At 37.1% G+C, this 72,089-nt stretch overlaps 1 protein-coding gene across 1 annotated transcript; it reads right to left on the bottom strand.

Moving 5' to 3' along the window:
• Positions 1 to 6,222: 6,222 nt before the first annotated feature.
• On the bottom strand, positions 6,223 to 41,360 carry LOC116993638 (apolipoprotein B-100-like). The gene is given in 31 exon segments (XM_033054470.1): positions 6,223 to 6,444; positions 6,446 to 8,056; positions 9,058 to 9,241; positions 10,070 to 10,184; positions 10,632 to 18,203; positions 19,081 to 19,457; positions 21,086 to 21,231; positions 21,562 to 21,749; positions 21,879 to 22,054; positions 23,305 to 23,515; positions 24,083 to 24,204; positions 24,422 to 24,604; positions 25,127 to 25,338; positions 26,522 to 26,689; positions 27,429 to 27,620; positions 27,911 to 28,087; positions 28,629 to 28,658; positions 28,661 to 28,868; positions 29,206 to 29,417; positions 30,771 to 30,917; positions 31,074 to 31,191; positions 31,362 to 31,589; positions 32,275 to 32,494; positions 33,227 to 33,312; positions 33,509 to 33,633; positions 34,619 to 34,774; positions 34,960 to 35,113; positions 36,128 to 36,273; positions 37,130 to 37,245; positions 39,873 to 39,911; positions 41,271 to 41,360. Coding segments are annotated over 31 exon segments (13,899 nt in total). The 5' UTR covers positions 41,329 to 41,360.
• Positions 41,361 to 72,089: the final 30,729 nt, after the last annotated feature.

Here is a 72,089-nt window from a genome sequence, read left to right on the forward strand (position 1 = left end):
GAAGGACCACAAAACTCTAACTTTCTGATTCTGTGTTTAAACAAAAATTGAAGTTTTGGAAGATGAACCTGGTGGAACACCAGTGGTGAAACTGCTGAATTAATGGGTCCAGAGTGGGAAGAGTTACATCAGCTCACTGCTGACAGGCATGTTGGGAAGGCTTGGCTGGCTTGATGTGCTGAAATGAAGGGGATGACCTAGGGATTAAGGACTAACTTTAGGCTTTTAACTTGACAGTAATGTACATAGTACGTGTGCATGTGTTTGCATGGACGTTTGCACATATAGACAGATGTGTCTGAGAGAGAGACATTGTGGGGTTTGTACTGCTGGAATATGGGCTATGTGTGAGATGTGTGTTCCTTCAGATTTGGCTGGCTTTCTGTTCTTCAGCTTTAAAATGAAATGCTTTTGCATAACTGTCCATATTGTTTGTAAGTAGTTATAAGCCAGTCATTTCCACAGAGAAAAACAAAGGCTTACTAAATAAACAAATATAGTAACAACAGAGAAATAGCATTATGGAGAGACAAACAGCCTGCTAAGAATGGGAAATGTCTGTGCAAAGTGTCATGCAACATCGAGGTAGTAGGTGTTGCTGAGAGCTTTTTTTAAAATCCAGGTTCTCTTTGAGAACATTCAAAGGTAGTAACCTTGAAAAAAATTAAATTAACACCTGTGCTGTACTTTGGAGATAGTAATGCCACCTTTCAAATTTTCTTTCTTTTTAACAGCATAATATGATGCAGTCTTAATGGGATTGTGAAGTGTAAAGGAATGAGCACATGCCTGGGAAATGGGTAGTTTCTGGCTAAATGCAGAAGTTTGATCTGGTGGCCTTAGTTTAGGGGCCTAATAGCATTTTGTAACTGGCTTTGGATCTTTGCTTCCAGCCAGGAGATGCACTGATTTAAAACTTAAGAATATTGCAGATATTAGAAGGAAAGAAACAAATGACCTTTCAGAGTGCCTGGTTGGCACTGTGTGGGGCTGTTTATGAGGCTAGTGACAAAACAACATGTCAGCAGATGAAGAGATTTCTGAGGGTTCCACTGCAAAAACCTTCCGCAGATGAAACCTACCAAGAGAACTACAATTACCACTGCTTTTGGAGCAGTGGTAGAGCTGAACACAAAGACATCCATAAAACACTTCCTACAGAAATCAGTTCTGAATAAAAGCACTATCAAGTTTTTTAGAAATAAAGTCCTGTAGTCTTTGCAAATACCAGAAAATACACTACAGCAAAATAACAAGTTAACAAGTATGCTAACTTTTTTTCCTCTACTTGGCAACAACAGCAGAATACATCTTAGCTGTGGCAGAGGTAGTGACAGCAGGGAAAAAGTGGGGAAAGAAAAGTATGGTATGGAGGCTAAGTGTTTCCTTTCCATCCTTGATCAAAGCTGCAGAGAAACCAGAGCATTATCCCTGTAAGGGCAACCCAGGAGTCACCAGGCTCTTCCAGTAGCATAATAGAAGTGGCAGGCAACATTTAAAAAGTTGTAGGTCTGATACTTTTCCCCATGCGTGGCCTTAATTAAGACCATCTTTACTCACCCCTGTAGCCTCCTCCAAGTATCTAGCCATGCCATTTGTCTGGTAGATGCAGTGAATATTTTCGTTCTTCATGCTCTCTCTGTTGTGCATTTGGTTCACTCCTTGCTTCAGACCAAGTCTCAGGTCCCCCAGACACCTATGCTGCATATGGCTTTTGGCTCACTCTTAGAGGAAACTTGGACACTTGAACAGAGAGCTGTTCCAAGTCCTATTTCCTATATGCTATATAATGTTTGAGCTAGTTCGTATCACTTGTTCAGAGACCAGAACTTGCTCCTTGAGTCCCAAAGGCAGTGTAGATTAATAGATTTATCCATAAATTCAAGATTGTTTTTAGCATGTCCTCTTGAATTCATTTGCTGGGAAATCAATATGAGGTTATAACTTGTGGTGGGTCTCTGCTTACAGTGAATACCTGGCAAATTATTCACAACAGATGCATGGTGTGGGCATTTTGCATGATCTCTATTACTTCCCCAAGTTTGTGGTGGATCTGCTGCTTATGTACTTGATCTTCTCACTTTGACAATGCCCAGCCTAGCAGAGGACCCTTCTCCAGCCACTCTGAGAAGATGTGCATCTTGTTCTTCTAGCAGCTACCACAAGCACGCTGTCAGAATATGAATGGCAATAATCATAACATCAGTTCCTGCATGTTGGGAAACTGTCTTCGGTAGTCACATGAAAAGCATAGAAGAGGAAAGATGCAGAACCAATGGAGAAGGCTTCAACTGCTGGAGTGCTTCAGGGATTTTTAGGATACCTCATGGTTGCAATCAGAATGAGGATGTGTTTAAATGCAGAGATGCTATAAAACTTTTCTGTCTGTGTATAATGATATATTACAATAATGATGCAGCCAATTGCTCATAGACCATTTACCAAAGGGTAGGTACAGTGTTAGAGATGGCAATCTAAAACCTTATCAATTTAGTCACAGGAGAATCACAAAGTAACTCAAGTTGTAGAGGACCTTGGGAGGTCTCTAGCACACCCTACTTCTCTAAACAGGGGCAAGTTTAACTCAGATTATGTTGCTCAAGTGTTTGGTCATTTGGGTCTTACAAGCATCCAACACAGGTTTTTGTTCTGTAAGGTCCCAGTTTCCCTTAACGCCTTGAATGCATAATGAAATGAGGGAAAGGTGATGAGATGTATGTGCATATTTCCATGTCTAAGGCCTGGGACCAGAACCTAAGATTCTTGGCCCTGGCAGACTTTCTCTGTGGTACTAAGTAATACTGGATAAAAAACTATAAAGAAGCTCTGGTTAATGTCGTACCAGCAAGCTTCACTCTGATCTGTCTCAAATTTTTTCAGTGATTAATTTTCTTGTCTGCATGTTTTTTCAATGATATTTTTTGTGTAGATTTTTATAGATAATAATATAGCTTTGTCCTACAGGATCCCAGAGTGCTTCTCAAGTTATACACCTAACTGGCCAAAGCCTGCTCCTGCTGAGGCCAATAGACATTTTGCTATCGATTTCATTTGGGCCAGGATTTGGCTGTGTAGGAATGGAATACAAGCAGTTCTGTATGTCCGCATGGCCTTCCATAAATTCTGGTTTCCCACCTGGGCAATAAATCTGCCAGCAGAAGAGTAGTACAGATTTTGGTGTCACTTACTGAACAACTAAATATTTTAATATAAATTTTGAAAGGTATCAGTAGGCCATAATGGCAGTTGCTCTAAAAGTATCAATAGCACAATTTAGAGCCAGAGGTGGATGATGGTGTGTGTGGATGTGGATAAGTGTGTAGAATCTCTGCATTCACAGCAAACTATGCATGGACTTTTAAATCACTTAATAAAAGATCAGCTCTAGATGGTTGCATAATCTAAAATTCTGGAACATTTTTGCTGTCCTACGTCTGCAAAAGTTTTTCATTTAGGAACACACACGTTTCTTGTCAATGTTATTTCTACAATCACTTAGTTAGAGCAGGGCATATTGTTCTCTCAATTTCTTGTTAAAATGTTTCATGTAATTAAACTTTTACAACCAGTTCTGCTCTACGTCTGATACCTGCTGTAAATTATAAAGAAAAGCCCCTCTGGCATTTATGAGAGTTCACATGATGAAGACTATAGAGAAAAAGAAAAGAAAAGAAGCAGTGTCACTGAGCCCCAGATAGCTGCTGATTCCTTGTTATCTCAATTTGATTGAATGAAATAGAATATTTCCTATTATATTAGCTAGACTGAAAAGAAACTAAAATCAAACTAATAATATTACAAATTAGTATACTGCAGACATTTCATAAGTTGCAACATAATTAGAATAATTGTGGTTTTGTCTATATTCCTATAACTTACTGCATGGGAAATAAGGCTAAAATTTGCCTGATCCTGAAAGAAAACAGCAACATCAACCAAACAACAGGAAAAGAAATGGAAATTTAAAATGACCCCTGGTTGTATATGCTTGTGAGATGCACACACACAAACATAAACAACTTCTTCCTGTGTCAAAATATTGCCCGACTTTCAAAGGGGTGCTTGAGATAACCTCTCTGGTGTGGGGATTTACACAACAGAAAAGTTCCAGTAAGATCAATTTTGAGAGCAATGTTCTGCTTCCAGGCCCTCCCCAGACCAACTGTGGGATGAGTGCAACATGGCACATCCATTACAGGATGGAGAGCTTTAATCCACTTGGAGGCAATGCTGCTATGAGACTTGGAAATCTCCTCTAACCTCTAACCACAGTTTAGTGTGCAAACTATTGTGTTTGCTCTTGGGAAGCTTCACTCTTGCCAATAAGAGCTAGTATTTATGCTATTTGGCATATTTATTATTCAGTTAACCCATTCCTTACAAGTAAATCCTTTTTTAGCATTTATAATCCTTCCAAGAACGATGGATGATGGACAGAAATAAATAGACATGAGGGGGAAAACAAAAGAAAACAAAACTTTAAATCTCTCTTCTCCCGTAACTATTATAATTTATTCTATTTTCCTTTGTTTCACAGGGCTGTTTGTCATGATGAAGGGAAGTGTCTGAGAAATCTGGTTGTGCTTAAACATTTGTGAAATTCAGGGAAATGAGTTGTGCAATCTGACATCCAATAAAGATCAGATAGGCTTCAGTTTCCCTGTGAATGAAGGTGAAAGGGCTCTGCAGCCAACATCTTTTTTTACTGGGATGCTCAGTAGAACATATAAACAGGGATTTTTATACCTGTGATTTTTATACCTTTTAGACCTATGTCTGCATATGGGTGACATATGCAGATTAGCTCTATTCAGGATCTAAACTTATTTTATAGTTCACAGGGGACTATTCTGAGAATTTTTGCTGTAGTTGTAATGACTGAAAGCTCTGAGGAGAAAATGGATTTACTTTCTGAGAGATACGCACTTGCTGACAGCTAGATAGGTGTGTGTATAATACCATGCTTGTGAGAGTCTGATTTCAGGGTTGAAGTAGCTTATCTGATAAGACTCATTACTGGCAAAGTTACTCAGGTAATAATATTATCTATCAATAGGCACATCAAACTCTTGGTGCTCCATTCATGTATGTACTCCATCACACCATGGAATGAAACAGATTCTCTGTTTTCCCATTAACGAACAAGCAACAAACATATTACAGAGTGAACTGATTGTATCAAAACAGACATGCACAAGCTTTCTAGTGTTTGTCAAAAAGTTTATTCTCAAAGACACAACATTTTTTCAGCCTGAGCATGCATTTCTCTGGGACTGTCTATTTAGTACACCACTGCAGGTCAACATATTTTCCACTTAAAAATATTCTTATTTTGTGAGGAACTTTTTCAACATGCTTTAAATTAATCTTTAAACTGGGAATTCTTTTAAATGGTCTAGGCTTCAGCCTAGGAGGGAAAAACTTTTTGACTCCCATCATACACAGTGATGTCTGTGAAACTGTGACAATTGACTAAACTCATAATAAGTAAAATAAAGACAATTTAAAGTGAAAACAGAAATATCATGGGGAAACAGGTGAGAAAACCCTGTATTTCTGAAATATAAATTAGCCAGTAGAAAGAAAACTCATATAAAATTGTTTATATTGTTGTCCGAAAACTGACATGGGCATAAATGAATTTTTATTAAAAAAACCTTTGTATTATTATCTGCAATATTCCAGGAGTCAGATTTCTACATATGTTCATACTTCTATGTTAATTTTCAATTTTTTAATGCCATTTTCAGAATTCATATATTTTTTAATTCATGTTTTTATACATGCTCTTTTCCTCACTTATCGATGAAGGTATTTCTACACTGGGAATTAAATGTGCTTCCAAGTCTTCCTTCAACTGGCTTATGAGTGTGACCTTTTTCTTAAAACCTGTTTATTCTATGTATTACATAACTTTTGTGACTATTTACAATATGCATTGCACATTATTAACTTGATCCAACATACTGTGAAATCAAAAAGACTTCCCATTGACCTTGAAAATTGTTGGATTAAGTGAAGTAAAAGTAGTTGTAATGAATGACACAAAAATGTAATAAAGAACTCATTTATTGGCTTATTAAGCTCATTAAAATAACCTAGTGTAGATTATTAAGTTTTCATTTACAAATTCAGATTCAAACATATCTACCTGAAGCTCCAGTATACTGATTGCTGTTATATTTAAATACATTTTGGTAGAAACTTGTTACTTCTTCTCTTCTACATGCCCATACAGGTGTTCATGTGCTGCTGAATATTTTCCATAATGTCCTGAGGACTCACTTGCTCAGTGTCACGTTGCTCATCCGTGAAGTGTTGCATTTCTTTCCATTTCCTGGAGCCTTTCTTGATGCCCTGCTGAATCAGTATGTGTGTCATTTCCACTTTATTCCTGAGTGCCTGTCTGCTTTTTTGGGGCGTTTGGTGAATGGCCTGCCAGTCACATGGGCACCTGTATTCTCAGCTCTCCTTGATGAACAGCTACATACGGCTTTATGCTCTCAGCTGTTATTTGTTCAAGCCAGCGAAGAAGCTCTGAGATGTATTGCAGGAAAGCAGAGTAATTTTCTATAGTTAGATCAATTAACCTTTTGGCTTCAGTGATTAGTTTTTCCTGGGACTGACTGAGCTGCGCATAGATCTCCCGGAGTTTTTCTCTGAGTTGCTTGCTATGTTCATCGATTTTCCTCTTGGCAGCTGCAGACCAATATCGGATCTTTTCCTGAGCAGCAGATGAGAGTTCCATGATCTTCTGTTTTCCTTTTCCTTCAACATCAGTTATGAGGTCATAATATTCCTGACTGTAGATTTCCACCAACTCTCTTACTTGGTCTGTCAGGCGTGTAACAATGCCAGCAAGATCTTCAACATACTGGTTGTGCCAATCCACGAGAAGATTTATGATATTCTTCAGCCATCCCAGTACCTTGTCTTCCACCTCATAGTATTTCACTGACAATCCAAGTGCAGTTGGATCAAAATATTCCTCCCGCAATGACTTTACATAGAGGAGCAGCTGGTGCAGCTTTTCTGAAAGGTCCTGGAATGTCTTCTGGCTAAAGTCTTTGAACTGAGAAATGTATTTTTTAACATCTTTTGTCAAGGATCTCAGCTTCTGGGCGAAGTCTGAAGCCATTGCATCTTTGTACAGCTTTTGTGTTTCGACTTTGATGTCTTCAAAAGTTTTGGACTGCAAGCTTCTAACCATTTCTTCTACCTTCTGAAAAACTTGCTGCACTGTTTGTTTCAGTTGCTTCAGCCTTCCTGCAAAGTCAGCTTTCTGAAGAGTAGCAAATGTCTGCCTGATTTTGTCCTGCAAATCTTTCAGCATTTGTTTAATTTGATCAAGTACATTACGGCCCCTAACAATTGTTTCAGAAGCAGGAATTCTTACTTCCAGCTCATTGATAGCTGCAATCAGGGCATCAAAGTACTCCTGAAGTTTTGAAAGGCATACATCAGCAGTTTTTGCCACCTTCTCTGTAGTCATGAGGTATATTTCTGCACCACTGTACTTTTCAGACAGCCCAGGGACTTGAAATTTTGTGGTTTTTAGGAATTCAGTGGCCGAGTCAATTACGTGTTTTATTTTCTGGTGGTACTCTTCTATAATGTCAATTAAAACATCCAAAAGTTTAGCTTTTACTCTTTGATAGTCAAAGTGTTCAGCCTGATCTGCTGCTCTTCGATAAAGTCGCTTAGCTTTGAACTTCAGCTCCTGATATTTGTCAGAGGCTTCGTTGGCAGCTGTGCGGAGCTGAGCATCGATTTCATCTATTTGATTCGCAGCAAAAGCGTATGCTTTCTCAGCATTATCCTGCATTATACTCTTCATCTTTAGGGTGGCAGCACCAATTTCCAGTCCCATGTGCTCCTTATGGTACCGATTTACGTATCTATAGACTGCATTTGTCATTTTAGGCACTCTTTCTTTCAGACCCAACAGCAAGTCTTTGGCAGCATCCTCGTTCCAGTTGAACTTCATTTGAATCTGGTCAGGTTCCTTGAGGGATATCTCACCTTTTAGTATGTCAATGTCCTGCTGGGGAGCAGACTGAAAATACAAAACAGGGTCAGAAAACTCCAATATTATTCATGAACCCATTTCAACATCCTCATTGTTGCTTCTTTAATTTTTTTATTTATTAAGACAAGCACTCTCCAATTTTTTGTCCACTGTCTGTTTGGTGTCTGTTTGCTCTCATCTTGAAAGGTTATTTTGGAAAAAATTATCTTATACCGAGCCACTTTGAGCTTCTTCAAAGAGCAAGACTAGACCATAACTTAGTCTGGTCTTTAATATTTGACTGCAAATAAGATTTTTCCTTCCTTTGTATTAAATGCCTATCATGTCTCATAAGGCAGGTGAATTACTCAGGAAAATGAGCCTTCTACTTATTCCTGAAATCAATAAAAGTGAATTCAAAAAGCATCTTTTTCATATGAAAATATTAGAGGATTTAATTTTGTAATCATTTAAATAAATGAGACCACTTAGACAGTTACTCAGAGTAGTTAATAAATCTTCAAATGAGAATATAATAAATAATGAATTATGAGTTGCTTGTGATCCCTAAATTAGTATATAATTTTGGAAGGTAAGGTTTTAATTCTGAAAATTAATGTAGTATGCCAATAATAAGAGCATGTATTGTAACATATTAATGGATTGAAAAAGACAATTCACAGATGGTCTGACCTCCTCTATTTGCTCTATTCCTATAATGGTCACTTATGTAGTCATTCAAAGTAGCCTGATGGCTATCTATTAAACCTGACATAAAGCTTATCTAAAACTGATTTTGTCCGTTCTTCACCTTTAGTGGGTGTGCCTTCTTGAGCATAGGAGATGGGAAAAATAACTGTATGAAGGAGCTGAAAACATCTCTTCACACAGATATTATTTTTAGTACTGGAAAAGCCACTTTAGGAAATATAACCTTTTATTACTGATAATACAGTTTTTACTTGGTGGTTAATTTGTATCTCAACATAAACACACACGAAATCTAAAAGGGAACTTTTTTTGCTTTTTATTGCTCATATCAAGCTTACCTGAGTTTGGTAGTAAACTCTGGCTAGGAAAATTTCATCATCTGCTTCCATGACATAAGCAAGGGTCCCGGCTGAGGGTGAGGATATTGAGCCGTATGATTTCCTTTCATTCTCTTGGTAACGCACATGAACATCTGTGAAAGTTGGGCTGATGATGTCTAGTGATAAAGTGTCCTCCAGGGCTCTGCAACCACAGTAAATACACAGCTAAGAAGCAATGCAGAAAGCAGAAACCCAGTGCTGTATGTCTGAACATAGTACCACCTATAATTTCATACTTATATATATGTAAGTAAACAATGCCTTTATGAAGAAAAGAAAGTGTAGGGTTTACTATCCACATTTCTTAGGATTTAGCCTGACACATTCAGAACTTCATGTTGCTCCAATTTTCCTGTTTTAGATAAAACTATACTGAGCTCTGTTGTGAATTTTCATTAAATTAAGGCAGCAAAACAAAACCAGTAGCTGTACTGTTGTCAGCTTTCTACAGATTTCTACAAACTGATGGCAATTTCCCCACCAACACAAGTACAGGCACCACTGTTTAACTGCATTTGTACTTACCTTCACTGATTCTGTCCCTTGGATGTATCAACACAACACTTGCAGATCAAAACAGTCAGTAAGAGAGCCAAGTCTAATCCCTGCGGTGGGGACTTGTGAATAAAAATTATTCTGTAGTGGCTTGTGGTGACAGAGGGATCCACTGGGAAGAAACCCAACTATGTTGATGGTTAGATCTAGAACTGCTCTGATTATAAAATACTGTGTTTATGTCTCAGTCGTTTTCTGACATGGGGCTGGTGAGAAAAGCTGTTCTAGAAACCCTGAGAGGGAACAGCTTTCAAGTTACCCTGAGGGGGAAAAGGACACAGTCAACAATGCCAGGATAGATATACAGGTTCTCATTAATTACTGCAAAGCAGCCTGGGGCATTAGAGATCAAAACAACACCACATAATTTGCAATTATGTCTATTATAAATTATGTTATTAGAGCAAATCTTTACCCAAATCCAGAAATAGTCAGATTTTCATTGTAGTTTGCACTCAGGTCACGATGTGAAAAGCTGCCAGTTGTCTTCAGAACAAGCACACCTTCTTTATATTCGTAGTTTGAAACAACTGTGAAAAAGATTTCAAATGTCTGTATTACCAACAAAAAATACAGAAGACATACCCAGTTATATGTTAGATGGTCAGTTGTGGGCCATCATTCACTGATATGTCAAATTATGCTCCAAGAAACTGAATGCCCATAATGTCCCAAATAAAAAGACATGGAAACATTTGTTTGACTGGAGCATTTTAAAATTCACATTGTATCTCAACATGGATATGACATTTACACATACATATATAGTCATTAGCCTTCAGGGTGACTGACTGAGACTCTGATAGTAATTTATGAAAAAATGCCACCACTGGTAAAAGAAGAGCAGTCTAATGTCAATGCTAAGTAGACAGAAACACTTCATATGCAAAGACCTGGGGGAAAAAAAATCTGAAAAAGCCTCGTCTAAAATAATTTTTTCTCCCAAATTCATGGCATATAGAATTTTAATGTCTTACCATTCAGGTCATATTCCAGGAATTGCAATGTTGAGCTGCAGGTAGAGTCAATGGAATGTTCAAAAGAGTCCTTCTTGTTTGTCAAGTCTGTTCTCCAGGTGACATTGTACAAAGGAGAAACAACTTTGAAAGATCCAGTCAAGGCACCAAATGATGGGATGTAAATTCCAGCAGGCAAGGATATTTTCAGAGGGGGGACCTCAATTTTCTGTTCAGGAATGGTAATTGTAGGCATTTCAAAATCTGCAATTTTATTAGCTACTTCATCTAGATCTACAGAGAAACTGCCAAATGAAACACTCTTTGGTAAAGTGAACTGAGACATGGTTATTTGGTATTCTGGTATTGTGACCTCAAAAAATGGCATTTTATATTCTTCTAATGTAATATAATTTGCTCCTACATCCACTTTGGGGAATCTCAACTTTGGCAGTGTGGGTAAATGCACATCAAATGGCATTGTGCTTAGTGTCTGTGGAATTTTTATGTTGCGCAAGTCAACGGTGTATGCTGGGACCTGGAGAGTGGTGAAAGGAAGCTTGAACTCTGGAGTGCTGAGTACAGGGCTTGGAGCCTTTAGGTGGAAGCCAGGAATAGTGACAGTGAAGCCGTCGGTCAGCTTATCCACAGGTATGGGGAAAAAGTAACCGTCCTTGCTCTTTGTGTACACGAGGGATGCTGAGCCATTCAAATACTGTTTCCTGTCATCACTGGTAGTGACATCCAGCTTCATAATATCCCATAAGTTCTTCTCAGAAATGGGACACTTGATGGCTTTGAGGAAGTCCATGTATCCTTCCAAAGATCCAGAAATAACAAATTCTGCCTTTGATTTTTCATTTGATAACTGCATATCATGACTAAGAGATAGTGAGTGAATTTGGCCGTCACCCTTCCAGCTAGCTTTCTGGTTTGCAGGACTGATCTTCACTACAACAACCTCATTCACTGATGTCATGCCCAGGTAGGGATTTGGCTGAATGGCCTGAATTTGAAGATCTGCTGACACATCCCAAGGAGCCAGCTCTAAGGTTGCTTTGCATCTCTGAGTCCCCGTTGTTGTATATTGTGCATAGTTCTTCCCATTGTGCTCCCAGACTGCATAAATACGATGGGTAGATGCTTCAACTGCAAGTAATTCTTTGATTTCAATGATCCAGAGTCCATCTGCTTTAGAGAGGGCCTCAAACTTGAGGGATGATCGAGCTCCGTTAGCATTCAAATAGGCATTTGCCTCATGGTCTAACCTTCCAGAAAATGCATTTCCAGTGTAAAATACTCCTTCAATATCCCCAGTTGTAGAAGATTCTACTGATATGTAATATGTAAGGGTCTCTAAAGCAAATTTGTGAGCAATTTCTCCTGTAGCACTGGTACCATATTTGGGAGTATTAAAATCATATGTTAATTTTAGACCTGAGGATAGAGTGGGTTTAGATTTTGTATTTCCAGAAAGTTCTTGGCTGAAATTAATTTTTAAAACTGGTGTGTCAATTTCTATATTTGTTGCCACAGAAGCTTCCATGATCCTCTTAAAGAGAGTGATAGTGCTATCATGGTTTCCTCCCAGATATTTGTTATTACTCAGGGACAATGCTGTGGCCAGCTTCAACCCCCTTTTTCTTGTCAAACTTGATGAACCATCTAGCTTAAATTGCAGAGCCTCAATGACAGAAGAGGATGAGACACTGAGATGTCCAACAATATCTGACTGATTGAGCAGCCCAGCATTTGCAGTAAAAGTGATTACACTGGATTTAAATGAGAAGTCATAAGTAATGTTACCCATGGCAGGAACTAAGATGCTGTTTGCTGAGCTGCTGATTCTGAGTCTAGGAAGCTTTAGAGTGCGTAGATCCTGGGGGATATGAAGGACTGGAAGCTCAAAAGAAGGTACGACTAGTGTGTAAGATGGAACTGAAAATCCAATTATTGGGACTGTGAATCCTCTTGTGCTTATTTCTTTTGGAAGTGTGAAACCAAAGGCTGGCATCTCAGCAGTGAAAGGAGAAACTTCAATATTCACAATTGGAATGGTGTATCCTGGAATCTTGAGGGTCCGTGGTATTTTGTTCAGTGATGTTTGAATGTTGTACTTGTCCAGTTTTGTTTTGGCTTCATTATACGACTTTGTGAGAAAATCTAAAGCTGCATTTCTTCCTTTTTCAAAATGCTTGTTGAATAAAATGATGTTTTTATTAAGTACTTCATGTACTTTTGCTAAAGGAAGTGGGATTGCATGCATGTCTTTGTTTTTCTCATACTGAGCTTTCAAATTCAAATCAAAGGATTGTCTTGTTGTCTTCAATAGTTCCTTCAGGCCTGCCTGTTCCCACAATGAATAATCTTTCAGTTGAGGAGTTTTGATTCCAGTGTAGGGAATCTGAATCTGAGGAATGCTTAGAGGAATGTTAAGGAAGTCCAGGTTGGCATCTCCATTCATTTCAATATGGGCTTCAATTCTGTCATCATTGCTGCCAGCAGACATATTATGGAAATACCTGTACTGATTGAATCTACCAGTAGCTTGCCAGTTGACCTGCTGAACAGAAGAACTGAGGGCAAAGCCATAGTTATTCAGGAAGTCAATTTTGCCAGTCAGTTTCATTGGGAAGCTGATTTTCACATTTCCATCATTGTTTGTCGAAAGACGAATTTCAGAAGGGTGTGCCAAGAGGGAAAGCTCATTATTTACAGTTCCAGTAATGCGTCCATGGAGCCGAGCATTGTGAGAGCCTGTTAAATCTACTTTCATTCCTAGAAGCTCTCCTGTGCCTCTCACATTCAAAATGCTACGTCCTACACGCTGTGACTCAATTTCAGACTGAATCTGAAATGTTGCAAACGTTAAGTGATGACATCCGCATCTTATAGCTTGGTTGACTTTCAGGTACTTATCATTTATTCTGTTGTTGGCAGAAAATGTTATAGCGGGGCCCTCAATCTTGAAAGTGGCGTCTGAATCATGAGAGCCTTCATCGGAGAAATTAGGTGAAGCCCATTTCCAGTTTCCTTTACCAGCAGAGGTAAATGATATGTATCCTGCTTCTACCTCTGTTGTCATGTTATTGACCAGATCAGCCTGGCTGGAGAAATCAGCTTGTGGAATGTTCAGTCTGTGAGAATACGCCATTCCACTCTGGATCCAAATTTTTCTTTGCAGCTTGACCATTAAATTATTCTGTAGTTCTACTGAATTTTTCTTTGTATGTAAGTTTGCTCTAGTTTCAGCTTCACCTTCTACTGAGGTCCCTAAAAATACCACTTCATTGGTGTGATCAACTTTAAGGTACCTATGGTTGACTCTCATGGCATTTTTAAGGTTTAGCTGCTTCATGTCAGGGGCCAGGAGACGTGAATCTGCAATAACACTAAAAACTAGGAAGTCAAATTTGGATGTTGTTTGAGCTGAAATGGAGGTAACAAATTCTGGACTGTTTGCAGATGTTGTGGTATTACGAAGCTCAGCTTGTGTAGACAGTGTGAAGAATGGAGAGGTAACTCTGAAAGCACCAGACAATTTGCCAAATGTAGGGACAGTCACATTATGTGGGATACTTGGGAGCTCGAACTCTGGTATATTCATGTTAGGAATCTGGAGCTCATTTAGATTTAGCTTTGGAATCAATAATTCTGGTATTTGAAACTGAGGCATTTGTATTTCTGGGAAAGAAATGTCAGAAAAAGGCATATCTCTCATCTTCAGATCTTTCAAATAGACATCGATAGATGGTAATTGAAATTCTGCAGACATGAATTTGTCTATTGTTCTCACAATCAGAAGCTTAACTTCAATCAAGTCAATTTTGAAGGAAGGAATTTGAAAGGTATTTAGAATTTTAAATTCTGGGGTAGTAAATTTCATTGGGATTTTCATGTCCTTTAGTCTCTTGATATTGAACTCATAGGAGGGGATATGGAGATCAGTCAGTGGGACAATGAATTCTGGTGTTCGGAACGTTGCTTCCCGAAGACTTCGGAGACTAACCTCAAAGGCAGGTATAGTGACTACAAATGTCCTGATTTCAGGGACTTTAAAGCCAGTTTCAACAAACTGCTTTAAATTTTCAGCCCAATTTTTTAGATCATACTCTTCAGCCAATGCAGTGATTTTTTTGGAAGCTATGTTCCATTGGTCAGAAATGTATATGACAACAGAATTGTAGAATTGACTTATCTTCTGAAGACACCGCTGAAATTCCTGGGAAATATCCATTTCAGAAATCCTCTCTCGCAGATCTTCCAGGTGTTCATTTACCTTGGCTTTGAGATCAGCAAATGTTGTTGAGTCTATGAGCTCCCTCAGCCAGTTAATTATCGCAGCAAGCTTCGTGTCCTTTAGTTCTTCCATGTATTTTGAAATCACAGATCTAAAATCTCTTATATACTGTTTCAGTGCTTCTGCTTTCTGTGGAAGTTCTAGATTTCTGAGTTCTTCATTTATTTTCTGGGTTACTTCTCGAATTTTGTTATTTGTGTCATCTATGAATTGGTCATAGTCAAAAGCCTTGAGCTTTTTAATAACCATGTCAAGGAACTTGTTGACTTGCTTTATCATCTTTTCATAATAAAAGTTGTCCACTTTCTTGACAGCATCATCAACAAAAGCAACAACTTTATCAAAGCACGACTTCACATCAGTATTTTGCAGGTAGATGGTCAGTTTCTGGACAGTTTCTTTTATTCTGTACGTTTTAAGCAGTTCTATCATTCTGTCAATCAAAAAATATATCTGCTTATCAATTTCATATTTTACAATCAATTTGTGCATATGGCCACGGAAAGCACTGATCTTCTCAGAAAATTCATATTCCTCTATCCAATTTAGAATAAAGTCTTTGATTTGTTCAAGAATTTCATTGATTTTTTCGATTGGCAAAGATTGCTTAATTTTTTCTAAACATAGTTTAGCATCAAATGATTTAATCTGTCTTTTCAAATTTTCTGTAATGCTTCTGACATCGATTTTCTGAATCTGAATCTTGAGTAGTTCTAGGTTTTCATGTATTTTAGCTGTGATCTTGTATTCATCATCAACATTTTTAATCCAAGCCAAAGCGCTGCTTCCGATTTTGTTAAGATTATATTGTTGGAATAAAACCCGTAATTTTTCAATGATGTTGATTACAGTTGTTCTTACCTGATATTTGTTATCTAGAGCTGTCATTGTTTCAACTATTTTATCAAGAAGTTGTGCAATAAGTGCTTTAATGTTGTATTGTTCACAGAAATCTTTGATGTGTTGCTCAACTTCGATCAGATAGATCTGCAGCTGAGACAGTATTTCTTGAAGACTGTCCATGGCTTTTTCCAGCATAATTTGGAGATCATCCGATGTTATTCTGTAGTCCTTTGTGAAAGCTACAAAATTATTTTTCATGTTGCTAACTTTGCCTTTGATATCTATTGTGTCCATGTAATCGTTAACGTCCTGTGAGAGTTTGTCCAAATTTGCCTTGTATTTTTTCATGTGTTGTTCCATGTCTATGCTCTTCAGCAACCCTTGTAGGTCCTGCAGTCTGGATAGAATGGCAATTCTGAGTCTTTCAAAGTAAAATTTTTGATAATCTTCCAAGGCGGGTAGGCTAATAAAATGCATATCTTTATTTTTGTCATACTTCACAAAGCCAGAGATGCTGAATTCTTGAGGCTCTGATACACTGTCCCTGAGACCTAACACATCAATTAAATTAACTTCTTCAGATGTTAATGGTAGCATGACTGATGTGTCCATTACAGAGAGATCTGCTAAAGCTTTTCCATTAAGTTCCACACCGATCTTATCTGCATTATTGTAAGCACTGAATTCTTGTGAATAGACATTATTGTTTAGCTGACTTTTCAATTTCCAGGCACTTGACTGCTCTGATGGGGTAAAAAGCACATGAACTTTGTTGTCAAGCAGCGTAGTGTGCTTTCCTCTAGACTTCAAGCTATGGCTGGTAGAGCCTCTGTAATCATGGGAGAAAGTGAAAGCAAGAGGCTCTGCTTTGAACAGGAATTTGCTGTACAAGTCTCCCGTGTGCTCACCCACAGCAACCAGCTTGCCATTGGCATTGGTGTGTACATCAGCGGTGATGACAAATGGGGCCATAGTGGAACGCACAGCATTGCTGAAGCGGAGAGGCTTGGAATCACAGTTTGTGTTCATGGTAACTGAGGAAGAAAGTCCTGCCACATCCAGATGGAACCTGTGACTCACTGCTGCACCTTGAACATTTGCCACGGTGTCTGTTTTCCAGTCTGCAGTTAGACCAGCACATGTGAGGGTGTAGGTGTGCCTTATTTCATCTGCTCCATGGGCTCCTCTGACATTGCCACCCAAGTTCATACTCAGAGGCTTGAGAAGGAGTTCTGCTTTGTTGGAAACTTCTGTTTTAGTGTATTTAAGATTATTGTTCAGTTTAGCTGTTAGTGAGGTAGGCTCCAGTTGAAGGTCAAAAACATGTTTGTGAAACTTGTCAAAGCTGAAGCTGTTGTCTAATTTTGAAACAAACGTTAAGGATAAGCCTGGAATATTCAAATCATTTGTGTACTCCAACTTAATATCTTTGAATGATCCCTGCAAATTATTTGAAAACTTGAGTCCTTCTGTATTAACTCTGAAGTTTAAAACATGTTTGTTGTCCATACCCAGAACTGTACTCTGATATTCACTTCCCAGTGTTATTTCTGTTAAGCTCACTCTTCCACCTACATTGAATTTTGCATTGTTTTTCCCATAGCGCCCGGAAGAGGACAGTGACAGGGAGCCTCCAGCAGTGTCCAGCTTGGCATTCAGTTCACTCTGCACTGCCAAGGGACTAAACTGCACGTTGGTGGTTGCACTGCTGGCTAGACCATACCGATTTACATTGAGTGATGACTTATGTGCAGCTCGATTCTTCTGATCAGTCAGGGAGATATCAGTGTTGAAAACAAGATCCTGGGAAGTGAGAGAACCGGCAAACAAGGCAAAATACTGGATTTGCTTGTAAGTGGCTTGGTATTCAGATCGAAGTGCTGCCATCTTCTTTGACAAAATTATTTCAAGCTTGCTGGTGCCTGTAGTGTGTTGATACTTCCCATTGGTTTCAGATGACATTTTCAGCTGGCTGTTTTCATACTTCAGTGAAGCTGTGTTCTTTAATAGCCCATTTTGTACATCAGAAACTGAAGTAATGGAAAACAAACCATCACTGTATCTGCCAGACATCTGATTGGTAGCCTGAAGGTAAGAAGAATCCAACTTCAGATTTGACTTTCCTTCTAAAACCCGTCTCTTTTCATTGTATGTGCTAGACAGGGTGTAAGTGCTTCTTGCAAACACCGAAGCCACTTCCAGCTGCCCCTCCATTTTGACATTATTGGTATTTATGTTATTTATCTTTTCAGAAAAAATATCACTGGAAAATGAAAGCTGAGGGCCCAGAGTACTTGATGCTGTAAGTGATAAGGTGTAGTTTGAAACTGGAATAGGTTCATAACTCTTTCTGCCGGACAGCTTAAAAACTGATGTTAAGAGACTGTGCTGCAGGTGATTTTCATATGCACAGGTGAATCCATTTCTGTTATATGATGCTTCTCCTGAACCTGAAATAGGAAAAAAGAGACAAAAGGTAAGTGTGTCTATACTTTTTCATCTTTGAGAACCTCTCTGATGCCACTGAACCTCTATGTATGATACTGCTTGAATTGCAGTTACTGTTATACCATTTTGTTTTAAAGGCCCAAGTGCTTTGGTAAATACTGAGTATTTCTGTAAAAATGGCTACTATTTTGATATTTGAAGCTAAAGTTTTGAACCACAAATAAATTAAGTTTCTACACTACTCTACTAAATATATTAATGTGAAATGATGTAAAATTATGTCATTATTTAAACTTGAATTAAGAAGATGGACTCAAGAGTAGCCCATAACTAACATTCCTAGATTTTAGTGTTTTCTTTATCATGGTTCAGTCATGGTGAAGAGTTTAGAAGAAAATGAAGTCAGGCTATCCTTTCGCAGTTTGAGAACCCAAACTGCAATTTTAGGAGAACTAACTTAAAAATACAGTATTATATGGACATAAAAAGGAATATTAAATTTTTTTTTATATATATATACACATATTAATAGACTGAGAAATAAATTGTGGGCATATCTACACATCCACTTGCACACCTGATTTTGAAAACAGTTCACTTATCAGCTGCACAAGTGTTAGTAGAATCATGCCTTCAGTTTTGAAGGACATTTTCTTCAGTAAGGAACACCCAGGAATATATGGACTCTGAAAGTCTGTACTGAATGAAACTCACTTCACCTTCAGCGCCTGAATAAACACACATAATATCTATAAAATCAAAGGGAAAGTTATTCGAGATCATGCAACACCTGTCTTTAAGTAAGTGCAGGCAAACAAACGTACTGTACCTGATATAAGAGATGTAAAATAATTAAAGTAGGTTTGCAAACATTCCTACCTTTCACACTGTAGGCAAGCAGCTCAAAATCGGAATCAGCGCTTGTGTCATAGGTCGCTTTCACGCTGGTCGCTCTCTCTGTGGTGCTGTTAGTCACGGTGTACGCGCCTGTCCAGTTGTAAAAGTTGCTGTACACACCGGCAGAGACCTCTAACTTGCCCAGCAAAGGCACACGGAAAGGATAGGATTTGGGCACGGTAAATGTTGGGATTCTGTATTCCTGAGATGGCACGCTTATTCCCATGGACTCCACTACCAGGGGAGGTGTTCTAACAGTCTTCGGCACCCATATCTCATCAGATGATCTTCCCGCAAATGGCAGAGGAATATCAATTACAAAACTGTTTTTGTTGAAGTTGTATCTGACCCGGCCTTCACTGGAAAATAAAGATAACTGTTAGAAACTAAGCTCATAAAACAGGAGTGTTCATTATTTCCTCCTCTGTCCATGATACTGAGCTTACTTACATGCTTATATCAATGTCCTGACTTTAGTTTTAGAGAGAAATGTAATGATCAAACATTAATATCAACATTTTCAAGCACTCATTCATTTTATTGGAAGTACTTTTGATATCAGGGAATTGTTTCAATGTTTTTTCCTCTCATTTCAGAAACAAAGGGACTTGTAGGCAAAGTTAAAAAACATCCCCCAAAATCACTGGCACACTTGTGGGATGCTGAGTACCAGAAAAAGGCAATTATGTTTTTTTAAAAAGTGATGTATTCTCATAGAAATGCATGAAATCATATTAGCACTAGACATGGTAAGAATATAAAATTAAGAATTTATCTTTCTCTTTGTAAGAATTTCAAAAGTTTCATCTAAATATTCAGCATTTTTTTATTCTGAATAAAAGAAAATAAAAATCTAAGCATGTGACCAGGAACTACAACTGGAAAATGGATCATTAGCCAGAAAAGAGTAATTAGGAAAAGGCAAAACAGAAGGAAACTTGGCCTTAATTTCTGAATGAACAATAAGCTGGCAAAGATACTTTTCTTGTTTCCCCAACTGGTCTTTCATATTGCAAAATCTTGCATTTTTATACTTAGAGCTACACCCTAACATGAAAATTAAGCAAACACTTCTGAAATTTGTTCCTTTATATCAAAAGATTTTTAAAGCTACATAAAAGAGCAGTAAAAAACCCTATTATTATTATGAGCACAGTTGATAACAACCTAGGAGTAAAAAACCAAGGAGTTTCTTCCTTGCTTATACTTAGCTCAGGAGCAGCAGTATGGCAGTGATGGAGATGTGTGCCACTAACACACAATATCATATTAGCACAATGAAAGATAATACATGGAAAAACAGATCTGAGAGATACAAAATTCAAGACTCTTCTCCATTTGTTTTTTGAAATCCAATCTTAAACTAGCCTCTGTCCTTTACATTCATTTCAGCATTTCATTTCTATGAAATTTGACAGAAGTCAAACGACATTAATACAAGTCCTGTGAAACTCTACTGGGTAGAAGAGATGGGACCAAACTAGTGCAAGCATCCAGTACACAAGTGTACAGCTTCTCTCTGAGCACATCAGGCATGGGAGGAGGTCAGGTGCTCTACTGATGGAGGTTAACCAGTGTATGTAGGGGAATAGGAAGAACAGGAATGCACAGGAAAATGTAGAGCTATGAGGGTGATGGCCAAAGTGTCTGCAGGATACAAATCTATGAGAAACATGGCTTCAGTAGTTCTGTGGCTTAAAGATTGTTGAATGCTGGTTTTTTATTCAGTATGCCTTATAATATAATACAATACTTTGGGATCTATTCACATACTACATGAAGTCAAATCTGTATTAAACAACTGCATCAATTCCTTTATATAATATAATTTCTCTTACCTTAAAGTTCTTTGTTATTATTCAAATTTTATGCTAATTTTTACAGCAATTCCATGCTGTTTTATAAAACCAAAGTAAAACAAAGTAAAATGTGAACAAACATCTATTTTCAGTTTCCTGTTTCACTGTATCCCAATTTCACTCCCTACCTTTTCAGGAAAAGTTCTTCAGGAATGGTGATAACAGGCAGGTTAAGTTTCTGAATGTTCAATTCCTGCAGTGCACTTAGTTTGTCTTGCAGAGCTTGGGAATAAGGGACATCTTTTGATGACTTTTGCAGCCAGGTGTTGGTTGCCTGCAATGAGGAGAAAAGTTTTCCAAAGTAAATAAAAAGTTTTAAGACTTCTCAGTGAAGCTATCTGAAATAACTTTTATCTAGTTAGTACTACTACTACTACTACTACTACTAACTTTTAGCTATTATCTAGTTATTTGAGCTACCCAAATACCGGGGTCTAGGTATCTGCTAAAGTGACTTATTCTACCAAAGCTGGAAATACACAGCTAATTCAACCTGATGAGTGATTTTACAAGTAGTTCTTATTTTGGCTTCCATGGGTGAGGCAAGCACTCCTCAGGGCTATGTACTGGAGCTGTAATATCTACTGCAGGTTGAAAACCATACCACGATGAATTGTGACGCGATGTGTCGCAGGGTCATATCTGTATGAGCCACTTTCCGATCCAGAAGGTCATTTGCATGCTTCTCTAGGGTTTTTGGGTAGTCTGAAAAGTCAACTGGGAAGGCAGAAGACAGTTTTCTCACAGCAGCACTGACACTTGAATTCCACTCTAGTTCAATTTTCTCAGCATCTAAAAATCATTAATTTAAAAGAAAAGTGTAAAATTAGTAATATTCTTGTTTTGAGAGATACTAGGAGCTAATTTTAAAAGATGCTTAAATTTACAGGCTGTGTATGTGGATCATGTTTTTGCCCGTACCATATCTGAGAAGAACTCTTTTTGAAACTGAGTTTCCATTAATTGTTGCAGCTGAGCTGATCTGAAGATATGCTTTTTTTGGTGAATAATTAACCAATGCTTCACTTCTAAGTTCAGTTTTCAGGCGAGGAAAATAAATGGTGCCTCTTAACATTGCCTCTTCTACTCCAGCATATCTGTGAAAGGAAAAAAAGCTGAATGTGAATAAAAATATTTAATTGTAATTTTTCAGGAGCAATTTCAGCATTTAAATCTATAGCAAAGGCACAATATGTATTACAAAAAAATTATATTGGATCAAACTTGTAAACACTGTTCTAATTCAACGAATATTTTCAGCTTCTGCTAGTTACTATGGAAAATCTGTAGTAGACTATTGTAATGCTACTGTGCAGATACACACACTAATGACTCTAGCTAATTTCATAGCAGTGAAAAGGATGGAAATTTCTACCTGTCCTGGTAAAGCTGTAACTGAACCAAATTCTAAATGCCTTACTCAAGCTGAATTCTCTACTCAGGATACAGACTGTGGCCATGAATCACAGAGAAACAAAACACTTGGCAAAATATATTATGCCAGTGGGCTTCATTTTCCTTTATTCACATTTATTTTACGTCTCTCTAACTTTGTCAACTTGAGCAAACTCCTAATGTTATGTTAGTGCAAATGAAAGGGAATTGAGGTCCCTGACATCTGTCCAAAGCTCCCACTGATATCAGAGGCAATTCTACATGAACAGCAAAGACAAAGACTCCCTGGGGCACCATCAAGATCACAGAATTCCATGGAAGATTGAGGTTTATTAAAGAATGTGATCAGTCCATTTCACTATGGGCTTGTGAGGCAGACAATTTTAGAAACCCTGGCAGGCTGAACACTTTTGTTAGCTCCCCTGTAGATGTTCCCGGAAATATTCTCATCGAGAAGCGTGGGAATTTTTACAGGAAGCTCTCAGTTGTTTTTGGTTTTGTTTCTTACTGAGTGCCATTAGGTTTCTTCATGGGGAGATGTAATAACATTTTTTAGAGCTAGCAAGCATATCCAGTAAAAGATAATACCTCTCTGAACAAACCTTGCCTTGTTTATATCCTTGGATTATCACACCTGCAATAACAGTAGTACAATGCATTCTTGTAGTCATGTGTGTGCAAACATAGAAGAACTACCTCAAGGAACTTGTAATACAAATTATGTATGTATCTATATATACCAGGAAAGATCAATCAATGTATTATATGTATGCATTTGATGTACTACAAATAAAATACTTTAAGGTTTTTAAAATGGGGTTTCAATGATAACTTTATCTGTCTCTGTATTTAAGAAACTTCTCCAAAACAAGATAAAATTTTCCTACAATTTTACACCCAATAAAAACTTTTCAAAGGTAGCTGTCAAATTTGAAATGTTTTCCTGAGTTACCTTATCTGGCCAGAAAGAGTAACCTCTGTAATCTTCTTGTTGTTGATGTCTAATACAAAGGTGTATGCTTTCTTCCCAGAAATGGATTCATCAGTAATTCTGAAGTTTGTACCAAAGTCAACACCAACATCTGGAATCTGGACATCACTGGTCAAAATCTTTTTGCCTCTGTTGTACTTGAAGGTGAGTGTGGCCTCGTGCTGGTTTACACCTAGAAAATATAATGTGCTTTGGTTATTCACAACTATGGAATCTGCTTGGACTTTTCTTACAAGGAGAACAAAAAAGGATCAGCTGAAAATTATATTCCACTAAAGATCTAACAAAACTTCTGATGACTCTGATTAGCAAGTGGGTCATCTTTTTTCTTTTCATCTTCTAAACACACCATGGGCTGACCCACCAACCCATCAATACTTTTGTTATTTAAATGATCCCACAGATGTTTTGTAGGCTTTAATTCCATGTTTCAGAAGAAACATATTTTTCTCTTGCTTATATAGACCCCCTGAATATCTCCTCTTCCTTGCTTCCATTCATCAACATCACACTTTTATTAAAATAATGCAAAATACAAAATCAAGCTCTCATCATGAAAATCTTGTGCTGGGATTGCATATTTGAAAGGAAATGTGATTAAATTGTTGGTCTGTTTGGGTGTGAAAATGGTATTCTATCTTATACTGTTAAGAATACTATTAAGATTCATTAATAAAAATGCCTTTTCTGGCAAATGACAATTCAGAGCAAAACCACACGGATTTTTTTTGACTCTTACCTTCTGCCTGGACAGCAAACTTTAAGGTGTCTATCTGGTCATTTCCCTCTCTCTGCAGTTCGTAGTTTGCACTTGCAGAATATTCCTTTACTTCGCCTGTGGACACTAATTCAACCTCAAATCTACAGAAAGAGTAAACAAATGCCTTGTGAATAAACTTTTTGTCCATGACCATAAACAGAAGAAATCATACAGTTCTCAACAGCTCTCATTCTGAGCTGCTGCTGCCAACAAGTTTTGAAGGATTTCTGAAGGTAAACTTGATGTGAGATAATACTGGAGACTAAGAGGGAAGGTAGTTAGCACAACATAAACGTAGTTTAAGTTGACGTGACTTACCTGGATTCTCCAGCCAAGGGAAAATATGGAACTGCCTCTGTGTCAGTGGAATTAGAGTACAATACTTTGGTGCAGAAATTCAGACCAGGAATGAAAGGCTTGCAAGAAGTTGAGGATATTTGATTCTCTATCACAGCTGGAATTTCTTCAGTTTTGGCTGGAGACACCAAATGCAATGTATTGCTGGAAAAGAAAAGTCAGTCATTTATTCCCATGACAGGTGCTCACATGTCCTATTAGCTCAATTACTTCTGAATAAAACTCGATTGTTAATGTAGGGGCTAACTGAAATAATATCTGGCTTTAAATGATGTAGGTATTATTATTGATAATTATAATTTAGTGTATTGGGCCATTTGCTCTCTCTAAAATTAATATAAGTAGCTCATTTAATTTAAATTTAAAATATGTGTTGCTATTATGATAATTTTATGTGAAAGAAAACAAAATAATGGAAATTTTAAGAGTCTTGTATAAAATTTTAAAAATAGTGACAAATAATTTGCAAGCATTGACTCCAAGTAATCACTTATCTGGCATATTTACTTGTCTTACAAAAGAAGTTATTTCAGTTTTATGATGCCTGGGATTTTTCTGAACTGAAAATTTCTCCATGCCAGCCCCACCCTTTCAATTCCACCACAATAAAAATTAAGAAGAGAAGGAAGAACATAGCCTTGAAAGTTCTCATTCAGTTCTTATTACCTGATACTGAGGAGTTTTACTGGACCCTTTGGAGCAGGAATGCTGAATTTCAATTGTCCAGCCTTTACACTAACATGTGCTTCAATTCCAGATTCATGGAATATATTAGAATTCATCTCCACACCACTTCCAGCAAATTCAGGCACATTTATTCCCAGGTGTGTCACAAACTCAACTGCTACTGAAGGTTTAGCAATGAGATCTGCTTGCATCTATTTAATAAAAACAAAATGGGGTATTTATTTGCCCAATACACTTCTTGCTGGTTATACAAAAAACCCATATCACTCCTGATAATACAGAGGTTTTATAGAATTGATTTTGCTATTCAAAAAATCTGATTCCCAAATCACATAATCAAATGGCCTATAAAATTGGCAACTGTAATATAAAAATCCGTGACATGATAACCTCAAGGATCCCTACCTACTTTAATGTAAAAATACTCATGCTTCAGAAAGGTCTTATACATGGAACTACTTGCATGTATTTTTAAATTTGAAGATAAGAGCCAGCTTTCCATTGTTAGAAAAAAAATAGCAATTTTCAAAGATAATGATTAAACTGTTTGACAAAAAAGAAATGGATCCAAGAGCTGAATTTCTCTTAACACAAACCAGCTTATTTTTGAACTTTTGCTTTGGCTATTAAAAAAGAAGGGACAGAATGCAAAATTCTGGAAAATATTCCAAAGCTAATTAAAGGGCAACAAGTACTAAATTTGAGGATCTTATTTTTTATTTAGGTCTTGGATATGATAGAAAATTAAAAGTTCAGATGAACTGAAACTACTAAGAAATTCTTATGAAATATTGACTAGGTTAGAGCAAGGTAGTTATTAGAACTGTAAAAAGGAATAATTTTTTTTTTTTTTAATTTTAAGAGGATAGCTAATTTTATGCCATATGCTTTTTCCTTGCTACAGTTTTAGGATGTTTCCTCTCAGGTGAAAAAATATTTTACTTGACTCAATTTTCAATATTTCTTTTAATTGCTAATCAAATTTTTTCCTTTTGAATTGGCCACAACAAAATGTTTTGTTAACTTTTTGGCTTGAACAGCAAATTCACATACTGTAGCTTTTTTACCACAGCAATTCAAGTGCAGGGGGACAGAAAGAAACAGATCAAAATGTTTTAATTTTGAAGAAGTGATTGAAACATTTTTAATTCATAACTTTCATTATGTCTCATTCATAATTTATTATATGCATTACTTCTTAATCTAATCTTAATGTCTTCCACGAATTAACCAAAGACCTCTAATGAGTTAGGGTTTTTTAATATCGAGAAAATTTTGCAATCTTTAAAATGTTTCTGGTGTTACAGTTTTATCCATAAATGAAAATATAAATTATTAGGAGGAGAAAAAATATAGAAAACTATTGGGACTTACACTTTTTTGATGAAGCTTTGCAGCTACTCTTGCCCCAGGTGTTGCTATTCCAGACAAGGCAAACTTCAGCTGCAAACCTGCTCCAGTTGGAAGCTCAAACTCATTGTCCATGAATATGTAGTGGACAAATAGATCCCTGTCAACACCTTTTGAGATGGCTTGTGCAATCTGTGAATCAAACAAGGAAATGAGCACTAACAAATCCACACTTTGGAATATGCATATTTTGCACTTTTCAAACTGAGCAGGGAATGATCGGAACTCTATAATCCAAAGGTTTATTTCGTATAAATAAGAGTAGAGGATCTAACTTCCACAGATTCATTGCTTCAAGAAATATACTAAAGACTGTCAGCAAAACCTGAACGTTGAATGAATATCAGATTTTTTTATCAGCCTTGATACATACAGGTTATCTACCTTAACACACACATACAAAGGTAACATTCTGGTTTCCCCAAAGTCAATGGCAAAGCATTATTTTACTTCAATTAAAGAAGGATATTACCAAATATTCCTAAAATGTAATTTCTTTTTAACATGACAAGGATGAAATTTTTAATATTAACACCTATTTCCATAATTAAAAATTCAGTCATGTAACTTAGTAGCCAGTATTAAAGTTTTGGGAATTGTTCCAGTAGATATCTTGATAATACAATATGATCTGAACTTTCCCTTTTTCCTTCCCCTCACCAATCCTCCAGGAGGACTCCACTTGGTTACTGAGGAGTCTTCATAGATTTCTCAGAGTCCTTCAACATAGACCTGGATATTTTATTTTAATTAATTTTATTTTCATGCTGACATCAAATATTTTTACATACTAGTTAAATACAATCTAAAGCTTTAAAAAAATCTGGTTTAAAAATAAGTTGATAATGCTCATTGCTGCATCAGAACATACCATTTCAGGAACAGTCTGGAGAGTTTTAACACTTTTTAAAATCAAGCTTCCCAGCAGTTTAAAATCATTGAGTTTCAAGTACCCAAGTTCTTCTCCCAGGATCCTCAGATATGCTCTTCCTTCCGGAGCTTCTTTGCTGCCCAATTCTTTTATCAGTTTTTCAAGGTTAAGTATTATTCCTTTCATGATATCCTGAAAATTCAGCCAGAAAGCAATAAAACAATTTTATAAGTATGTAAGGTCATATATCTGGAACAGGTGCTCAGTGAATGCCAGCTATTCCACACATGCACTTACAGATTTCTCTCCAGACAAAGATCCCTCCAAATACAATTAAGAAACCACGTTGTTAAGTAACATTAAGGATTCCTGTTTATCTCACCAGAGAGGAGAAGGAATGTATAGAGTAAACCAGTAAGTGCTGTAATTACTGTGTAAAAATAAGAATGCTGTGCTGCACAGAGAACATTTTCAAGCTGTACCTGATCCTGCTTGCCATCCTGTGAGTAACCAAAATAGTCAAAAAGTGCCTTGGAAATCTGCTCTGGCACTTTGCCATCAACCCAATACAAAGCCTTGGTTGCAGTGTCTGGGAAAAATCCCTTTTCTCCAAACAACGCTTCCAGAGTTGGTTCAAATCCCTTTCCATCCAAGCCAAGCTGAAATGACAGAAAGGAGAATGTATTACTGAGACAGTTGTTCCCTTTTCTCTGCAACTTTACAACAGACTTTCTGAGGAGTAGAAAATGCATTTAAAGTGTATCCTAGAAGCCCATGACTCTTAAAGGAAGGTAGGGAACACTATGTCTTATAATTCATTTTATCGGTGTGGTGAGGTTCAACAAAAAACCTATGTATAGATTGTATCTCACTTAAAATCTACTATGAGTACTTCAGTGTGCTAGTAATGATTCATTAGCACAAAGTCAACTTGTTACAGATGGGTTCATTTTACCCTGAGCCCTTTAATAACTTCAACAGGGTCGTCCATCTAGTCAGTGGCAAGTGACATCACATAATGGATGACTTGCTCTAAAGCCCATTGAGACCAAATCAAAGTCCCCTTGTAGTCACAGTAATCTTTAGATTTCTCTCAAGGCTTGTAAAAAAATACATTATTCACAGAAAGTTGCTATGAGAAAACAGAAATGAGAGAGAAAGCAGATGAATACTAGCAAATGTTTTTCATAATTGTTGTACCTCAAAGACATCGTTTAGGCTGAATCCATAGGCATACGCAGGGTGGTTTCCAGCATGGTCTCTTTAGGAATATAGCTGCTTGGATCAAATATCACATTTCCTTCTACTTTGGCAGAGATGGGGTCAATTCCAGGTACAGAAACTCTTTCTGAAATCTGGTAATTTTGTGAGAATTTTCTGAAATCTTTGGCTGTCGGGAGCTGATTTCCTTTCAGAGCTTCTTCAACTTGGCTTTTTAGACTAGGGAATATGATAGCAATTAAAATATGATTAGTACATATTCCAAACACTCATTTAGTCTTAGTTAAGGGAATTTTTATGGCACTTACAGACATTCATACAGCTGTGCTGATTGCTAATGGATAGCTCTCTGCACATATTTAACAGTAAACATAAGACTTAAGAGAAAAACTATAATCTGGCACTGTTCTGACAAAGCCAGTTTACTCTGCTGATGTGCTTGTTCAAACTAATAGGAAAACCAATCAAAATCTCCATTGCTAGACAACTTCTACTACAACTATGGTCAAAACATTTTTCTTCCAATGAGACCAATATACACGTAAATTTCACTTACTCTTCAATGCCCAGCTCTTTAGAGTCCAGGATGTTGGCAATGTGTGAGGCAACAAAGCTTTTCACTTGCTCGCTCTTCTCCTTTGTGAGGACTCTCAAAATCTTGGTGAGATCACTTGGGGAAGGATTTTTCATCACTAGGAGATAGGATGCTATACGCTTGTCTGTGGGTGCATCCGACTCTTGGAATGTTTTGAGAAGTGCTGAACGATCCTGTATAAATAGAGAAAGGTTTGTATTGATGAACTAATCATAGATGATATTGCTAAACCCTTTTGGGATTATATAGGGTGAAATAATCATGCAATATTCTTATTTGGAAAGCATTCATAAAGATCATTGAGTCCAAGACTTCAGTGACTGCATACTTATTTTTGTACCTTATTTCTACAGACTATCACAACAGCTTACTTTAAAGACATTTTGCTAAAGTTTCTTTTGCTAGAAATCATCACAGAAATTATGGCTTTATTAAAACTGATTTTCATAGAATCAGAGGATCATAGAATTGTTTGTGTTGGAAGGGACCTTAAAGACCATCTAGGTCCAATTCCTCTGCCATGGACAGGAACACCTTTCACTGGACCAGGCTGCTGAAAGCCCCATCCAAATTGGCCTGGGACACTTCCAGAGATGAGACATCCACATCTTCTCTGAGCAACCCGTGCCAGGGCCTCACCACCCTCACAGTAAAGAGTTTATTTCCAATGTCTGATATAAACCTACTCTCTTTTGATTTGAACCCATGCCCCCTTGTTCTGAATGATCTTGTAAATAGTCTCTCCTACCCTTCATTTTTAAATATTTTAAATTTATTTCTTCCTCTCTTTTTTTTTTCCTTATCTTTTTTTGGTCTGTCTTTTTTTTTTTTTTAATCTTATTCGTACAGGTTACATTTTTACTTAAGAATTATGATTTTTGATTAATGGGAATCATATGTACAGGCAAATTGTAAAAATTTGGAAAAAAGATAATTCAGTTCACGAAAAAAAGGTGATCAAAAGCTACTGCTGCAGGAAAACTAAAAACGTAGTTTAAAACTAAGTAATAATTAAAAAAATTAAATGTATTAAACTGAATCTAAAGATATGAGTTTTAGAGAAGGAATTTTTTAATGTTGAAATTATCTCACCATACTGAGCAGAAATGCTCTGTAATGATACATATTCTGCAAGAGATGCTGTAATGTCACTGCATTGTAAACATACATCTACCCAGTACTGTTAACAGTGACAACAAAATGCCAATATAAAATAGGGACATGATTTTTTCTTAGTTAAATATATTTAAATCTGGGGTAATTCATTAGTTAACACCACCTTTAAATAAGCAGAACTCCATTTATGACACTAAAAGGAACAGGTCCAAACTTCCAATTTAAACTGAGTCTATCAATAAAAAGAAACTGCATCTCAAAAGAGTAACATCCACTAAGCCAGGAGGCTTCCCAGCTATGTGTATGGAAACTAAGGGAGATAACAGAACTGAAATAATGGCAATAGTAACTCCTGAGAAAAGTCAAGGTGAACTGAGAACAGTTTATCCCGGTTCTCGCCACCAATTTACCTCTTCAGTAATTGTCATTTTCCTGAATGCCTGGATGGCTGCTTTCTGGACTGAAAGTGATGCAGCTTCATTTCTGATACATGTCTTCAGAGAGGATTTCACACTGGGTTTAGCTTTCTCCATTACTGCACCCATGTTTCCAATAGCCTGGCAGTGATGAAAACACAGAAAGATGATTAAAATTTCCTCTCCACCAAGAGTAGTAGAGTAATATATGTGATAATATAATATAATATAATATAATATAATATAATATAATATAATATAAATAGCCTGCATAAGGAAAGAAGGCAATAAAAGTACCCGAAGTGTGAGGTATGTGAGTTCATCTTCCCCAGAACAATCAGTGCCAAGCAGTGATACCATGAAGTCTGCAACATCTCTTATTTCCTCTGTCACAATCTTCTTCTCATTGTAGAAACTAAAAAAATAGATAAACACGTCAGAAACAGAAGAGAAAATTGAGAAATGTCTATATTTTATTCCTAAAGAGCAAATACACAAAAATAAAAATATCCTCCAAAAGTGAACACTCTTAGGGATTACTCTAAGCACTGTAATTTTGTACGATTGTACACTATCATTACTTACTTAGTAACAGCATGACTCAAGCCATAAAATGAAGCTCTGCTTGGCTGATACTGGGCCATGTTGAGAATTTCCCGTATTCTCTGTGGAGTTGGGTAAGGTAACAGTCCCAGGGTGTATGTGACCAGGTCTGCCACGAGTGGACTCACGTTTCCAGTTCTCAGGATTTGGAGGATTGCACTGTAACACTCTGGAGTCCCACACTGGGCCAGGGCCTGGACAGTGATGGAACTGAAAGGAGAAGAGATGACTTTTATTAATTAATTCCCTGTTTGCTATTATCATTGCATGTTGACTGTTTGAAACAAACATATGGCAGGTTTATTAAGGTGTTTTAATATGAATGATGTAAGCTTTTGTGTTACTGAAAGCATTACATGAACATATCTATTTTTTCCTTCCCAAGAGACTTTCCCATAACTTTAAGTATTCTCATCTAATATATTGACCCAGACAGAGGCTCTAGTTCCTTTACAGATGGAGGACATAAAGTAGATGCAAACTGGCTCAAGTCCAGCTTGGAAAAAAGAGTGAGGGTGTGGAGTGGAGGGCAGGGTCAGACTGAACAATAACAGTCTTCCATGTCTGTCAAAGTCTCACACTCAAAACTGTTCTTGCTGTAAGTCACACTTGGGAGCTTGGAATTACAGCCATTGTCCTTGAGCAAAGCTGCATGAAGGATATTTGGCTATAAAAACACATCCAAAGGATTGTGTCAAGAACACAGTTGTCTTGACACTCCCATCTTTATTTCCCTGTCTGTATAGCTCTCATAACACTTACCCTCCTGAAAGCCACTCTTTACATCTACCACACCTCTAATTTAAAATCATTTGCAGCAAACCATCAACTCTAGCATGGTTTTGCCATGGCATTGGTGTGTGGTGTTCCTGCACTGTGAACTGCTGAAACATACCTTGAGGTTTCCATCATCTTTGGAACAAGAGGGCCAAGAGTGCTGTTATGTAAACTTCTCAGCCCAGAAACAAATCTGTAAAAGAGTCTTGCTCTCTGCTGGTTCTCCTGGGAGGCTGTGAGTTTCTGCATTTCCTGCAGGGTTTTCAGAACAGCATCGCCCTGCCTGAGCAGTTTGGCATCTGTACTTTCCAGGGCAAGTCCCTTCTCTTCCAGTGCATCTAGAAATTGGAAAAAATTGCATTTTTTATGTCTTTTTCAGGGACCTATGTCAATTTTTATCTTCTGTCATACATTCAGTATAAATGCATATTTCATATCATATTTCATGTGATAACTGTTGAAGTTTAACAGCGGAACAGTTTACAAAATTAACGGTGTGGAATTTAATATAATTGTCCTGAAAGTTGAATATTTGCATATATTATTTTATATTTTCTTGAAGATTATTCCTTAATACCCTCATATTAGCACAATTTGCTTTTCCAACTTTTAATAAATGCATGCTATAAGAAATATTTTATGACTGGGATTAACAACTGTAGGCCAGAAAATTATGTTTCAGAACAAAATATATAGTAATAATGGATTGTTTACATTTGGCACTGGAGCTAAAAGATGCATAAGAAATTATGGGTAGCTGAAAAGGGTTCATTAAACTAATTTCCAACAATATTAAAATTACTTTTCAAGCAAAATTATACATTTTCAATTATGAAGAACACTTTTAAAATTAAAATGAAAACACAAAGATTATTTCAAATTAGTGGCGTTTATAAACTTCTTAGGTTTTCCCATTTTATACTCAAACTTTTCCTTACTAAGCTGATCAAATTTTATTTAAAATGATGAATATATTTGGTTTCCTCATCTTTATAATTCACTTTTAAAAGCATTTTCCCCATATTTATATTTTGTCTCTGTATTTGTAATATTGAAAACTGAAGCTATACCTCCATCAAAATTTTTGTTAGTGATCTTTGGGGTATCTTCGAGCCTCAGAGTCTGGTTGACCTCTGTCATGATGCCATAGCGATTTCTAGGAAAAAAAGAAAAGTTCAGTGGTTTAGTTAAGTCCAAGTGCCTTTACAAGGTTTTGACATACCTCCTTCTTCTTAAAAATAAAATGTCTACTTAGGGATGAAGTCGGGGCAGAATGTGATACAACAACATTTTAAATGGATATTTATAAATCAAGAGTAATGATAAATAATGATAAATAGTGAGCAACCTACTTGTATGAGGAAGGCAGAAACAGGTGTTTTTCACTGCAGACAGCATCTCTTATGTGCCTTTTCTTTGCATCAATATTGTAATGACAGAACTGAGTGCTCTTCAGAAGGCTAGATAATGGGCTGTTCTGTAAAATAAATAGTTTGGCAGTCAGCTTCCTGAGTAGAATAGGAAACAATCATAATTTTAAAGGCTGACACAGTTTTACTCTAAAATTAACAGTTACATATTGAAATGAAGGTGCATAACTGGAATCACTCTTGCACAAAGACAAAATTGTGCCAGTAACAATCTTTGGACTTAAGTCTCTTCTCAGGCAAAAATCCCACTGAAATGTTCCCTCAGGCCCTATTGAGGTGTTTGGGTTAGCAGTTACTTCATGATTGATCTCCTGCTGCCTACAACAAAGGCTCCTTCATAAAACCAATTTGTAATTTTTGGAATAGTTCTGTCCCCTTGTAACAACTGCGATGTTCTCTTTAATTTCAGTCTTATGACACAAATTTTGAAGACTTCTAGAAAAAGCTGTAGAAGTGGCAGCAATTATAAAATGTGTTTTCAGCATATATGAAACAGTTTTTAATTTTTTTTTAGTTAAAACACCCAAAAGCATGAGTGCCATCATATCAGAAAGAAATATGACAATATTAATGCAAGCAACTGCATCTGATCATTGTGGATTAATAGGCAGACTGAACATTTTGTCAAACCACTTACTTCAGGGCATCTAGAGCTCTCTCCTCCTGGACCTCATATACACTTTAGAGTCTTAGAGGACTACACGTTTTAGATAAAATTGGAATTTTGAACATTTTGACTCACAAAACTAAAATATTGGCTATGGTCTGATGGGTTATTGAATAATCCATAGTACTAACTCCATATATGAAAAGCTGTCCTTAAAAATAGATAAGAACATGAAAGAAGGTGATTACTCTCTTGCTCTGCATCTATTTTTCTCTATTGACAGCCAACAATAAAGCAGTCTGATCTAATGGAACATATAAAAATATGTTTAAAAAAAATAAACATAGTCACGGTAGTGGTTGTTTATCATTTGAAGTGCTGGTGTGAAAAATGTTACATTATATAATTTTTAATGGCATACTTACAAGTCCTTTTACAATGGCAATAGGGCTGACATGATCTCTGATGGGACTGAAGTTGTCACAGCCTTTCAGGTACCTGGTAATTGAAATATCTTCTGCAACATTCCCTTTCCTGGATTTGAATTCAACTTCACTGTCACACTTCCCATACACAGTATCCTGGAAAGAAGAAAGAAGTCAGTGTCTTTGCTCATATTGTCAGACATTTCCTGATCTACTTGAAAGGCACCCTTTCTGATCCCAATGTCCAGGCCTTTTGAAAATTATGTTCAGGAATAACTCTGTCTAGGAGAGCTTTCTTCCATTGGTTACCACAGTAAAATGGATGCTTTCAAGAGACCTACCATTGGAATTGTTTTCACGTTTTCCACTGTTTCTGTTGGCACAAGGAGAGCTGAGATGATACCTCTCTTGAGATTCAGTACATTCAGAGGCTCATCCTTCTCTGGATACAGCTTGACTTTTGTTCCATCCTGAATGCTGAATTTGAGCTCATTCCTGCCCCCCAGAAAAACAACATTAGTATGAATTCATATTAAAGTCACACAGAACATGTTATCAATAACCTGCTGGGCTAGAGATAAAGCATTGTGTTTATCTTGGTCTATCATTATTTACTATTCTCTGCTTACTAACAGAAAGTATTACTTGTAAAGCAGTAAAATTCTAACCAAGGACATTTTGATTTCACCAGATTACATCATCAAAGGGCAAGCAAATACCAAGAGCAATGGTTGAAAGTTGGAATTGCATAAATTGGGAGAGGAGATAAATGAATTTTTGGAATGAGGTAATTATTAACTACTGCTGTAGGCTACGAAATGATGGGAAGGATTCTCTACTAGTTGGAGTCTTTAAACAAAACCTTAATTGTTTTCTGAACATATTTTAACACTGACTTTAGGTGGTTTGAGATCTACAGCTTGTGAGAGAAGATGACTACTGAGGCACTGAATGAAGCATGAAGCTGCATGACCAAATTATGCACTGACAAGCACTAGAAACTAGCTGGGTGGAGGGAGTAGAAGAAATTAGTTACAAAAGTGGATAAGTAAGGAAAAGATTAGCTACACAGGCCCTTAGAACTTGGGATTGGAAATCTGGACTTCAGTCTCAAATGCCTTTCTATTGCACAGTCTGTTAGCAAAGGAAAATTATCTTAAACCAGTTGAGTGCAGCCATTTGAGAATGTGCTTACAAGAAGGAACAATAATTACATTTGCAATAATCTTTCAGGGCATTACCCAACAACTTCCCAATGTAGATGACCGAAATGAAGGAACCATTCCAGGTGAAAATGTTGCATGTAAAATTCCCTTCCCTACTGGCAATTGAGAACTATGTTAACCCTAAAGTGTATCAGGGAGAGTTTTGCTGTGGAACAGCTTATAAATCTACGATATTATCATGAAACATGTTCCATGCCTAGAAAAACATAATCAGGTGGACTTTTTATTCTGTAGCCTGTTCCATGTGAGGTCCTAAGTATTGATGTTAATTGATATTGCTTACTTGGACATGGCATTTGCAAATTCCTCAGAGTTCTTGGACTTTTTCAGAATAGTCCTTCCCTCAGCGTCAACACCAAAGGTCTCCCTCAGGGAGCAGTGCATTGTCCTCAGGATGAAGCGGCACAGCTGGGGTACCTCCAGCTCAACCTGAAAACACAAATATTATATGTTATTCTTTTTAGCATTATCACATTGCCAGGATCACCCAGTTACTGCTTTGAAAATTCCTTGGGTTTTGTAAAGTGTCAGGATCACCCAGCCACCAGCAGTTGGGAAAGACTCCAAAGAGCTCTAAATAGCTTAAGGTAACTCCACAAAGGAGATAATGGGCAAGTATTTGCTTGGCTGATGGCATGGATCATCCTAAATGAGAAACTTAGTTTCTGGGAATTTTGTGTATTAGAACTGTATGAAACTTGAGTCATCACACTGATCAATGTGTTTAGACTGTACCAGAACAGTACGTGCTAAATAAAAAAAAAATTCCCAGTGATTCCACTTCAGGGAAAAAAAGCCCTCAAAACTGACATAATGTTGAGAAAGTTTTGGGCAAGATAAGGTGGCGTTGGGTAGTTAAATTCTCTATGGGACCTTTTACTCCCACAGGCCTGGTATTGCCTTGAGTTACCATCTGCAGGCTCTCATATAATCTTCATGGCATCAGTGAGTTATTTGAATTCAGCTTCTAGAATTTTTGATGGGCATTGGTAGACTGGGCTGGGGAGCTAAGGAAAACTGAAGTACCAGGTCTTGTCCCTTTATCATGCAAAAGTACATCCAGACTGGGATTGAAATGCATGGGCACAGAGATAAGAAGGACCTCTGCCATCCTCAGCATCCTCTGTCTAGAACAGGGAGGAGTTAGTCTTCATGATTCTCAATATCTGCCCTTCAAAAGGATGATGTTATTTGGAAAATCATTGAAGGATGCTCCCCAGCTGCCAGCTCCCCTGTTGTTAAGTACACAGTCCCCAGCTGGGTGTATTTATTCCTCTTTGCCTACCTTGCAAGTGATCTTTGAACCGCTTCGAGAATCTGTTGTTCCTGTGACCCCACTTGATGTCTCTGCTTCATATGAATAAACATATTTTCTGAGGGGTTTAAATCTGGTTGCATCCTCTGCAAAAGGGAAAATGAGAGTGGGTTTATGACCTGGGTAGGATATACAAATGTAATCCTTGCAGTCTGTGCTTAGTCTTGTGTAACTAAAATGAATGCCAGAAAAAGGAAGCCTGAAGACCCATGCTCCCACTATTTCCTTTTGGAGAATATCTTTCAGAGAAAGAAGTGATGTTGGATACTTTCTGAAGGATAGGACAAAACTTGTGGGAGCAGCATAAGTTTTGGGGTTCACTGCTCAGACGGGATCTGGCAGTCTGACCCCCACCTGTCCTGCAAATCGTGGGCAAAAAGCAGTTGAGGAAAACAGGAGAAAACCTAAAGTATGAAACTGTTTAAAAAATTATTTTAAAATATTAATTATTAAAAATTATTATGGCTTTAAAAAGCCATAGGGCTTTTAAATTGAGCCAATCAAGTTGTAATTTTCAAATTGGCAATAAGATCCCTTTCACCTTTTTCCATCATAATGCAAATACAAGGAGATGCTCTACCAGTCACATGACTGAAAACAAAAAACCATAGAAATAGACAGAACACCAAAACTACCACTCCTCAATACAATTTCACCTGAATTTATGGAGGATCTTTCTGCCCCAGAATCTCTGAAATGTGATTTACTCTAATTCACTTATAAGATCAGAAAATTTTACTAGGGTAGATTATTTTTAAAAGACATAAGTTTCAGTTACATGAAGGACATCCAAAACAAGGGAAAAGCACTAAATTAAGACTAAGATTATTACAGAAGGGAGTATTTCCAGAGGTGTTTCTCTTTCTATCAAAGGAGCACTAAAACCTAATAGGCTTCCTCAAAAGAATGGATTTCACCTATATTTAACCTCTCCCTGTTGCCTTCAGACCCAATCATCTGTAACTTTAAACCCTGCAAGCAGGAATGAATGTAGTAATAGAAATATAAAGAAAAAAATAGTCTCTGTGTCAAATACAGGGATATAAGATATTCCTTTGGTGTCTGGAATGAGTAACATAAGTCAAACAATATCCTCAACCACAATTCACTCCCACTAAAACTGCAGCTGTTGTTTTAAAATAAAGATGATGATCAGACACTTGAAGTGTCTGTGTTGGAACAGCCTAAATCGATCTGAAGCAGAAATTACTGTTTGGTTTAGTCTGAGCAACTCACTGGGACTGATTCTGTTGTGATCCTGAATGAAAGGCAATTTCCTAAATTGCTCCTCTGTGGTCATTTGTGACCATATACAGTTCTGATCTACTTTTATTAAAAAAAAAAGAAAAAAGATAGGTAATCACCTTGTAAACCCAAATTACCACCATCAAATTTGTATGACTTTGTCTGCCTATGCCTGCAGGAATTCAGCTTTACACTTCTTTTACCAAATTTTTGTCATGTCAGAAGCCAATGGCAAGGTTAACATTGCTCCTTATGTCACACCATGTCATATAGAGGGAGGACAACAAATTAGCACTATAAATCTCTTATTTCCTCACTGCACTAATCCCTCTTATAAGCTTTATATACTTTAATAACGTTTTAGCAGAGATTATTTTCATGAAATTGCCAAACAGAATTATTGCAATAATGACTAACTGTCATACAATAATCAACATCTTAAAAAATTTTGAAAATTTAAATTATCCATTTAACCTTAAAATTAGCTGCTATTAAAAGGTTCATCACTAACCCTGTCACTTTTGGCTATCCTGGTCTATAACTGTACTCAGAAAAATTTGCAACAGTATCTACATTGATAAAGTGAAAATTATTGCTTCATATCCTGCTTTTAAACATAATTCAATGAAAAAATAATAAAGAAATGATAATCTTAGAAATACAAATAACAAATAAGTAAGTGTATCCAAAAAATAAACAAATTGGCCATGAAAACCAGCAGTCTTTGAGGTGTCCAGGCATCTGAAGTAACCCAAATTGCCTGGAGATGGTGCTAAAGCACCCGACAAAGGAAACAAAAAAAGCCTGAAGACTAAGAACAAATAAACTCATCGGGAACTTTGACCCTGTGGTGGAACATTATGTATCTAACCGAGCAGTCAGGGCCAGTCAGAGTTCATTAGGAAGATAGTGCATAAAGTCAGCATTTCCTGACTCTTGCCTTGTTTAAAGAAATTGCTGTCCTTGCTGACAGAGTTGATGATTTATTCTACAGGTATTTAGTTAGATAGCTAAATGCAATTCTGTGGGCTTAGCAGCAGCTGTGAAGAGTAAATAAAATGTGAGATTCAGTCCACACTGAAGTGTAGTGTACATAACCTCACTGTTAAAACTTCACATTTGGTAACCAAGGATTTCTAGATTAAGGAATTTGCATCTAACAATTAAGAAATAAAATTTAAAAGCTCAACCAAGCAACAAATCTACACACTCAATGGAAAGTAGTTTATCACTGGGAACTTTAACAAAGTTCAGAAACTTAACATCAGCTTGTCCAATCTTAGGGAAGTTTTAAAATTAATGGATAATTGAATACTTAAACTAAATGGCAGGAAGGACTTAAGAATATCACCATCACTTTCACTGATGTTATTTCAGAAGCAAATATTAGGAAAACTCAGGTTTGAAAGATGTATTCAGTTAACATAATGACATAGGATAACAAAAGGAAATGCAAGAAATCACTTACTTGAACATCCTGGATTTCCACTTTCAGGTGATTCTTCTTCTGTAAAAAACCCAAACGAACAACATTAAAATCTGGAAAAGCTGTTTACAAAAAGGTTTGCAAAACCAGATGAAATGTACCATATTAAATATTTTACTTTTTAATTACAGTTTATTTGACCACACAAAAATACTGCAAAATGAATGAATGCCTATACTCTGTTTTTAGTATGTTTAGAAAAGGACAATTTTGAAGGTTAATACTAAAATTCTCTGTCAATAAATCTTTTCTGAATATTGAGAGCTCATTCCTTGGAGGAAAAGAATGCTAGTTGGAAGCCTATTCAAGTTAAGAAGAATCATTTGCTCCAATCAGTCTTAGATAAGTTCCATACGACTCTATTTAAATACAACAAAATTAAATTAAATTAAATTAAACATAATCTACTAAATTTTTTGCATTTATTGGATGCTATGTCATTCTTTGGGATATCACACACAAAGGCCATCACTTTTCACAACGTTCTCTGCACACTTTCCAAGTTTTCATTCTGGAAATTCTAAGTAGACCACTCTATAGAAATAGACTGTAACATTAGCCACAGTAACAACAATAGCATCAGAAATACTACTATTGCTATTAAAATAAAATTATTAATAATAGTTAGATACAAGATACATTGTATAGCAATACATTTGTGTAATGTCAGTCAGGAACAGAATATTAGTTCAACAAAGATGAATAGATCAATAGATTAGTTGAACAATGATGAATTAGATCTTCATATAAAACCAGACCTGCATAACTACCTCTAGATTCATTTTCCTCCTTAAGCTCCCTGAAGCCCCAGGTAACACCACAGATCTGTATTCTGAAAAGCCACTTCTTGGGAAGCAAGGATAGCTCACAATCCATAGCATCATATTGATCTCAGTTGTCTTTTCTGATCTTAGGAAAAAAACCCTCTACTGGCCTACTTCTTTTACTGATGACTGTGTGCCTTCAATACAAAATTGAATTTAAATTGCCTGCCAAATATAATTTGTTTCACTGCTCTCTCTCTTCACATTTGCTGCAAAATAGGTTAGCAACAGCTGGGCCAAGTCTGCATGGTATCTCCAAGCTACAGCAGCTCCATGAGGGTTTAAAAAGACAATGCTACAGGAAAACAGTGAATGCCTTACAAGCTGCAAAATACATTAAATCTCTTCAAAAGCCACCAGCAATATTCATGACTTTTCTACACTGGGAGGATCCTCCTATGACTGCCCATTTCTATGAAGGGAAGAAATTATATCTTTGCCACACTGAGCCTTTCTAATTCTGTAAGCCATGGTCCTTTTGATTTTTTTTTCAATATTGTTTTTTTAATGGGCTCATAAATAAAGCAGTAAAGGGCAGTGACATGAGAGTACTTACGTGTGAGAACACCACTGCTGAGCAGCAGGGAGAGCAGCAAGAGCTGCACAGGGCCCATGGTGAGCCCCGGTCCCTCTTGCCGCCCTTGCTTTTCCTCTTTGTTCTTCCCTCTTCAAGTCTTCCCTGCTGCCTCAGAGGGAGAGTGAGCCTTCTGACTTGGACCTCCATTTATATAGTCTGTAGCAAGCAGCTGAGTCAGTTTAGAAAGCTCAGAGCAAATTGCCAAAGGTGCAAAGGTGAGAGTCCCAGATCCTCACTGCGCTCCACACCATGCCCTGTTTTGGTTACTGATAGTCACAGAATATTTAGGTTGGAAAAAACCTCTAAGATCATTGAGCTAACCTCTAGTAAACTGGGGATTCTCCATTTAGTCAGGACTGTTCATAAATGATTGACAATGGCTCAGTGAGCATTCTTGCTGGCTCCCCATCCTTCCTACTCTGAGAATCGAAAACTGTCATTTTGCGAACTCTATGATTTCATGAGGAACCCAAACACTCCCAAAATATGGGGCTACCCAAGTGCCTCTTCTACCTTGCCTGCCCTTTCTGAAGAGTTTAGAGCCCTCCACTGTGTGGGTCCAGTAATTCAAGTCATCCCACCATGTTCCCATGATGTTCACTGTATCATAGAATCCCTGCTGCACAACAGCTCCGGCTCCTCCTGTTTGACATCCGCGCTGTGTGCATTGGTGTAGATGCACTTGAGTTGTGCTTCTGGTGCTGCCACCTTTTCAGGGGAGAAGCTCCAATTCCTATGTGTTTATTCTCAGGTGCATCCACTGTTTGTAACATATCTACAACTCTTGTGTCTCTGCATGTCTCCCCATGCCCTGCCTCTGAGAGGGCAGATCAAAGGACTGTGGCTGGACACGGTCCCACAAACACTGGCATGCTGCCCCCAGCCTTATCTGAAGAATGAGCTGGAGATAAGTCCCTCTTCCAGTACACTGGTCTTTTCCTTAAGCAGAGTCTTAAGAGTAAAATCCCCCAACTAGAGACTCTAACAATGTATTAGAATAAATGTACCACATCTGCACAAGTGATTACGATACATAAATTGGAGATGGAAGAAATTATCACTGCATTGTGCTTTAGTACAGATGCTGAGAATCTCAAGAATATAAGTACTTGAGAAAATGAGAATATTGGGCAACTACTGGGAGGAAAGTTTTTTTTCTTTGGAACAAAATTTGTCATATGCCTCTTAAAAATATTTTACTTTGACTTACAATATTCAGGTAAAACAGGTCGTGCCTATGTTGAAAGTAAGCTCTGTATAATTCTTTTAGATTCAATTTTTGTTTGCTGATAACAGCAAAAATATGAAAAAGAGATAATAAATTTTATCTGAATGAAGAAGATAAAACTATGAAGAAGAGAATCCTGGTTAAATGCAAACAACCCCTCCTTTTTAAGATTATGTGTATTGGCAAAAAGATAGGGTTTATGCCATGAGAAATTCTAGTAGTTTGAATTCTTTCTCTATTCATATTTGTCAAAGTTAACTGCAGTAAAAAAATTGACTATGGAAATATTTAAGAACATTTTGTTCAGTAAATTTAATTTTTATATATCTGATTTAATTGAAATGTTATGACATTCACATATTTAAATGTTTTTCCTTAGCTTGTGGAATCAAAAATCAAATTTTGGCTTAGCTAAGCAGTAATTTCTATGACCCTGCAATGTTACTATTTTACCATACATCATGGTAGTTATCTTTAAAGTCTCATATTTCTTCATACCCTTTCTCTCTTGGACTTAATAGCTGGATTACATTTCCCAGGGTGCACTGAGATCATGTAAATCCTAACATCAGCTCAGCCAAATGGTAACCATTGATGTATGATGGCTTGTATTTTCCAATAACAGAGGCATCCTTCTTGTAATCAGGATTTTTTCTGATGACATTAACAAAAGTATGCCATTTCATAGACATTTCCTGCAAAAAGTCCTTTCATGGATTCATTGGTGTTGGAGACACCAGAAGGAAAGCATGTTTGATTTTACCATTCTGGTTTCTGTCCTTGGCTTATACCCATCACAAATACAATAAATCAATACAGACTTTTATTTTTACTTCCAAAAAGCAACATTTTTTATTTACTTTTGTGTCCATAACTGCCCTAATATGTGCTGTGATGTGTAAAAATGACTTTTTCTTAGTATGATTGTACCAAAGAGACTGCACAAAGATAGCACTTTGTTCATAGTATTTGACTTATTTCTACATGCAAACATAAAGGCTTTGACTATTTCCTAAAATCTATTTACTTGCTCACTGTAGCACTGCAGATAAATAGAATGTCCAGCATTCAGAGTTAGCTATTTCCCTATTTTGCCTGTCTCTCCTCACTGCCTTCACGTGATTGTTTAGACTGAAGCTGAACCTGACTGTATTAATATCATGTTGCATGACTATGAAAAGGTTACAGAAGTTATGACTCAGCCCATAAGCATGCAGGCAATGAGTGCACCAATCTGCTGTGACAGTTTTATACTGCTGCATTACCTAGTGTCCTGGTTTTGGCTGGGATAGAGTTAATTTTCTTCTTTAGTATCTGGTGCAGTGCCATGGTTTGGATTCAGCATGAGAATAATGTTAACAACTCACTGAAGTTGTGCTTGTTGCTCAGTAGTGTTTACCCAAAGTCAAGGACTTTTCAGTTTCCCATGCTCTGCCAGTGAGGAGGTTCACAAGAACCTGTGAGGGAGCATGGCCAGGACAGCTGTCCCAAACTGGCCAAAGGGATATTCCATACCAAGGAACGTCATGCCTGCTGCATAAACTGGGGGGAGTTGGCTGGGAGCTGCCAATCCCTGCTCAGGGATGGGCTGGGCATTGGTCAGGGTGTGGGGAGAAATTGCATTGAGCATCACTTGTTCCCCTTGGGTTTTATTTCTCTCCTTTTCATCACAATTCCTCTGGGTCACAAAGCCCATTGCTTGTGCATCCATCAGACATACTGCATATGGACTGAATCTGTGGTCTTGGGAAATGCAGGAAGCAGGACAATACTTCTGATATGCTGAATTAATTTTATACAGAGAGATAATTTGTGTGTGTATATCACAGGTGTACAAGCCTCAGCAATTGAGGAATTGTTAAATGTATAGAATTGAATAAAGAACCCATTTAACATTCTAACTGAGCCTATTAAACTGATTTGGGTTTAAATTTTGTTTCTAAAACACATTGTGCATTTACACTTTATTTTTTGAAAAAACTTAGTTGTAGTTCTCCTGAAATTCAGAATCTAGATTTGTTTCTTAAAAGAACAATTTATTTTATGAAACTGTCTTCAGATTTCACTTCTTTCTGCAATTGCACAGAGAAATCTGAATAAATCACTCATCTGAATTCACTCCTTCCTACACTTGTGTCCTCAAGTGAGGAGTTACTTTTGTCATGCCTGTTGTGGCAATGGCAACAATAGTTTTCTTAATACTAATATAATTAGAGAAATTCCATTAACCTTTAATTATGTATGCTATAGTGTATGTATAAAAATATTTTTATATATTGAGTATGCACATATATATGGCAGGGTATGTTATAGAATGTAGTCTTTTCATCTGCTTGGTGATTCTGAGAGTTTCTTTGTCTCTCTGGAGATTGGTCAGATGTTTCAACAGTACTTATAGGAAAGGTTTTCTCATAATCTTAGGATAAGATTTCTTAAATTAATTCATTAAAACACTTTATTAAGTTTTGCATGTCATTTTCACTCAATGACTTTTGCAAGACAACAAAATAGTTTATAGAAATGGTAATGGTTAGTACTAAGCTACTTATATTCCTTCTTAGTTATATTCCAAAGAATCCTTTTGTCTTTCCTTCTGTCCCTCTCTCTTCTCTTCTCTTCTCCTTTTCTCTCTCCTTCCTTCTTTTCTGTCCATTTTCTTCCTTCTTTTTTCTTTTATCTTCTAAGAAATATATCCACTGTGTGGAAGTTCACATTTATTTGTATCTCATTCAGGTCAGGGTCCAACACTTTTGTCATTTGGGAAACATTGGTCTTAGCCTTCTACTGTGATCCCCACTTCACAGTGTCATCTGTTTAGGTCTTAGCATGTCCCTCATTAGAGAAAAATGGTTGTATTTTCTGGTGAAACACCTATGGTGCTAACTATAACCCAGTGGCAATTGAGGGAAATTGTGTCTCCCAAAGGAGGTGTTGGAGGTGCATAAACATACCCTCTGTTTGTCTAAGAAATGCTGCCAGAAGCCTGCTGAGGCATCAAGAGTAGAAAAATATTTGGCATAAGCCATCTCCTCCAGAATTTCTCTCCTTGTAGGTAGTGGAAAATGTTTCCTTTTTACATATTTATTTAGTTATTTTGAGTATATTCTGGGGCAAAGGGTCTGACTTTCTAGCACTAACAAGAAAATGGACTGAACCTTTTATTCAAACTCTCCTTTCAAAGTATTAAACCTCCTCAGTTCTTAATTTTGTTTTGTCATTAGGCAAAGAAATTTGCTATTCAAAACTGTGGTAGGTTGGATCTCTAAATTCAGTTTTTAATTTTGTCAAGAAATGCCTACAAAGATGTTGCAAACCTCTAATTTATTCTCCCTCATCAACAAGGTGACATCATGAAGTACTTGATGTATTCCTAGCCAGTATTTTTTTCCCAGTTTCTTTCTTATTTGTCCATACTTTCTATTCAAATGCTTCTCAGCTCACCACTTGAAGAATGATCATATATTGTCTCTTTTAGTATTAACAATACTCTTTCTGGTACAGATGTTCAGTGCATCTGCAAGAAAGGCAAGAGTAAGAAATAACCCATTTACTCTCAGAATGACAATCTGGGGATTTCCTGTAGTGAAATTACATGCTGCTGTTCTAGTAACTTCCATTGAACCAGTGGCATTTTGTCATCCTTTCTGTCTTGCCTGTAATGTTTGAGTTTTGCCTGCCCTGCCAAAATACTGTATTCATGGCATAATTGGTTCAGTGGCCCATGGTTTTTCAGAACTCCAACTTGAAACCCTGTACACCTTTTGCTCCCATGGTTTCAACTCTCCATCATTTCCATACTGCTGGAGCTCATTCTGTCCCCACAGGCTTTCAACTACACAGGATCCCATCCCTGCCTGCAAAATTCCAACAGCTTTCCCAAAATTAATTCACACCACCACTGCGTTTGCTATGATGCTTTTCCTCATCTCTGCATCTGGCCACTTCTCAGAGCCTCAATTTTTTTTCCAGACTTACAAGTTGAATACATCAAAACAGAAACAGTTCCTTTCTTTAGTTTTTTTTTTTTTTTTTAAATTATTATTGTTATTTCTTTTCAAATATTTATCTGTCACGTCAATTTTCAACAGAATACCATGTTCCTCAAAGAATCACATTATAGCAAAATACTGAGCCTTCTGCACTTCAATTAAATAGAAGTTTTGAATGTAACAATTGTCATTCATGGTAATAGTGCCTTCCTGTTTTTCTTTTTGCTGGCTTCTGCTGCTCACAAATACACTGAGGAGTAATGTTTAAATATTTTCCAGTTGTTCTGGGAACTCATTTTTTCCATCACTCTGAGCAGTTCATATTTCTTTCTGCTTTTGAGGGCTGTTCAATAATAATTCAAAGAGTCTGACAGGTTGCTTTCACTCTCTCTGAGCCGTCCCATCAATTTGATCCATCAGTTTCAACTGATTGATATTGTGCAACACAGGTTTCTACACAATATTACATGGAATTTTACTAGATCATCCCTGAGTCTTTACAGTTCTCCTTGGAGAGAGAAAAAAATCCATCTTCCTATTAGTAATGGGGAATAAAGCCACAAACAGACTAACTTGCATTACAGAGCATAGGAAGCCCTCACCATCAACTTTCTCCTGCTGTTAGATAATCAGTACTGCAGGAGATGCCCCCTGTGACACACCAGGTGCTCCAAGGCCATGAGGAAGTCTCTGTGGACTGAACTCACACATGACAGCGCAGGAAATGGGTTTACCCAGGGTCTCCTCCTCTGAGGAGAAAGAGGCATCTATACATAATTTTTCTCTTTTCTAAAGTGCAGATGCTATACAAGGAAGAAAAAAAGTGAGTCAGTGCTTTTGCATGATGCTACCACAAATGAAAACGAAACTTGTGAAGCCACAAGGGTGACGACAGTAGATATGGCTGTCAGGTGCAGACTGAACTTTAATCTCTATATTGACCAGGTAATAATTCTCATTCCTGGATGATGAACTGCACCTGTTGGGCTCGAGGCTCTGAGAAGTTAGAAGGAAGGGAGACATGTTCTGCATCTTATTAGTACTGACATCAAAGGTTTTTCACCTTCTGGTCACCTTAATGTAACCTTAATAAACAGTGGGTTCAGTTCCCTTCCCTGGGTAAAAATGTTTTCAAAATTAGAAACATTATTGTAGTGGTTGTGCTTTTAAATTCTAGAACAAGCCAAGAGTCAAAGAGATTTGAGGAAAACCCCTGCCTTTTATCTCTAAACATAGATTGTACCATTGAAATATCTTCAGCTTACCCATAGACCTGAGTATTCCACTGATTAAACAGCACAAATCTACTGACGATACCCAAAATTCTTCATTTTCAGAAGGCGTCTGAGAAGATAGGACTTTTTACCCTCTCTCTGAACCCCTTTCTAAACTCAATGTGCCAGCCTAGATTAACATACTACAACAGGAATGAAAACAATATTGTAAGTATATTTTAATAGATTTTAATACTAAGGTAATATAATTTTTCGGTGAAATAATTGTATCCTTATTTGCATGGGACAATATATGGGATAATATTGTGGTGAATAAAAATACTACATACTTCCCTAACACAGAAACAAGTCATCTAAAATATGCTGTCAAATCCAAAAATTTTGCAATACATTTCAATGTATTTTTGTAAGCAAAGCATTTGCTGTACTTCATAAAATTTTATTTTATTTTAATTTATTTTATTTTATTTTATTTCTTTGATTCTGTGTTTTCTATGAATCTGATAATATCAGTTTGGATTTAAAAAAAAAATCTTCTAACTAGGATGAGACTTTTTTTTTTGTTGTTATTGTATTGGCCATATTAGTAAGTTATATATTTGCAAATGAAGTTCAGTTTTGATGAATTATAACCTTGATGGAATATAAATCAGCATGAGAGAGGTGTATTTATTCAAAATACTAACTTGTCTCTATTATTTCACACAGCAAATAGGAGTTCTACTGTAAACATCTTACATGTGGAATGGTTATTTCCTCACTTGTCTGCAGATACACACTTCCATACATTGATTAGTAGACTTCAGAAGAAATCAAGGGGGTTCCAAATCTGAAGATTTGGTTAAAATTTATTTCCAGTATTACTACATTTTTCTCAGTAAAATCTGTTATCTTTTAAACTCCACCACACAGTCAGAAAGAACGGAGTTGGAAATAAGCATGCTACCCTTTCCTGGCCCTGCCTACATGTTTGATGATGTCCCAGGGGCTAGACTGACATCCTAACAGGATTCCAATTTCAGGTATCAAATTATGTGGTTACAGTCTCACATTGGGCACAGAATTCCTTCTGTATTGAGCTTCTGTTTTGGGGTCTGAGGGTTTGAAAATCAGTCCATGACATCTGTGGAAAACATGCCTCTGAGGATAATAATAAGCTGCAGACAGTTGCCACTTAAGCTAAAACTCCTTTATTCAAAGATTTCACTGAACATGAGCATTTTATCTTATGCTTGTGCATGACTGTCCAACTGTCTCTGCTATCAACAAGGTAGTGATTCATTATGTTGCTCACTCAAATGAAACCAAACCTCATTTAACGCTAAGATAAGGTATGAACTGCGAAGATGGGTTAAGGTTTATCTTTCAATAGCAGCTGGAGCTCAGAAAATTTTAAAAAAAGGAACTTCCTCTTGTTCAAACAGCATTTGGTTCAGATGTTATTTAGTAACAGAAAGAAAACTTTCAGAAGTTAATTTTTTTAAAGTTCTTTTTGAACATGCTTAGCCAAGGTAAATAAAACATCTAACTATTTATTTAGTTGGCAAGAGTGAAGATTTCTGAATTAAACTTTTTGGCATACACTTTTAACATGTCAGCATGACAATTATGGGATATTTAAATGAAAAAGGAAGGGTTCCTTATAGACACATAACACTGAGGGTCACTTTATCTGCAAGAATGAATTGGTGGGCCATGATGGAGTTACATTAACCTATCTGATATGAGGACTGGGCTCTATTCTGAAGCTGCCTCTTTGTTGCCATCTGATGTTCTCAGCAGCTTTCTCTATTGACTGCTCCACATTTTTTTTCTATTCCTTGGCCTTTCACCATCTTTCCCCTTGTATCCAGTAACTGTTTAATTTTTCTTTGCCACAATGGCACCTAAAGAATTTTATTTTCTAATATTCTTTCATTACTTCTTCCTATTTTTGTTTCAGCACATTACCCATACCACACACTATCTCATTGTTATCTGTACTTCTTCCTCTTAGCTAGCATTTTAGCAAGCTTAGCTAAGCCTTGCTTTAGTGCTATACTGCTGAAATCTCCTCATTTCCCTGCCCACTAAGCCCTTGTAATCCATTATCCTCTCCGGAATTCCTCTGCTAGAACAACCTAGCAGATTCTTATCATATACCATTTCAGCTCCTTAAAATGCCCATTTTTGTGGCATTAAACCATGCATAACCTCAGAGTATTTTACACATGGGGCTTCCTGAAACATCCCTCTGCCCACTTCCTAAACACATGATGCAACATTTGTGCCTTGTTTCCTAGTGCAGAGTAGACTTCAGGCCTACAATATTCAGATGATAAATTCAGGTAAGATGAATTCCATTTTAACAGTAAGGATTTGGTGGGCAGAGAATGTGCATATAGTTGTGAGCAATTCAGGATTGTGGTCAATGTGTAGAGGTGGGTAAAAAAAAAGTAACAAAATGAAGGAATAGAATGGAGACCAGTCTTAAAATATTATATCAGTACTGCAGTAATGCAAGCAATGATATGTTCTCCTCAGCAACAATAAAAACAATAGAAAGCAAGCCGAGCTATTATTCAGTTCCAGTGTTTCCAGTTCAACGAACATGGAGTGGAAGCTAAGAAGGATCAGAGAAACACAGGCCAGAGTCACACCATCCTTATCTGAAAGAGACTGAAGAGGCTCTAATTGTGTGCTTTGAAGAGGAGATAAGAACTAAGATAAAGGCACACAAACCAATTAGAAATACAGAGAAAGATGAAAAGCACTGAGGGTCTACTCTTCTTGCAGTACTAGAAGACATTTGGAGGGTGTCTGTGTGTGAAATCCATTCCTGACACAGTGTCAGACAAACGTATTTTTAGCTCCTTGGCTGTCAAGGACACTTGTATGATGTTTGGAAACAATATATGCATTTTACAGAAGATTTTCAGCCATCTCAGACAGCAATTGAAGCTCAAACAAGACAATCCACCATGGATGAAAGTAGATGAGATACACAGGCCTATTTCATCTTGCATTCAATAAACTTGAAAGTTGGCAATATATCTGAATGTAAAACCTAATCTAACTAAACAAAACCAAAGAATAAATATGACCCACAGGTAGCTTTTGAGATATCTGGTTAAAATACATTTATTAATGTACCTCCTGATTTTGCTTACCTCCTGGAAGCCCTATTCTGGTTGGACTGTGAAGCAGTGTTTTACAAAGGCATAGAAGAAGATTTCTTTTCTTGACTGAGCTGGTGATCTGAATACGACCTAAACAGGCAGATACAGCAATACAAGAATACAGGAAGGATGTAATTTATGTATTTGCAAACTTGAACTCCTTTGGTAATGTCATATCCTAGAGGATCTTGTCTGGTTTCCAGCTGCCACATCAAAAGTTTAAGAACCACTTGTTGATAAAATAGCTGCCATAATTGAGGAACACGAGGAAGCTCAGATAGCATTAGGTACTCATCTGATTAAACATTTAGATCTTCACAGAGTATAATGCAAATGTAAACATTTAGATTACCTGCAGACACTTACATCACAGGTAACAGTTTTGAAAAGGTTCAATTTGTCATGCTCATATATGTGAACTAAGAATTTCCCTTCAGATCAAGATAATTGTATAGATCCTTCTGATAGTTTTCAGCATATCTCTTTGAATCACCTTACATTGCTGGAGAAAGAGTGTAGCTGTTTCTCTAAGTCTACTTTATATTCTATAAAAATCCATCTTTCAGTCTAAATACTAATTCATAAGGTTTGATTCTGGTGGTGCTGAAAAAATAATTTAAAAGATTCAACTATGTTCTCACACAGAATTTTCTCCTAACAGGTTTACATAGATAGAGATTTGCTTTTCTGTACACTAAGTGGAATAATTCCTGATGCACCTAAAAGTGTAGAATGTTGACTGAGGGAGAACGTGGAGAGTAGAATGAAGTTACTTGTTGATGAATGGTAGAGTTTAAAGGAGGTAAATATGAGAATGCAAAACTTCTCCAATTCTTTGAAATAGAAGATGTGCTTAAAATTTCAAGTTAGCATTTTTATTATGCAGTTTCATGGGATTAACATCAAACCTAACACTGAAATTCAGTTACTGAGATTTACGCTGGGAAAGTGCTTGAAATTTTCCCATGACTTTAGACTTTGGTAAAAAATTATTCTGAAGTGAAGTTACATATGGATTTACCAGCTCTTAGCTCAACCAGTGCTGGAAATTTTCAGCCTTTAATCACTGCTGATGGACATCCAACTCAGCCAAAGCACAGAAATAGGATTAGATTGAAACACCAAATGGTCAGCACTCAAATAGTCTACAAACAGGTTACTTTGGATGAGATTTCCCCCCTATTTCTTTAAAGTTAGGGTCCATAGAAAGAAGGTGATGATGGTTAGGAGAGAGTAGGTCCAGGAAGCTAGAATGTATATTATCTTTGGATGACTACCTGGATGAAGCTACGTTTGAAAAAGTAGAACATAAGAGGAAAAATGTCTGAGGAGTGGAAAAGAGGAAAAATATCTGAGGAGTGGAAAGATGGTGTTCAAGTAGAGATGGAACACAGAGTTTAGGAGAGTGAATCTGATGCCCAGAAATGCAGATAGCAACTTGCATGAAGAGAAATTCAGACACTCTTTGCTACAGAAAACCTGCTTTGACAAACAGATTTGCTGTAGTGGAGAATATGGAAGACACAAAAAAGAAAGTGTCTGACAAAAAGTACAAATTAAACTAGCTACAGCAGAAAAGGGTGATGAGGAGAGTTGGGTTTGTTTGTACTTAAAAAAACGAGCTCACACATAAAATGGGCCAAGGATAATTTTCTGGGTCAGAGTCGAAGGGTAACAGCACAGGCCATGTCCATCAAATAAAAACTCTCATTGACTTGATGTACTCGTGCAAAATGTACTGGGAATGACTCCTGACAGGAGAGAAGTTTGAAATAGTGCCTGGGCACTAAACCCTGCTATTGATTCTTCTATTTAGCTGTAAGAAAAAGTAAGGTTCAATTGCCATTGTTTTGTTTAGTTTCCTAGCGTAGTGTAGCCTGGGAGAGTAGAGTCCAAGGAGACAAGAAGATAATATACAGAGAACTGGAATGGAATGCCATGACCTAAGGGCCAAAAAAAACCAGGGAGTAGAATTCCTCTCAAATCTAGGAGAGGTCAGATCTGAAAATCTGGGAAGCACCTTACCTAGAATTAGTCAATAATCCATCAAATCATCATATTTTGTCACCAAAGTGAAGGCAGTGAACAAAAGTAGCAATGCTACACAAAAGCAAGGATATGAGATATGAATCTGAGGAAACCTGGGAAACTTTCTATTAATTTTTTGGTAAAGTCGTGAAAAGCAATGATTCTGCTGATTTCATACTAAAGTGGGTCAATTTAGTAGTTTAGTTTAGTTTAGTTTAGGAAAAACAGTCAAGAAAGTCTTATTTCCAATGATTCTTCTAGGGCAATTTCAGAGAATTTTAATTTCAAAGCAGGAGAAGAAAGACTTTAAAAGGGAAGGAATATAGGTAGATTATTGATTATTAATTCCTAGGTATCAAAGAAATGTTCAGCCAACAATGAGCATTCATGAAAAGTGAATGTTGTTAGGGAAAAGAAAAATCAGATTAGGAGACTGATCTGCAGCACATGAAAGTAGAATGCAATTTCTTCAGAGCAATGCTACTCCAGAATTTCCATTTTAAACAAGAGGACAAAACTTGAAATTAAGAACTCCCAGCCTAACTAAACAAATAATGTCAGAAATGTCAGAAAATACTCTTACAATAAACAGAATATTAACAATGAACTAAGAAAAAGAGAGGCAAAAATTTCTGTCTTGGAGGGTTGAGGGAGTTGTGCCAAAAGTCCAGACGGAATGTATGAATATTGCAAGAAAAAAACAAAGTAAAGGAAGGATAGGAAGAAAGTAGTTGACAGAAAACTACTGTTAAGCTTGGTCTGAAAATTAAATTGGCATAAAACTGTTTTCTCAAAGAGAATTGGGGCACACACAGGAGCAGAACTGCTGTGACACTTTGCAGTGATTGATAAAGAGAGGTACTCACAATGACACTGCCATCAGAGATGGGGAGCAACCCAGCACAAAGAGCAAACCTAAAACTGAGACTGAATCCTATCACAGTTCTCTGTGGATCTGGGATACAGACAACATGGAAGAGATCAGAAAGTGGCCTAGGAAGGAACCAAATTAACTTCAGAATTCGAATGCTAGGAATAGCATCATTTTCTGTGTTACAAAGGGAAAAGTCATTTTTAGGAATTTAGTCAATTAGGAACAAATACGACGAACTGAAAGTATTGTACTGATGTTACTATTATGCACTAGAATATAATCGTAATTACTGTTTATTTTCCCTGGTACTGCTGGGATTTCATGTAGAACACTCTAAGCACTTCTTGTTCTTTGTATTCAGCAAACATGAACTCAAACTAGATGGAAATAGAAGGACTATGCAAATCAATATGGAAGCAAAGTCTTTTTTTAAGAAAAGATAAAGCAGCCTGGCACTTCTATCCTAGGAAAGTCTAAGAGGGTGATTACTGATCCCTGAAAAGCCACAGAAAGAGAGAAGAGCCATATAAGCTTAATGATGGTGCTGTTACAGGCACAAAATAAAGCAGACAATGGTACATCAAGGCTGAAGACTGGAAATTATGCATTAGTCTATGAGCCTTTGCAGAAAAACAGTGGCATTTAAGGAACCAAATCTAAACATTTTTAGAGCCTAGTTTAATACATTTATGACCAGCATAGGAAAACACAGTTGATTGTGATAGGAAGAAGTACTATGATACTAAGGATTTTGATAGTCCTTTCCAATTGTTTTTTTTTTTTCTTCAGAAATGCTGCAGAACTTAGCTAAGCAGAAATAATAAAGAGAACAATGAAAATACACATTCTCTGCTTCTTGGACCAAAACTAGAGAGTTCCTACAGAAAAACTTTTCTGTTTGCCTACATTTACACCTATGGTTAAACATTACCCTGAAAGGTGAAGACACTCATTGCAACATCAAATGGTATTTTTCCTCAAACATAATGGGTTTTTAGAAAAACAAAAAGACAAAAAAAATTCCTACTAACAACCACTTAAAAGCATTCAGGAATGTGTTTAAAATAAAAACTGTGTATGCCTATGGCTGACAGCTATGCAGAAAAACACACATTATGGAAGTCTTATGACATTGAAATAATCAGGTCGAGTATTGCACTTTTTAATGTTTCATTTTTAGATGCATGATTATATCAGGGAGTGCACAACCACAGAGGAAGACAAAAAGAAATATTTTCAAAGGTAGCAAGAACTGTTTATCAATGGAAATCAGGTGCCTAAGGGTTATATTATACCTTTACATATAGATTCCATCATTTCTGCAATTAGTGATGTAAATAGGGATATCAGTTATATACAAAAAATGCATGCAATCATAGCATTCTGTCAGACTAACTGTTCTACAGTTGGATATGTATTTCCCTTTGCCTTAAAATCATTAGTCAAATTTTGCCTTGACTAAAGAAATTGGTTTCATCACACATCCCACAAAAAGAAATACTTTTAAAATACAAAACAGTATTAAAACAGACCTGTTATCCTACAATGACTGAAACTGGTAGAAAATAGCAGATTTCAATAAGGTATCTGTTATATTATGACAATGTTATTCTTCTAAACTACCTAATAAACCAAGTCAGTCAGCCTGCTCCCAGGAACTCTGCCTGCATGAAACACAGCATTTATTAAACATCTCATATTAATAATTAATGTAGAGGAATGATGTTTATTATAATTTCCTCTGAACTATTTAATGAGGTCTGGAGCAAGTGGTGGACAGGATTTAAAGAGATTCATTCCCATGGATTATCCCACCTCCCTTCAGCAGGAAGATTTAGTCACCTCTACTGACAGTCATACCTTGCTGGGTCTCATTTTGTCCTTTGCTCTCTTTTCTTCCAAAATGTTAATTTTTTTTTTTCCCTTCTTCCCTTCCATTTTTCCTTTTTTATTAAGAAATTTTATCAAAAAACCCAACATTCTAGATCACTCTTTATTAGAATATACTTGACAATCCACACAATTTTGTGGCAAGAAATAATTTTAAGGAATAAAAGGCATTTCAATGAACATTTCAATGACAGTACAATTTACAAAACACTCTGTGAACTTTATCTTTCTGGTTATAATTTGGGAAATGTGATGGCAATGCAAAGAACTTAATAAAGTACTAAACGTTGTAAATGAATGTTGGCACTTTACTGGTAGAAAGTAGTGACTATTCTCACATTTGCAGGGTTGTGTGTGTGTGTTACTCTATTATGCTGTCATTAGTCATGATAATTACTATTAATATTGTCAAGATTGATTTTCCATTGGCATATAGCTCGTTAATTATATCAGCCAAGAAATGATATTCAGGTGATTTGGGGGTAAACATGCATTGTGCTTCATCAGCACAAGCATAAATTCAACTGTGAAAAACTCATAATGTCATGAACACAGTTAAAAGACAGACATTCTTAAGTTATGTATCAGATATGGATATAGACAAATTCATAAAAGTTAATGATGGAAAAGATTTTGAAAAATTATAATAATTGTAACAAGGCTGCTAACTGCACTAAATACGAGTGCATAGTTAACCAATTAACATAAGCACCACAGAGATTTTTTTCAGAATCAAGTAGCCTCCATTAAATTTTAAAAAGCTGGTTGAATGAAAATCAGTTTCCAATACTTAATCAGACTTGGAAACTTAACTTTTAAAAAAGAATTAAATGTTTTAAAAAATTAACCTTTTAAAAAGCTTTTGGTCTTCTTTGGCCAAAAGTTTGATAACTTACTGATGTTCGATGATATATTTAATACTTTTTTTGAGGAGCATTTTAAAAGGCACTAGTGAGATGTTTTTTGTTCACTAATAAATTTTAAAAACTGTGGAATAAATTAGTTTCCAGAGTTCTTAGCCCAAGTGGTGGAATTTCCTGAAGTATATGAAATTGCTTAAAGGTAATAACTCCTGACATACCATTTCATTGTATGTGGAAATGTGTGTCATGTGTTGACTGGGAATTCATGTGAAACACTGGAGAGAGGCACAGGCTTAGAACAATTGCTTCTTGGCCAGAGCAACAGCTGCTTCCATGGAATGTCTCTGAGAAAGCAAGTAATGTCATCAAAAACGCTTTGTCTTTGAATCTGCATTCAATTTAACTCAATGTATTTCTGCATTAAAGAAATACACAACATCAGTTATTGCAGCATCAGTAAATCTGCTAAGATTTTAATTTCCTAGTGTCTTGCTACCATCCAGCAAGTAAAATAGAGGGACAATCTTAGATTATTAGTCAAACAAAGCAGTAAAGCCCACGTTAGAAGCTGGGTGAGTGACTGGCAGCAAAGGCACTCTGAGCTCTGCCCTGTGCTTGAGAACAGAACCACAATTACTGAGTTCAAGATCACCTCCATGCTCTGCAGCCCTTGCTGTACAGAGACATGCCAAGCTGAGCTCAGTCTGAGGAAGGGCTCAAGGAGCAAAGTACATGGGATAAAATGAAGAAAGATCAAAGTAAAGACAACATAAACTTGTTAACCTAACAGATAACAAAGGCATTAAAAAAGAAGAAACTAAATATAAACTATACACTATGCAAACTAGAGTTCATTTGTGATTCTTCCCATTCCACATAAATTACAGCTGGAGGAAGTCAGTATTTTGCTCATGCTTGGTATCTGCAGTATAAAAATGAGCACTGCTTGAAGCTCTGTGTCACAGGAACATGAAAGAATTTCAAGTGCAGTCTTAGTATGATACACTTCATATTATTAGACAAGCTGGAAAAAATAGTTTTCCTAAACTAAAAATCATGCAGCAATGAGTGCAAAGAAAATTTTTACTGAGTAGCTGCCTGCCCTGCAAATGCTTTCATTATAGGATGGCAGTGGAAATGATTAGACAAAAGATGATTACTTCACAGGCTTATCAGGCCACTGTTAAAGGTTGTTGCTGCAGCCCCTGGTTAGGGTCACCAGTCCTCCAAAGATAGGATTGAAAAAAACAGAAAAAACAGCTTATGTAAAAGACTTCTTCTCCCTCTTTCTCTAAGGCATGCAGCATCTTTTCTGTGGCACTTACAGAAAATAATGATTTCAAGACTCCTCTTTGATAAGACACATTGAAAATTAATATGCAAATTCAACTATTGTATAAGACAATTTTCTCATTTGCATCAAGTTAATTAGCAGATGTGCTCTGTTGAAGCAGAGAGAGAATGAGCAGACCACTGCCCTCAGCCTCAGTTAACTCCATACAGGAAAGATGTCCCCAGACCATGTATGATTTGGGTTCTTTTTTTGTACAAAGCAGTTAATAGTGGGATACTCATTTCTAACTCAAACATAAACATAAATGCCAACTAATTTATAGAGCTAGCTATACAATGGAAAGCATATTACGTAATTTAAATCCTCATATTCTCTTATATTTTTAAACAGCAATTTTAAAACTTCCTGACATTTTCATATGCACTCTGTTAACTCCAGTTGTTATTCTTCACTTTCTCTTGGAAAAAGGTAGAGAGTAAGGACTGTAGTAAAGGAATCCAGTTCTCACTTACTTAAACATTAGAAAATAGCTCATAATCACTATAAAGTCCTGTGCCATTAGATATATAGCACCACTCTGCCACTTTTTCTTTATTAATTATTTCCTTTTGAATAGCAATCAGTGAATCCAGATGTTTGAAGGTGAGAGATCTTAGCTGTGGCATCTGGATCCTTCACAGATTCCAAAAGTAAGTCTGTTATTGGCATTTAAACTGAATCACACTCCGTGTAAGTATTTATACTGCCTTTGGCTTGCTGTGTTATTGTGCATTTATTAATAAGCCGGTGTGCTTACATTTTGCCTTGGGAATACTCTGTGCACTTTGGAAGAAATCCTATCCCCATTGAAGTCAATGGGAGTTTTGCCATCAACTACAAGAGAGCCAGGATTTCATCCTTTGAGTTTTTGTTTAGGGAGAGCAGTAGAGCTCGCCTTAGGAAGGGCCTTCAAGAACCTTTCAGGTCTGTAAGATTTCATTACTTATCCATTAAAACATCTGCTAAGGGAAGAGATTAAGCCAAAAAATCCCAGTTGCTCTGTCTTTGTATTATCAGCACACTCATAGATCTCTGACTTGGACAAGGGTTGGCACAGAACATGCTCAGATTGAGACTCTCAAACCAAATACGTGACAGCAGGTAAAGGCTACTGAAATACAGTTTTTGGCACAAAGTTACAGTCAGGGTCTATGGGATTACAGATCTCCTAGAATCCTCTGGCTAAAAGCAGTTGTGTGCCATGTTGCCATGGACCCTCCCAGTGGTGGGTTTGCATTTCTGCTCCCTTACAACACTATGCAGAAGCCACAAATATTTAAAGATGCATCACAAAAAAAAAATTAAAAAAATAAAAAAAAGCAAACCCACCAAATTAAACAAAACACAAAACAGCCCACCAAAAAACCAAAGCAAAACACTGAACTCATATGTTTCAAACTGAGATTCACTATGTTTTTTATGAGTTTTTAAATACTTTTTAAAGACAGAAAACTTTTCCTAGAAAACTCTCCACAGATTTAAGAAGAATGTCTCATGAAAACATACTAATAGAAAGCAAAGTGTTTTGAGACTGGAGCTCTCTTTCTTGAGTTTTAAACTATTGTTTTCCATGAAAAGGCAATGAAAAGTGCTGGGAAAACTTCTGTGTGTTTTTCAGTGTTCTGGTTATTTTGCCAAAGAAATCTAGGGCAAATTTATTTTAGTTAAACATTGATTTGGTGACCACTGTTTCTACAGAGCTTATTTTGCTATCCTCACCATTAACCATTTGTTTCTATGAGTGCCAGTGAGTACCACACTATTCTATCTACAAAGAGGTGTAAAGGAAATATTGTCTGTTAAACATAAATTGCAGAACTAGTTTTTTTGGTTCAAAATCTTGGAGTTTGCAGCTTAATATAGTTCAGGTCATGAACCATTCCCACTGCTCTATAGTGAATCATAAAGCATATAAATCCCTATTACCTTAAAGAAAAGGAATAATATGCAAGGTACATGGCTGTAGGGTTTTTTTCATATGACTGAATGCTTACCCCTAGGAACAGAATGAAGGTTTAGATGAAAAGCCAAGTTACCAGAGTAATTCTCCATGTGCTCCCTCCCAGCTTGCAGCAAATGCAACTCAGTGTCAGGTTAAGTTCACATCTCCATAGGGCTAAGCATATGTATGTCAACAGCAAGATCAGCTTAGCTGACATGAAATAACTTCTGAAGCCAGAATATATTGAGTCTTTATCTGAGCTAAAAGCTGAACACTAATATTTGGAATTTTTATTTTAATAAACATAGTATTTTGGTCAGGGATTTCTTAAGTGGACCACAATTTGATTACAATCCTTATTCTCTATCTGCACTTTACATCTACTACTCCTAAAAGTTGCATAAACAGTAAAAAACAGTCAACATATTCCTAAAAAAAATATGTGAGGACACAAGAAATACTAAGGAAAGAAAGAACTTCTTACTTCTCTAGCAAAATGGTACTCTTTTGGAACTGAACCTTGGGTTTGCCACACATTGACAATAAGGAGGCACAGGTTTATGTGGTGCCAACAGAAAGTAGAAAAAACCCTGTGAGATTAACTGATCATATTCAGTGTCCTGGGACACTGACCTGGCAAATCTTTGTGATTCAATTATAGACATTAGAAAGATGTACTTTCTTCCTGGGCATTTACCATTGTACTCCTTCACCTGGAAGGGCTGCATATCCAAAGGAGTGACCATGTGGGCCAGAACTGCCCGTGCTGGGGACTCAGCCATAGCAGGGACGTTTTGCAGGCTTCAGACCAGCTTTGATCTGGTCCCACAGGCAATGCAAGGATAGGAGATCTTAAGCTGCACTCCTGTTTTAATCTCATTTCAAAGGAATCCAGTTTGTGCACTCCAAGACAGCTCTGATGTGAATGAAAGCAGAGTAAGGGGGAAGTTTTCTTTAGGAGCACATGCTGCTCTAGATTAAGAAGTGAATGTAGCTACATCTTCCAATCATTTGAAGTGATTTATTCCTTTTCAGAATGCCTACCTGCATCATTCCCCTGTCTCTTCCTCATAATAGAGATAGCCAGAATAATAGCCAAAAGAAGTGTCTTGTCCTTTCACGCCTGAAACACTGCCAGTTGTCACTGGAATTTTAGCTATTCATGGTTTGGCTATTTTGTTTCCTCTTATTTTCTTTTTTTTTTCCTATTTATTTTGGTTGCTTCTTTTTAATTTCTTAGGTTGTATTTTGTATATTTAGGAAGTAAAAGGGCTCCAATGTCTTTTCCACTAAAGAATAAGTAAGATTAGGCATCACTTCACAGGAAGTGGTATTTTAAGCTTAATGAAGGTTAATTCAAAGAATCAGTATGCTATCACTTTTATTATCACCTCCTTAGAAATTGAAAAGATGGTGTTAGCCCTCTTTTGTCAATGCTACCTTTGTAAGAAACAAAGCTTAACCTGGTAGTCTTTGCTTGCCAAGCTGCTTATCTAGGTAAGAATTTTGACACAGCATGAAATGCTGGGCTATGCTACACAGACCTAATATCCAAATAAAAATAAAATTTTCTTCAGATTAATTTCCTAAATTATTGAGTAAGAGGAGTGGTGACTGGTTTGCATCGCATTTTTGCTTTCCAGCTAAGGGGCTGAGCAGTCACCTGGAAGATGAGAAAAGTCAAATAGAACAAGTGTGGACTGAGGAGAGTCTGGAAATCCTAACTTCCATTTCCTGGACACTTGGTTTAACTCTCTAGACTGTTATACACAAGTCTGATGCTTCCTCCAGCTGTACTTTTGGATGAAACTGTCTGTGACTCCTGTACTCTGTGTTGAAATAAATGCTGTCCATGTGTGTTAGAGGTGCTGGGAGACCCCTGGTTGCACTGACCTCCCAGAGAAGCTGAGGTTGAAATGCCTTGTTTGTAAATCATAAACAGCTGAAGGGAGAAGCCAGGACACCGATGCTTCAGGGAACATAAAGCGTTTTGGCACCAAATTAAGTTTTCACTAAAATAATAAGCACTTACAAAACTGTAGGTGCACAGATAAGACTTAAATAAACAAATCTAATGAGCCCAGTTGCTTAAAATCCTAAATGCATCCACTATTGCGTACCCAAAGGTGGTTTTTCTTCCTTGCCCTAATGGATGAAATTCAGGTTTTGGGCTAGTCCAGTGCAATTCCATGACAGTATTCTACATGATCTCCCTGTAAAACACAAATGTTAAAAATAACCAGAGAAAATTGAACACTGGGATTTAACAATGTGAGTATTTCTGAAATTTACACCTGGATTTTTGGGGTTTTTTAAAGAATAGTGCTAATAGCTTGCACTGTTTTTCTAATCTAAAACAATTAAACCCCCCAAACAGAAAATGATGGCTACAGCCAGTTTACAAAAGCATTTAAGGATCTTGTGATACATAAAGGCACCTAATGGAAACACCAGTTTATGTTTTCCATTTATGCCACTACTTCAAGCAATCCCACTTATGGCACTGATACTAAGCTGCCTGGATGCCTCAAGGAATTCTCCTTCCAGAGCACTTCTCTTTAAAATTCCAGTTCTTGAAACAATAACATTAAGTCTGTTTACTTGACTAAAAAATGCAAAGGTGACATTTATTGAAATGTCCCATAAATTTTCTTTGCTTTTCCCAGGAAAAACAAAAAAAAAAACCAACAACAACAACAAAAAAAATCAGGTGGAAACAAATACAACACTATTTGAATTACTTATCTGGTCCTAGTTTTCCAAAAAGTGTATCAGTCCAGCACCACAGTTGGCACATATCAAGAGTTTTTTCAGGCAAAAGGTACATTTCTTTGTTTATTTACATCTGAATTTGTGTCTGAGTAAAATTCAAACATTGCTATAAAGCTACTACTAATTAGCAGTACTAAAATACGAAGACTTTTTTCCTCTATTAATGTTTTTATTCAGCAAATTAGACCACACATTTTCTGTAGAGCATTGTTTCTTTCTGCATTTAAGTGTAATTCTACATGACTAACTTCAAGCAGTTTCTCTGTTTTTCTGTTACTAACTCCATGAGCTCAGCAGCTGCCACGCAGCAGACGTATTTATTGTGCCGTGCAAAGGTTGCAGCCAACAGAGATTTGTTATGTGCAAAGTTCAGGTATCTGCATCTTGGCAATTAAAGCTAAGTGGTATTTCTTGCTGCTTCTCTATAATGTGGATGAGTTCAGGTAGAACAGCTTCTTTATAACTTCTCTGATAAGGGCTGGGGTAAACAGGAGGTACAGGCAGTCACTGGTTTCAGGCTCGAGTTCGTTCACTCACAGACACCAGTTCTAACCTACATGCACAATACTGATAAATGGCAGTAGAGTCAGCACTGCTGATAAGGCTCCTGCTCCCTGTACAAATACTTCACAGGCCTTGCAAAAAACCACTAGGCTATCTGTCAAAGATATTTTCAGCTAAAAACCTACTACACTGCACTTGCATCTACAGTGTCTACACTGCCTGGGCACCTCCACACCCATACAACAGAGAGGAAGTACCAGGAGATAGTGCTGGGAATGTTCTCAATAAAACTGAATCTGAACCATTATATCTAGGGCAATTCCACTGTCTACCATGAACTAGACATCACAAGTACTCATCTCACCTCATTCTCCACTGGATGATAAAACTAAGAAGAGGGGTAAAAAAAATCCCAGAGGGAATGATAAACTCTAGCCAGAAAAGTGTGATAAACGAGTGAGCAAGTATACACTCATCAACAGGTGTTCAAATGCACTCCTGACTAAGTGCAGAAAAGAACTCACTTATTTTCCACTCCCAGATAATGGTCTTAGTGCTACCAGGAACCACTACAAATTTATTAAAATCTCATTTGTTATCGTGTCCACTTTTCAGTTGTCAGAGCTGCCACTGTGAAGGTTGCTAATTAACTGCAAGACCATCATACTCAATAAAAAACTGGTACTGGAATCCTCCCCCTTGCAAAGAATAGGTTCCCTTAAATTTCTGGTGACAGCTGGTGACACAGTGGTGGCTCTGCCCAGTACTGTTTCATGGCTCAGATATGTGCTGATGTATAAGGCCATGACAGACATAACTGGATTTCAGTTTTGTTTTTTCCCCAGTGCCAGTTTCCTAGCATTACACATGGGCAGGTACAGTGTTCATTTCTTTCATCTCAGGTGGGAAGGAAATAAACAGAAAAAAGAGAGTAACAACACCTTGGCTCCACCCTTCCAAAAGGACAAGCAACTGGAAATGGCCAAAAGCAAATTGTCTCCTTTTCCAGAATCCATTCCTATGGTAGGCAGTTATTTATCATGACTACATGGAACTGGCAAATAAGAACATTTAATCTCTGAAGGATTTAGGATTTTAATATGTATACTACAAATACATTACACTGGATATTCTGGTTAAAAAGCACTGACATGAATGATAATGGTGTTAGTAATCTTGGAGTTACTTCTATTTAAGGTTAGAAGGTATTTCAAAGTCATACCCCTGTGTTCTGAAATGTTTTTAAAATGGTTTCAGAATACAGAGATATTTCTGTGACATTACAAGGACTGAAAAGCATCCAATTGAGACACTCAAAGACTGTTTTAAAAGCTGCATCTTTTGAATCTGGCCCGCGCAGAGTAAGTTTCTTTCTTGTATTTGATAACAATTTAGATGAAATATTATGTAAATTTGGGCATAAAACTTTACTTTTCCTTTCTATTTTTGAGGGATTCTGTGCTCTTTGTGTAGTTGAATTTTAGTTTTCCTGTTTTCTTGCACAGAAAGTAAATTAGTTTAACAATTATGGATATATTATGTATCTCTTGATTTGTGGTATTAACAATCCTATAATCCAAAGTTTGTACAGGAAAGTTCAGAAATTATAGGGGCATAAGCATTGAATGGTTGATTCCCTTCACTGGTTTGATCATAGAATTGCACAGGAAATTAGGCTGGCAGAGAATTCAGGTTGCTATCTGACCCAACCATTTCTCAAAACACAAATTAATTGAAAATCTGATCTGGCCCTTTAGGGCCACATCCAGATGACTTTTGAATAAACTCTAAGGTTGGAGATTTCACAATCTCACTGGGAAACCTGGGCTACGGTTTGATCATGCTGACTTTCTTTTCTGCATGTAGCTGGAATTTCCCTGGTTGTGCCTTATCTCCCTCCTTCTTTCACTGCTCACCCTGGGAAGTGTGCAGCTCCACTTTCTCAAAGATGTATCCATAAGGTAGAGGCAGCAACAAGACCACTATGCAGTTCTCTTTTCCTAAGGCTGGACACAGCCAGCTGTCCCACATCAAACATCACATGCTCCACAGTCCCAACCCTGTTATCAGCTTTCCTCCAGACTCTCTTCAGTTTGTCAGTTCCTCTCCTCTATTTCAGAGCCTCAGGACGCTGTATCTCAGATGCAGTTTTAAGAATATTCCATGAAAAGGAATAATAACTTAGTCTGACTCCTAGAATCAATATAGGCCAATAAATCAAGTATTTGTAGAAAAAAACTAATGAACAAAGGGCTCCCACATGTCAGGGTCATGATATCAATGTTCAAATTTTTAGGGCAACATATATGATTTTAGCTCCATAATGCCCAATTGTGACAAACCAGAAATATTGTACTGCAATTAACAGAAATTCTTTAGCAGATATAGAACCAGTGCTCTGTGTAAGCAAAGAGAAAAAATATCATCAAATTAATGCAAGATAAAAGATGACACCTGTATGTCTGACCCAGAAATAAAGAAAAATGTAGGCTAGTGCTTAAAAAGGCCCAGGAGGGTAATGAATGCAATTAACAGCATTGTGAGGTAATAATGTACAATCATTAGCAATATAGCAATCTTCAAGATAAATTCAGGATTTTAAATTTCTAGATATGCACAATTTCTGGAGTGAGTTTAGGAAAAAGTTACAGTGTGTTTACCACACTCAGCAGGGAGTCTCCCAAGTTTTAAGGTGCTGTTGTGCAGATTGAGCTATCTTTGTTTGTTGAATCAGTTATATTGTTATCTTCAGTAATTTACTTCCTGGAATTACCATGACTGTGACTTATTTTATTGATTAGAAGGAAAGGTTACGTGAGAAGTCACATGTATTAACATCATTTATCTTTAGCCTATTTTCTATAGTCCTGTTGGGGAAGTTTGCAAAAGTTTGGGGTTTTTTTTCCTTGAAAATTACCAATACATCTTTATCATTCATTTGTTTGCAAGGACCCTTTTCTCAAGCCACAGTTTTATTAGTTTTTAGAATACTCTTGCAATGTGGCCTCAGTCCATTTGGGCAAACAGACTAAGTAGCACACATCAGCACCATGTCCTATGAAGGAAGAATAAAATAATTGAATAAATATGTACATCACCAACAGCTATGAATTTCCTATACAATAAGAGTTTCCTAGAGCAGGCACACTTAATACATGCCCATGATCAAGTATTCCTCAATTCTGAAGTAGCTGGAAACAGAGACATAGAAACTGGATTTGCCCACCCCAAAATTGCTTTTAGTTTGATAGAAAATGACCAGCACTGGTTTACATGGTATATCAGTTGCTTTCAGTTCTGTAGGATTTTTTTCTATTTAGGGTGAAATAAAGGTTTTGAGACACAATTTCAACTCAGTTGATAAAGGGGGAAGCCTTGTGAGATGAACTTAGCTTAAGAGAACCATTGGTATCACAGTGAGCCCTACTCCTTATTTAGCGCATCAGATTTCCCACTCAACTCCAAATATAATTCAAGTTTTTGGTTATGTATTAGAACTGTAAATGAGAGAAAAAAAAAAATCAGAACTAGGCTGTCTCCAGCTTTGTGATTTCAATGGCATCCATGTGAATGTTCTTGTTTTAAGGCAAATAATGTGATAAATAAATGTTAAGATTGATGTGGCACTGTTAAAGAGACCAAATAGTCTCCTTAATAAAATCTAAAATAAGACATAAAGACAAGTGGGCATTTGAGGTGCAAAACAGGCAGGATTTATTTTTTTAAGGGAGAAATATGGAAAGTCTGTGCCACCTCAAAACCCATTAAGTTGTGAAGTTTTATGCAATTTCAAAACCTGTGTCAGTGTATTATGTAAGCTATTGTCATTTTGGAACAAAAATTTCTGTGTCTCACTCTAAGCATCAAAGCCAAGGAGAAAGGCAGGTCAGGACAGAGTTCTGAAAAAGTGTCAGAAGTACAGAGCTAGTAATTACTACTCATTGAAAATTTAAAGTTGGAAAAAATTCCTAATAATGATATTTTTATTTAGCAGAAAATATCCCCAGTCTGTTGAAATTCCTAGAAATTTTTAGATTTTAAAGAAAAAATTATGTTTATACCTGTGTTTGATTTTCAGTTTTAATAAACTAATTAATTTAATAAATTAATTTATCCCAAATTGCTCCAATTTATCTTTTGTTTTGTCCTTTATGGGAGGAGAGGGGTTGAGAAGTCCCAAAAAAATGCCAAGACTGTCAAGAAAAACATAACTTTTCAAAAGAGTATTTGTCACTGAAACAATATGGTTCCAACCTTTTACTTTTCTTTTTCCTTTTTTTTCCCCACACATATTTTGCATACTAAAAGAACCTGGTACATAGCTTAACTTTCAGCCATGCTATTTTTGAGAATTCACAGCAGATTTTTCCTGTGGCTGTTGACACTGCAACTGAATGTGTAACTACAGGAGAGAACGGTCCAAGGAAGCACGAAATACAGTACCTGAAGATGATGTCAGAGTAGGAGAGGAACTAAAGCATGTGCCTCAGGTTGCCCATGCAGTTGCCCAATCCATGGTAAATTCTGTGCAATCACCTCTTTCCTGTTTACCCATGGTAGCCAGCTCAAAACTACTGTGCTTATAAACTTGCTTATATTCAATATATATTTATATTCTGATTTCCATTTTGCTGTATATGTGCCCCCAGGGGCATATAGTTATTTGATAATGCTACATTTTGTCAATTACTTATTTTTTCTACCTTTTAGGACTTGACTATTCTTGCTACAAAAGATTCCTGATAAGACCTTTTGGAGGTATTGCACATTGTGCAATTCTTGAAGTGGAGGAGGGTGGAGATGGACAGACATGGAGAATGATAAGAATTAGGCAAAGCAAACACCTCAGGGCTCAGATCAACAGATAATGCTCAATTTCAGACCACACTGACCTGTTCAGCTGAAGGATCACCCTGACACAGAGCACATGAAAGGAAACAATTCACTCCCATGAACTGCTGCGACCATTTGAATGAATGTGACCTTCAAGCTCCTCCTACTTTTTCCAGTTCCATTATCCCACGGAACAAAGAAAATTGCAAGGAGAATGAGTAATTTCCATTTTCAATAACCCTCCTTTTACATTAGGGAAGTGACAATGTACTTTGCCCAATGAAACATCTAGAAAAAACATTCTGTGCCATTTCCAGATGAAATGAAGGTACATTGCTAGAGTTTCACAAAAACATTATTTGAGAAATAAGATATTCAGGATTACTGCACTGATTAAGACACACATATGAATAAGATTCTTGTTAAATATAAAATATTTGTAATCTCTGGTGTTGAAGGACCCATAACAGCATTGCAGTATTCCATTCATTCTCAAAAACAGAAAGTGACATGGCTAGCATCAACAATAAAAATCTCCATCAACCTGAAAATCTCCACTTGTACTAAACACAGACCTGCTTTTCCTACACAGATTAGGTATTAGTTTGTTGGTAATTTACTAATGCATTGACTAAGAGAACAAGATAATATAGCTTCTATTAACTGGAAGTTCTTAATAAAACTGAAAATATATGGCAAGCAAACATAGGAAATGATGACTTCTCACAAATCTCACCTAAAATCCAGACAGAAAAGGCATACTAAAATTATAAACATTATTATATTTTCTCTCTGATGGAGGTAGGTTCTGTAATGGTGCTATAAAAGTGTAAATTTCATTCAATTGATAAGTAATTGAAATTAAGTTGACTTTATTTGTTGTGTTTTAAACAAATAATAAATTTCATGGTTCCATACATGCAAATATCAAGCAGGGTAAAGATACTTTCTTTTATACCAAAAAACATTTGTATCTGAACATTTCAAGAAAAACAGCAGAAGGGAAAAAACATTCAAATCAAATAACTTTCATATGAAGCCTGTCAAGTAAGAACTGAGTGATGTGTAAGACAGTTGGTGAAAATAATGGACTATATTTGATAGATCAGGATGTTCCTTTCCATGCCATGCCCTTATTTTCAAAGCACTCATTATCAGTACTGTACTTTCTTCACAGAGAAGGACTGAAAAAAACCTCTATAGAGTATAAATGTAGTTTGTAGAAGAGGTTTCTTTTACTGAGCTCCTATTTACCTCCACATGCCATGGATACAGCAGTAGCAATCTTAGCAGATCATCATCATTTACTACTTAAGACCATATTGGCTACCTTAAATGATGTTTCTTAGCACATGGAGGATTTCAAACTGGTAGGTTCAGCAGCATGTGGGAATTAGTGAGCAGTTTAATTTTGTGCACACAGGGGTTGTACACAATCTGTGGACAACTGTACCTTGGAATTGCACTCATTTGGAAGATGAGTGGCTGTCTCAGTACTTGGCATCTGTTTTTAACCTACAAGTGAAACACTTTGTTAACAACACCCAGTATTTCCTTGTAATTTGTTAGTTTACAACAATCCCTGTTACTGTATAAAGAAATCTATACAGAAAAAAAAAAGTATTCTTGTAAGAATTAAAATGGAAATGCATGGGGTAATATTTGTAACCATGTTTGCTCAGCCTTTTTAGGAAACCCTCACAGCATCTCTATGCAGAGCATGAGGGGACTCGGTTTTACACTGAGGCAGTTGAGCTGGTACCAGAAACTTGCTGTGTACAAGGTCTGAATGTGTTTTAAATGGCTTAGACTGCAAGGAAAAGTAAAGTATTTGAAGCAGAAATCTCCACCTGCCCAGAAATGCCACTTTACATGACAGAGAAGGGAAAACTTAAGAATAGACTGAATGCCGGGAAAAAAGCTTAGCACAAAACCTGGATCAGGAGGTGCAACTCACATCATGTTCTGGATGTGGCCAAGCCCTGGGTCAAGCAGGAGTGAGTTTCCAAAGAAAAATCATGCTACTGAATACATTCTGTCTTTCAACTCTGGCACTATCATCTTTGGAGTGTTGATCCTACAAACAAATTCACAGCTGAAAATTTCAATGAAATGCTGACAGGCACAGGGATGTCCTTGTGTAAGTCTGCCTGTGCAAGCAGACACCCAAAATGAAAACAGTTTTGCTCTGGGGACTTGAGAATCAAAATCTATCTGCAGCACAAACAATGAAGAGACAGACAGACACTGAAAATCTGTCTGCTTTTTACTAACCATGCAGTATTAGTAACACATGTAATACTTTTCTTGTTTAAATATATGGAGTGAAATCCTTGCCCCAGTGAATTCAGTGGGAGTTTTGCCACGGACTTCAATGAGGACAAAATTTTCTCCCAGGGCTGGTGTGATTTTCAGCCAGTCTTTTTCCCTTTAATACATGTGATGACAAAATCCTGTACTTCCATTCCAAGGATGGATCAGCACCCTGCAGTAATTAAAATTGCTGTAGTATATCATACTTATCCAGTACACTGTCTGAAAGACTACAGTGGAGAAACATTTTTTTACTTTATGCACTATAAGTAATTAAAATTTACCAGAAAAAAACCCAAATCCAAACAGTTTTAAGATATTTTAACTTAAAATCGACTTCTAAACAAATCTCTAAATGGAGGAAAATGTGTATGCAGTTATCTCAGTACACAGCACACTTCCTCTGCCTATCTGAAGGTAGGATTTAAACATTCATTAAAAAGAGAACAAGTGCTAGAGTCCACACACACACATATGAACATCTCAAATGCTAATATGAAAGAGCAGGTTGTGCTGGAAGCATGAAAAGCAAGTGTATGTTGTCATGAACACTGCTGAGATTTGCTGGGAAAGGGGAACCTCAATCCATTCCACTGCTATAGGTCAGTGCCAGCGCCAACAAGAGATGCCAAGAGGCTGGAGAGGGACCACAGGTCAGCAGAAGAGCAGCTGAAGAGCACCACAAAGGAATTCCTGCCACTCCAGCCAGTAAATCTGCATCATGAGGGTCTCATTTTAAAGGCCTCTATGAAAATGCACATAGGACAGCAGGAGTAAATAAACAGGAGGAGTAAGTAAACAGGAGGAGCGAGAGATGCACACACAACTGCAGGGCTATGACCTCACCCTGGGACTGGAGAGCTCTTCAGGAAGGACAGGCAGGGGACGAGAGGAGGGACTGTCACCCTCTATGCCAGTGACCAGCTGGAGTGCACAGAGCCCAGCCATGAGCCTCAGATGAGGAGCCATCCAAGAACTCAGGGGTCAGGATTAAAGGGAAGGTAGGGACAGGTGACATTACAGTGGGGGTCTCCTGCAGCCTGGCAAACCAGGAAGAGTGAGTGGATAAGGTACTCCACAGACAGGAGCAGCTTCACATTCACAAACCTTGGTCCTCATGGGGGACTTCAACCACCCCATTATGTGTTGGAAGGACAGCCAGCAGGGCTTAAGCAATTCAGGGGGTTCCTGAAATTCATTGATGGCAACTTCCTTCTCCATGTGACAGAGAAGCCAACAAGGACGTGCTGTTCTGGACCTCATTCTCACCAACAAGGAGAGACTGGTGAAAAATGTGAAGCTTGAGGGCAGCTGGGCTGAAGTGACCATGAAATGGTGGAATTTGAGCCTCTTAATGCAGTGAAGTAGGTTCTCAGCAAACTCAGTACCCTGGATTTCAGGAGAGCAAACTTTGGCCACTTCAGAGAAACAATCCCCTCTCATGAGACCCCATCTGGAGTTCTGCATTCAGTTCTGAGGCCCTCAGCATGAGGAGGACAAGGAACTGTTGGAGCCCACAAAGATGATCACAGGGGTGGAGCACCTCTGCTATGGAGACAGGCTGGGAGAGTTGAGGTTATTCCATTTGGAGAAGAGAAAGCACTGGGGAAACCTTGTCATGGCCCTCCTTATTGTACGCTTGAATAGGGCCTATGAGAATGAGGAGAACAAACTTCCCAGCAGGGCTTGTTGTGACAGAACAAGGGTTAACAGCTTTGAACTGAAAGACAGAAGGTTTAGATTAGATATAAAGAAGAAACTCATTACTGTGAGCATGGTGAGGCACTGGAACAGGTTGCCCAGATAAGCTGTGGATGCCCTACCCCTGCAAACAAT

Source organism: Catharus ustulatus, chromosome 3 (assembly GCF_009819885.2).
Source record: "Catharus ustulatus isolate bCatUst1 chromosome 3, bCatUst1.pri.v2, whole genome shotgun sequence".
In the NCBI taxonomy this organism is placed as follows: domain Eukaryota; kingdom Metazoa; phylum Chordata; class Aves; order Passeriformes; family Turdidae; genus Catharus; species Catharus ustulatus.